The sequence below is a fragment of the Corapipo altera genome, unplaced genomic scaffold (genome assembly GCF_003945725.1).
Source record: "Corapipo altera isolate COAL_440 unplaced genomic scaffold, ASM394572v1 48, whole genome shotgun sequence".
NCBI lineage: Eukaryota > Metazoa > Chordata > Aves > Passeriformes > Pipridae > Corapipo > Corapipo altera.
The window spans coordinates 2218460-2289432 of record NW_020884931.1 but is presented as its reverse complement, the minus strand read 5'-3'; the positions used below and the strand labels follow the sequence as shown (position 1 = coordinate 2289432).

At 41.4% G+C, this 70973-nt stretch overlaps 2 protein-coding genes across 12 annotated transcripts in view; both read left to right on the top strand.

The window, feature by feature from the left end:
• The window catches only part of FOXN2 (forkhead box N2), a 33187-nt gene extending 9838 nt beyond the window's left edge, over positions 1 to 23349 (top strand). For 5 of the 6 annotated variants that reach the window (XM_027659190.1, XM_027659194.1, XM_027659193.1 and 2 more), the window contains 5 exons: positions 3457 to 4007; positions 10502 to 10626; positions 14873 to 14937; positions 17815 to 17883; positions 18335 to 23349. In XM_027659190.1, coding sequence (XP_027514991.1) covers positions 3471 to 4007; positions 10502 to 10626; positions 14873 to 14937; positions 17815 to 17883; positions 18335 to 18852 — 1314 coding nt within the window. In that variant the 5' untranslated portion in view covers positions 3457 to 3470 and the 3' untranslated portion in view covers positions 18853 to 23349. The remainder of the gene's footprint in view (positions 1 to 3456; positions 4008 to 10501; positions 10627 to 14872; positions 14938 to 17814; positions 17884 to 18334) is intronic. The other variant, XM_027659195.1, reaches the window with a different exon arrangement.
• A 10076-nt stretch (positions 23350 to 33425) lies between these two features.
• PPP1R21 (protein phosphatase 1 regulatory subunit 21) lies at positions 33426 to 70768 on the top strand. 6 transcript variants are annotated; one of them, XM_027659183.1, is made up of 22 exons: positions 33431 to 33697; positions 36363 to 36431; positions 36819 to 36965; positions 38880 to 38981; positions 40997 to 41161; positions 41262 to 41320; positions 43674 to 43768; positions 46008 to 46060; positions 51453 to 51602; positions 54656 to 54757; positions 54832 to 54920; positions 55773 to 55909; positions 56925 to 57017; positions 58879 to 59006; positions 59384 to 59536; positions 60310 to 60402; positions 61641 to 61868; positions 63242 to 63277; positions 64460 to 64576; positions 65435 to 65533; positions 67583 to 67711; positions 69529 to 70768. In XM_027659183.1, exons 1-22 carry the CDS (start codon positions 33635 to 33637, stop codon positions 69556 to 69558), a joined length of 2337 nt encoding a protein of 778 aa, XP_027514984.1. In that variant the 5' UTR covers positions 33431 to 33634; the 3' UTR covers positions 69559 to 70768. The 6 variants fall into 6 exon arrangements, with proteins under 6 accessions (XP_027514990.1, XP_027514984.1, XP_027514986.1 ...); XM_027659184.1 differs by lacking the exon at positions 33431 to 33697 and adding an exon at positions 34940 to 35272; XM_027659187.1 differs by lacking the exon at positions 33431 to 33697 and adding an exon at positions 34947 to 35078.
• Positions 70769 to 70973: the final 205 nt, after the last annotated feature.

Below are 70973 nucleotides of genomic sequence, written 5' to 3'. Positions count from 1 at the left end.
ATATCCATGTCATTAAAGGTCTCTGTGAATGAAGAGGGGCTCTGGAGAGCACACAAACTGGCCACTTCTGTGCCTTCAGATTTGCTCCAGAGGCACTGGTGTCTCTCCCCACCAGGCTGCTGCAGGCAGAAAGCAGTGCTGTCTCGGATGGTCCTATGGTCCGTGTGGCCCTTGGGTACTTGAGAAGGGAGAAGGTCCTGTGGTCCAGATGGTCCTCAGGTGCTTGAGAGACAAGACAGACATTACCATGTCTGCTAATGACCCCATCTGTGGGGCAACCCTTGGAGTTGTGGTTGTTGATCTTAGAGGAAGAGCCAGCTTTTGATGACTTTGCAGTCCTTTGCAGTCGGAAGGCTGCCAATGTTGGTTTCTTCTTCAGACTGATCCAGCAGCAGGCCAAAGTAAACAAGACAGAATTAGAGGTTCTGAGGCTGCATTCTATATTCTGAAGCTGAGGTGATGCTGTCTCCAGAAAAGCAGTGTCAAAATGATCAGCTGATGGTCCTCAGTGTCACCAGTCTTATTACTGCCATCACAATGGAGTTAAATTCTTCATTAAAATAGATTCCCTGTTGCATACTCTGCTATCTCTGTTTCAGTTATCCTTGATGCAGACTGCTGGAGAACACTCTTTGAAAACTGCAGCAGTTATGGAACTAATTTTATTTTTTTTCTTATTTATGAGATGATAATAATCTAATAATGGCCTTCCTAGCATTCTAGAAAAAATATTTTGACTTCTGATGTGTTCAAGTAGAAAGTGTGCAAGGTGGTGAACTAGGCACCAAGAAGGTAATGAGACGTGTGGATTTTTGTAACACATCCACTGAGAGAAACATGGCACTAACCTAAATTAGTTCCTGTAAGTGTATTACCTGCAAATAATATTTTTTATAAGTAGGGTGTTAATTGTTCTGATGATTCTCTGCTAAGAGAAAATGTCAATGCACTGTTGGTTTGCATGCTACCACAAATCCTGCCTGATATGCAATGCCAATTTAATAAGTTAATATTTTTTCCTCTATAATTTTGAGTGTTCCCGGGCCATATTTGAGTTGAAAACAGACTTTACTGCCCCCTTTGACCTAAGAAGTAAATACAGTGACCTCAGACTTGCGTGTGTGTGTGTGCATGTGCGTGTTCTTGATCTGCTGTGCTGACGGAAGGTTCGCAAGGGGATATTTCACGTAACATGAACCGAGAGCTAAAATTACCGACACACGGCTGCGAGGTGTAAGCTCAGTATGTAGCTGGCTAAAGAGGTGCTGAACAAGGAGGTAAAGTTAATCTTCATAAGGAGAGCGGTGCAGCTCGGGTTGCAGCAGAGTTGGGGTTTATTTCACTGTATGAATTTTTTCACTAGCTCTTTGTTTGTTTTTTGTTTGTTTGTTTTTTAATTTAAGAAAGCACTGAAGAAGTGACATGAGCGTATGTATATATGGCTGTGTTAAAAGCCAGCCATTGCTGACTGCCAATATAAATCTGCTCTGATGGCTTGGGAGAGAAGTAGATTGTAGGGAGAGCAAAGCTATTTTCGACCAGCTATTTGAGCAGCTCACTTTGCTTTATTTATTTTTTTTTTTTTTTTTAATAACTGAGCTGGTAGTTGATCATGCCCATCCCTGCATTGAATAGAAATAAGAAATAGAAAACAGAAGGTTTGGGAATGGTTTCCAGCACTACTGCTGGTAAGCATAGGTGTAGGTGCTACTGTCAAAACAGCTTTGCAGTTGCTGGTGCAAGAGCATATGAACAGATGAAGAGAGGAGCAAAAATTGCTGGTGGGAAACCTGGTGTGTTCTCTGGGGGAGGCACAAATTCTGTACCCCAGGACTGCCTGGCACCAGGAAGGGGCTGGCAGGATTCTGGCCCCTGTTGGGGAGCATAAAATGGACGTGTCCTGTTGCCTTTCTAGGTCACCATGTCACTGCTCCATCACACGTCACTCCCCTTCTCCAGAGTAAGGAGGCTGGGCAAATACATCTGCAGGCAGGCTGGACAGGGTACTCCCATGGACACAGTGAGGCTGGCAGGTTGGAACTGGTTGGCTCTGGTTTTGTAGGTGGGACAGCCAAGAGCTGTACACAGGCTGGCCAACTCCTTGCCTCCACTTTGTAGGAGAAGATGCAAGTGCTTGGAGCCACATGTTTACTGAAGACTGTTGTAAGAAAGCATCCAGTAACTGCACGGAGCTGTCTGGTGAAGCCTGATATGGAAACTCCCTGTCTTGCAATTGAGCTCTTGCACTGGGGGCCAGAGCATGAGACCAGAATGATAGCATGTACTGGGATGAGGAACTGGGTTGGGGGTTGGGTTTTTGTGTGTTTGATTTTTGGGGGGTTTTTTTACAGTTAATGTGAATCTCAGATTGGCTGGTAAACAGCATCCATAGTTGGCATGTCTTACATCTGTAGTGTATGTGTGTGTGTACGTGTACACAGCCCACATCTGTACAGTGGTTTTGTTGGTCTGTACTTCTGGTGTAGCTGTGTTGGCCAAAGCTGTGGGTGCAGTGAAGCTCTAACATGGTCACATCAGCTGGAAAAAAGCAGCTCTTCCCATAACATAGTTTGCTAGAGGATCCCATTTAAAATCCTACAAGCAAGGTGGTTTTTGTTAGTGTAATGCCTCTAAAGCATGTTAGCCCATGCATTCTGGGTTGCAGGTTTTTGTAATTTTATGGTTAGGTTTTTAGTGTGTTTTTTTTTTTTTAATCGAAGTGGTCAGCCATTGTTCCTGCACCAAGTCTGAGCTGCCACCCCAGCAGATGATCCTTTCCTGTTAAGAGCTGGTCCCACCACCCTCTGCTCTGCAGGAATGCTCAGGTTAGGGCAGCAAGCTCTTGCAGGAGGGGAAAAAGATCTTTTGGACCCAGGCAGCTCTGTGGGACCCACAGCTGATGAGCTGATAGGATGGCCAGATCTTTCCCTGGTAGAAATATGTGACAACACTTGGGAATGACTGTGACGGGTAGGGAGTTGTAGAGACTTTGTTTGTGCTGAGACCACAAACGCACTTTATGCTGTTGTAAGTTTTGCAACTTTTTTCACTCTTTGGGCACCAAAGGCAAACACTTCTAAACAGGGTCAGTTTACAAATATAATGAGTATAACTAAGGACTTAATGTCAGATCTACATGGATTAGATCCTACCTGTTAAGGTCTTTTCCAGATTCAGATGTTGACATGAAAATAACTATTATTTCTGTGTCTAAATTGGTGTTTCAAGATAGATACAGCAGTTTCCAAGTGATTACCATAATCTCTGATTACAAATGGAGGGGAGCTAGCAGATGCTCATGAGCTTACTGAGAAGCTCCTGCTGGACCCTGGCTCTCATCAGTGACTACAGTATTCCTGCACGGCATAGGGATGGTGCAGCTCTTTATTTGGGTTTGGTGGGCTGAATGTGATTTTGGCAGTTTGCAATGATTTCTGACCATCTCCTTTGTTGCAGACCAATAAAGCTAAATGGGTCCAGTCACTGGAATGACTCCGGATAAGAAAGCTGAAACACCAGGAGCAGAAAAAGCTGCAGGACTACGGCAGTGTCATGGGATGGGCAGCTTGCCTGACGCAGGCGATGCCGGCAAGCCAAAGGCCACTGTGGTGGACAGAGATGCAGCAGACGATGAGCTCACAAATTTGAACTGGCTGCACGAAAGTACAAACCTCCTAACAAACTTCAGCCTCGGAAGTGAGGGCCTTCCGATCGTTAGCCCCTTATACGACATCGAGGGGGACAGTGTGCCATCCTTCTCACCGTCCTGTTACCAGAACCCTGAAAAAAAATCCTCCACTTCCAAACCCCCTTACTCTTTCAGCCTTCTCATTTACATGGCAATCGAGCAGTCCCCCAACAAGAGCCTGCCAGTCAAAGAAATCTACAGCTGGATCCTGGACCGCTTCCCCTACTTCGCCACAGCCCCCACCGGCTGGAAGAACTCGGTCCGGCACAACCTCTCCTTGAACAAGTGTTTCCGAAAGGTGGAGAAAAGCCATGGCAAGGTGAGACCTGGCAGGACAGGGGGAAATGAAAAAGATTCTGTTGTTCTCAAGGATGTTTTGTTTGGCGTTTTTTCCCCTCTTCATGTCCTCTAACACTTTATTTGCAGCTGGAGATGGTTTGGAAATGCTGCTTCTGACAAATCACAGGATGACAAAAGTCACTTGGTTTTGTTATTTATTGCTGACCTGGGTAGATCTTACTGTGGTGCATCATTTTTAAATCTGGCAAACATGCAGTTGTAAAGGACCTCGTTTCCACGTACAGTTTCGTTAGCCTGCAATAGCAAGATGAAATTTCAGATATCTCTCTTAGGCTGTCTTCTTGATAAAGCTTCTTAAACCAGTGCTCTCTCTATTCTCCAGTGCTGAAACTTTGGGATATGTTCCTCTTTCCCCTCTTTTCCAACAAAGCCATGGCTATGATTGCACTGACAAGCAGAAGAGATTGTGGGATGCCAGCCAGCTTCCCTGCTTAGCTTGCATGAGTGTTGCCCCTCTGGGTGCAGATGTGGTCCTCTGCAAGGTCCTCTTGCTTGGGGGCACACTGTATGTACGTGGCTGAGTGTTTCTCAGTCCAAACAGCTTTCTTGAATATTAAACTGACTCCTTCGCTTGTGATCTCCTGTTACACTCAGCTCTAGCTTTCCAACAACCATCCTAATTCCTGCATTTAATGTACTGCAATGCTTTAACCCCTGTCATAGCACAACAGTGTGTGACTCTGCATTGTGCAGACACAGTTCTTGAAGTCAAGGATACTCTTTTTTTACAAGTTCTTTCTTTTGACTTTTATGATTTTACTAATGACTTTCTTCCTCCCTCTCTCATTTCTCATCCTGTTCCTCAAAGAGCTGGCTCTGACTTAAATAAACTAACAAACCACATACTGGAAGTCAACAAACAAATCCTGGAGCCCTGTGTTTGGAGGTCAGCCTCAGTGGTAACAGTCTTGTTATCACAAATGCCTGGCATGCTTGACAACCTCTTGCTGTAAATAGTGGTCCTGGAGCTGAGTGGGCATCAGGAAGGACTGCTTTCTACTGATAGGACTGAATACCACTGCTTCTCAATATTCCTGCTTTTACATTTAACTGATAGCCACTGTTTGCCCAAGCAGCAGCTTTCCCTGAAAAAGTGACTTTTTATTGCAATGTGACAAGTCCAGTAACTCCCCCATTGTCAAGTCCTGCCGAGAGTTAGGACAGGCTCTTAATGTGACTCCAGGTGCTGCAATGGAGTAACTGGGATGCTGCCAGCTGTGTCTGTGAGGAGGACTGGATCTGAGCAGGGACCACACACTGCTGCAGGTGACAGAGGTACCCTTAAAGGACTGTGTGGCTCTGTCCAGGAATGGTGACATGAGTTTCAGAAGAATTAGGGCAGGAATGGGAAATCTAAATTGGTATATGAGTTCCTGCTGTCTGTGGATCTGCCCTTTAATGCTCAGCTGTTTCTAGCCTGGAAACCCCCATGGGTTAGGAGTTACCAGTCAAACCTCTTGTCTTGGAATTTGGGTGGCAGGAGCTTGAGACTGGCGTGGTCCCCTGCTTCCCCTGGCATCTCCGCTAGTATTGCTGGGCTCAGAGGATGGCTTGCTGCTTGATGTGACATCTTCAGTAGGAAGAGCAAAATGCAGAACAGCTACCACTGCTACCAGCAGGGTGATGCTGATGTGCTCTGTCAGTGTTTTCCCAGGGCTCCAGAGACCGCACAGCTCTCTAATTCTAAAGAACAGAAATTGTGTTTACAAAAAAAAACCCAAAAAAGCCCCTCCTGAAACTTTGCCAAAGCTTCCTCATTTCCAGCAAACAATAGTTAAATCTTAACCTTCTGCCTTGCTTAGAAAAGGACCAGATGAGGGTACTGCTCCAAATTCTTCCTGCAAAATAAGTCTGTGGCACAGAGCGTCATGCACAGACTCCGTGGGAGTTAATCTGAGAGATGATGGAAATGCTGCAGACCCCTTTGTATGAACTCCTCTAGTGCAAGCACCAGTGGCTTACAAACTTATTTTACTGGTTGTTGGTAACCTTGTGCTAGCCATGCCTCTGGGTGCTTCCCCGAGAGGGCAACATAATTTTGGTTTTTTTCCATTTTTTTCCTTTGTTAATGGCATTTTATATCTCAAAGGGAGCACACAGTCAGTTTTCTTTTAGCCCCAGTGCCTGTGGAAGCAGAGAGATCCATGGCATGCTGTATTGGATGAGCATGGGTTTTTTTGTAATGTCAGGGTAAGAAGGGTTTTAAAGCCTTTCAAATGAATCTGGGCTCTTGTGTTGGAAGAGTGTAAATGTCTGACAGGAGGGGACGGTCTGTGACCCCCACATCTCTGGGCAGGCTGCTGTCTGACAGCTCCCTGGCTATTGCTGCTGGCTGTCAGCTATGAAATCATCTCTTGGAGGTCTGGCAGCAAAAGTAGGAAAAGTCTGTCCTCATTTTTGCTGTAATGCTGATATTTTGGTTTGGATTGGGAGTGCACATGGAAATGAATCTCCCGATTTTTCCCCACTTACCCCACTGAGCTGGTGCTGCAGGGCAGTTTCAGGACATTTAAACTGAATTCATTTGTGAAGAGTTGCTGCAGTAGCATGCTTACTGTGCCCTGATGGCTCTGGACATTGTCCACAAGACCCTGCTGGAGCTTCCCTGCTGGGAAGTCTGTGCTTGCTTGGACAGCTGGAAAAAATTGTATGTTATGGTTTTCTTTTGATGATTTGAAGGGTGCTGAAGGGAAAGTAACTGGTTTGAGATGCCTTATGAGCCAACACTGCAGTCTAGAGGAGGAACTTCTCATGCCATGGAAACAGGGTTGTATGTATGTCACATCTCTGCTAAAACACACATTACCTGTTCTGAATGCACATCGCACGACGCTGCTGTATCTGAGTGGTTTGTCAAGATTTACCCCAGGTAACAGACCTACAGGCTGAAATGCCCTTTCTTGTTAGAGCTGGTGTTGAGCACCTGTCTGCCAGTCATCCAGGCACATGAGATTTCCAGTGGGTCTCTCATAATGGTGGTTGGGAGGTGGGGCTGATGAACAGCAAGGGGATAATGCTGGAGCCAGTCTTAGGGACTCCTGCTTGCCTTCCAGTGTACCTGCTGTGGCCCTGGTGCCCCTGAAGATGTGGAGGTACAACTGTGAGCTAGTGATCTTCAGAAGATACACCTAATGCTCTTTGCATCTTAAGCACTGTCGTGCTTCCCTGGGGTTGGGAAGAGAGGTGCCTACAGTGGGAAATTGCCTTTTTTTGAGGGAGCAACATCTGCTATACAGCACAGGAGAAACTGAAGTGAAAAGCACTTCAGAGCTGGAAGCCCTGAAGAGCCTCCCTGCTCTTTTCTAGGCTTGGCTTTATAACTGTGGTATTGGGAATTATGCATTAATTGATACCACTGGGAAAAAAAGGTGTAAGGAGGCAGGAGTGGCATTCGCATCAAGTCAATTTGGCAGACCACTGCTTGCATGGATGTGGGTGGCCCTGCCACTGGCTCCTCTGCAGGATGGGGTGCAGGGCTTGAATATCTTCAACAAAGCTCTCTGTCTTCTAGGTAAATACGTGGTTTAGGGTTTTTTCTTTTAGTGTTTGTCTTTTTTTTTTTTCTTCTTTGACAAGTAACGGTGGTATGCAGTCTGTGTAGCTCTTCAAATATTTGGGCAAGGAGCAGGGCAGGTCCCATCCATAAGACTGTAGAGATAGGAGGGAGATGCCTATTACCTGATAAAACTCTTGGTGAATATATGATATACCTTTGTGCACACAGACAGTATTTTCCAGTGGTTCACCTTGCTCCAGTGGAAGCAGTTGGTGAGCAGTGTCCATACCCAGTGGAGCTGGGGATGCTGCCCAGGGCTGAAGCTTATGGAGGGAACTCTGCAGGACAGGGACATGTGTCTGCCTCTGCAGGGAGCCCGAGCCAGAAGCACCAGCTGGAATTCTCTGCTGTGGTTGATCCTTGGGCTTTACTTACTGGACTAGTGGTGGGGTGGTGATAAAGGGTAAGGCTGGATCATGGGAGGCATCTTGTTTCCAACGCGTTTTTCTATAATCCAGTCCCAAAATGCTGGGGGCTGGAAACTTACTGTCTTTACAAAATAGCTCCAGTGCTTCAAAACATATTGATTACTTTCCTTCCCTTGTTTTTGCCTAGATGAAGTCCCGCAAGTCAAATTAGAAACATTAGAAAGATGCAAAAAAGATGATAGGCCAAAAAAATAATCTCAGAACCATATGACTGCTCCACATGTCCTGAGGTGCAGATTAAGAAGAGCCTGGTGCCCTTTCTGCACTGACTCTGGAGGGGTGTTTCTCTAGATCTTAAATGAAAGTTTCACCTACATTTCAGCTAGCACATCAACACTTGCCTGACTGTTGATGTGAAATGGTAACCTCCAAAGGCAGTTTAGCATTTTAGAGCACCCTAGGACTAGTCTTTGCTAGGAGAAATAGCACAGTCTGTTTTGTCTTGTTTTAAAGCTGGATGTGTTAGTTCTCTGGAATTGCCAGCTCCAGTTGTGGCTGGCTTTCCCCTAAAACATTAAACTTAACTTCAGACCTGGGCTGGACTTCTACTGTGTCTTTGCTGGGCAGAGGGTGCAAGCGAAGCAGTGCACAGGAGCAGCCCCATGGGCATCACCTCTTTTGCTCAATGTCTGCTTTTAGTATCTGTAATGGTGGGTGGAAGTGTGGCTTCACATTACACATAACCCACAGAAGTCTCTGTTTTACTGCCTCTTGCATTGGGTCAGTATCTGTATGGCTTCAGGGTGTGCCTGGTTCAGCTTGCAATACCCACCCAAAATCCTTGTTTTAAGTTGTCATAGCAGCAAGCTGGTGGGAACACCTGGTTGGGAAGGTGAAAGAGGGAAACTAATCCCCAGCAGCCGAACTGAATTAGGCATGAAGCAAAAGTGCTCACCTAAAGTAGCAGATAAAACCCTGTGGAGCAGTGGTTTGCTGGTCAGGGGAGTTCCTACTGTTCTCTGAGGGCCTCAAAGCTACCAAAGAGAGGGGAAAAAAAAAAGCCGGTTGAATAGGGGTTGGGATGCTGGGGAAAGGGGTCTGGTAGAGGTGCAGGAAAGGGATCAGGGTTTTAAGTGTCATCGAGATGATGGATTCTGCCAGTTGGGAGGATACTCCCTGTTAGGGTGGCTACATCATCCTCCCAGCCACCATGGCTGTTTAATAATTAAAAGTAAACTTCTTGATAGGTATCTTACAGGCTGTGCTCAGTTTTAGTATGAAAACATGAGTGTAAGAAAGATTCAGGTTAAAAAATAACTTGGAGGGATGGGGCAGCTCAGATCTTTGTGAAAGGCAGTGACTTCAACTAAAATTATGGAGCTGCATCTCTTTCTCAGCTGGGGCTCTCTTCTCTGTTGATACCAAGGTTTTTCTTCTTCTCCAGAAAAAAAAACAACCCATTACTTTAACAGAACCACAGACTTACACACTTCATGAGTCCTTTTCAGTGTTGAGTAAGTCATGGAGCATCCATCCATACAAGGGTATTATTGCCCCCTGTGGTTGTGGCAGGAGAAGGCCAGCTGTCCTCTGTAGGCTCACAGGAGGTGCTCCACGAAGCTTGGGTTTCTGCTCTGAGAATCAGCCCCCTCAAATCCTCTAAAAATTTCTTCCTGTTCAGGTGTAGAACTGCCCCACCCTTCAGCCAGGTACATGATCATTTCTGTAATACCTGTTCTCCTGAAAAAATCTGGTGCTGCTTCCTGCAGACTTTTTAGCTGATCTATCAGGTTTTAGCTTTCCTATTTAATTTTCTTCATGTCTTCAAGAACTAACAGGCTCAAAAAAAGTTTTTTTTTCTTTATTTAGTAAATTTTTGAGGAAACCTTTGGGAGGGGCAAGAGGTGCTTAATCTTGCTTAAGTTTCAACATACCAAATTTAATATCAAGAGTGACTAGCACAGTGGTGCTTACACTGTTAGGTGCATCAAAAATACATTAATTAAGTTTTCAGATTTTGAAAATATGGGAAAATGCTGGGCATCCAGCAAGATCCTTTTACAGGATGCTGTAAAGTTAAATGAGTATGTGGCCATATTTAAGCAAAAGGAAGGGTGCTTAGATTTTTTACTTAGAAACCTATTAATGAAAAGACTGCTGATTAGTTTGCTGGTGCTTGGACAGATCCTTAAACTCACAGCTGTGTTTACCAAGTGTTAAAATAAGGTTTACAGCTTTCGGGGGACAAATGACAATGGAAATGGGGCTTTGGAGAAGGGGCTTTGGAGATGCTATCCCGAGCTGCAAGATGGGTGCTTCCATAGTGTATGAGGACTGTTTTCTTAATTTAGGAGCGTGCACTTTCCATGCTGGTGGTGAAGCTGCCTGTGGATGTTGTACATCAGCTGTACTGGAGTGTATGCCTGTGTACAGTCATTGCACTGTGCTGCAACTTGGGAGTATTAAATTAGAAAGGACTGTAACAGTCTGGCCCCAGGTTTTCTGATTTTCCATGCTTCTTTCTTGCAGGTGAATGGAAAAGGGTCGTTGTGGTGCGTTGACCCAAAATATAAACCTAATCTTGTCCAAGCACTGAAGAAACAGCCCTTTTCCTCAGCACTTGCATTTTATACTCCACCAGCATCACCACCAAGGTAGGTGAGTTTTCCCATTCAAGCAGGGTGTGTGGTCACGTTTCTCCACCCGGCAGAGGAAATGCCCACGTGGATGTTGTTGATCTGTTGTTACCATTTGCCACCCGAGAGAAGAATTTGACTGGGGCTTAGGTGAGACCAGCTAGATGAGGTGGGGAGATTTAATGTGCTGGAGCTTCCCAGATAGCACATCTGAGGTGTGTGTCCAAGTCGTCTCCTTAACTGTGGGAGAGTTTCAAAGAAGAAGGTCGGGGTTGTGCTGGGTGCTTACTGGTTAGCCCAATTTCTCCAGGGGGCAAGCAATCCCGGGAACTGGAGCAAAATCCTCCTTCAAGCACAGTTCACCAGGACTGAATCAAGTGTGCCTGGTGCTATTAGCTTTGGAGGAGGTGGGTGTCGTCTTCTGTAAGTCACTTATCTGGTTATAAAATGTATATACTCCATGCTATTGTCAAAAACAATCAACTTTTCTACAGTCAGAAGTGCTTAGAGAGGCTGGTCTGTGAGGGTTGTTTTTCTCCAAGACTGTTAAAAGGATTTTGCAGCAGGGATGGAAAAAACAGTCTTTGACATAAATATACTCTGAGGTGGAGCATGCAAGACTTCTGAAACCAGGGCTTCCTTACCAGCACATTTTAAGATCAGGCAATAGATCTGGGGAATTTGAAGTCAATCTCATGCATCCTCAGTGGAGGAAGAGGAGCTGGGTCAGCCTGTAGAGGTGGGACAGAGAGGAGGAGCACAAAGCAGAGGAATGCATTGGGTGAGCTCAGTTCTTAGGTAGGCATGTGGCTGGTTTGTCTAGTTCAGCAAAGAATTTGGGTGAGATAAGAGATAATTGAGGTCTCTGTACACTGACCTATGCCTTAACCTTACTGCAAGGAGTTTCCTTAACAAACAGGAGGAACTGGGATTACTGGACTGGTAACATTGAGCAGGCCTTTCTCAGGGTCCAACAGGACATTGACTCTGGAGCTGGGAACTCCATGCAAGCCTTAGCTGTCTGGCTGAAGATTTTTGTGTGGCAGGGGCTTTTCCAGTTGGGCTTGTAACCTACAGGATATAACCAGTGATCTCTGGTCTCTCTCCAAGCCAGGGCCATCTTGGGTTGGAACAAGCCAGGCAGAAGTATCCTGTTTTTCAGCTTTCTGCTGGAATGGGAGCAATACTAAAATAACCCCGAAACATTTAAGTATTAAGAAATAGTCAGCTTGGAAAGTATGAGATGACTGGTGGTATTGCTTGGGTTTATGGGAATAAAGATTGTTGAAATGACTGTAATCGAGCTCTAGAGGATAATGCTTCTACAGGCTTCAATGTTTCTATGTAAGGGCATAGACTTCTGGTTTTTTGGTACAACTCAAGTGAAAGTTTAGTCCTTGAAAGCTTTAATACCATGTCTGTGTTAACATGACACTAAAATGTAGAGAATAATGGAGATAGAGAGGGACCTCCGGATGTTGTTTCTCCAGCTGAGGCACAGAGGATCCAGACAGGGTCAGCCTAGGGTAGGGAGTTCAATTAAGCTTTTAGTGTCTCCAAGGTCTTCAAGATTAGTCCAGCTGAAGTTATGTTGAAGTGTGGTTTACTTAGCTTGTCTAAATACAACATACTGAAATCAGGTGTAGGGAAGGAGAGATTTTATCTGAATGCTGAAGTACTTAGAAGATCATGACTTTAATTTGAAGCTGTTGTTTTTGGTAACTTTTTTTTTCCTTCACTGAAGGACTAGTGACACTTGCCAACAATCACAATTACAAGGAAATCCTGGTTCTAATGAAGCCACATGGCAGAATTCCCACTGTCTTCAATACAGGAAGGGTTTTGCAGTGCTTGTATTTATGAGTACAAGAAAATAAGAAACGGCATTTTGAGATACCAGACTTATTTCTAATGAAAGCTGGTTTATTTTCCTTTAATAGTAAAAAAAACATTTATATGACTTTCCATCATGCACAGAAAACCAGGGGTTTTTTTTCCCCTTCCACGTTTAAAGATTCTTGGATTTGATTTAAATTCTGGCCTGATTTTGGGGAAGGGCCCTCAAGGGTCTGCCTTGTTGAAGAGAGAGAGAAAGCCCAGAGGTACAGCTGGAGAGACTCTGGAAATACTGTCCAAATTTATCTACAGGGTGATCCTAAAATTCGACTGTGAGAGTCTCTAAATTTTTCTGTGGGAAGGCTAGTGTTCATAATTATTTTACAGTGTGTTTGTGGGGAGTATGCCTATCATTCAGCAGGATGTTAAAATAAAATTTAAGCTGTTACTTTGAGCAGAAGCTTTCCAAAACTGTAATCAGTGTCTAGTGACACTGCAATTCGTATTACCATAGATGATTGGCATCCCTGATGCATTTTGTTTCTGCACAGCTTGTTCAACAAGTTGGTACAGAGCCCCTGGCTGCATTTTGTTTCTAGTACTGCATATATTACAGCCCTGGGCTCTGGGGATGGCCAGAGTCCTCATCTTGCAGATACCTTATGCATAGCTTGTCTTAATCAATACTGGGCAATTATTTACTCTGGGGAAGCTCCATGTGGATGTGATTCTTGAAGGATCTGAGCTTAGAACAAAAGGATGAGGATGTTTAGCATCTCTTTGTACACTGGACCTGTGGGCTGCAGAGCCAGCCTGTTGGGGTTGGACAATTGCTTTCCCTTTATTTTTAATTATTTTTTTTTCACCCCATTTTTGCAGTTCCCTTTGTACTTCATTGCTGCTACAAGAAAACATACCGGACAGTGAACTCTAGTTTTCCACTTTTTCCCATTCAGCTGAGCTGGAACTTTTTCCTCTTGGTTACAACACTGGGAGGTGCTCAAATATTACTCTCCTTTTCAGTAGCTTTGGTTACCAGTGCCAGGCAGGCTGTGGTGCAGCAAGTGCTCCTTATGTAGCCCAGATGGTGCATTTCAAACCACCTTGCTTTGATTTTTTTTTTTTTCCTCTTGCACTGTAGCAGCCTTTGGAGCTGAGTTTGGCCAGCTGAGTTTGGATAATGTGATGGCAAGTTGGAGCAGTGAGGCTATTAAATGGGTACCCTTGTTAACATCTGTGCAGGGTAGCTGATCTCAGGGTGGCTGAGATGTGTACACCCTCAATAGCTGCCAGTCACCAGTGAAAAGCATTTTCTTCAAACTGCAATTTGAAGAGTGAAGATTTTAGTTTAAAAAAGGTATTTTTAAAGCTGAAGTAATTATTTGAGTTTTAATGAATGATCTAGACAAATAATTACAGTGTTAAACATTTAGCAGTTTTATGATTTTGGGGGGTTTTGTGGCTGTGCCTAATTTTGGAAAACAGAGCTGCCTAAATATGATAAATATAAAAGGTAAGCACACCTTAAGGATGAAAATCACCCCACTAATCCTGTGAGGTTTCCGTTACAGGTTGGGCTTGAAAATTCTGCTCATCACCCTTCAAATTCTTCCAGTAACACTATAAAAGATGCACATTGCTACGTTTCATGCAATTTTAATAGTGTGCACTATTTTTGTGGTATTTATTTCTAACTGCTTGCTAGTATATTTATAGTGAACTGAATAATTAGGACTGGGTGCATAGCAAAAAAAAAACAACCAAACATGCAAAAGCTTTGACTTGCCCTTTATTCTGTAGGGGATTTAATGGTGCTTTGCCAGGTGCAAAGCTGGTCTGATTATGAAAAAGCCCTGGATAGCATCACCAAAACAGCCAAGCTTCAGATAACTTTAAAATCATCAAGTATCTTGGTTTGGGTTTTTTTTTTTGTTCTTCCCCAGCTTTTTGCACATTACCTTTCATTTTTGTTAATTGCCCTCTGCCATTTGGAGGAGCAGGCAGACACAACTCCCCCTTACCTGTGTTGTGTTGCTCCTGGGCTCTGAGCATCCCCGTGTAAGCTGAAGTTTATTTCACACGTAGGTTTTACATACTAAAAAATACATGTTTTTGTTTAAAATCCGGCCTTTAGGCAACTACATAAAATCTGTAGAAGTCAGTATCTCTTGCCAACGAGATTTTTGCTTAGTTGTATGTGTTTGGAGGTGTTTTCCAAATGCTGATGATGGCTTACATAGTGCTACACAAACTATCAACCAAGTGTCAAGCCATTCACTGAGAGCAATAGGAATTGCTTGCCCACCTCTGGCAACAGGGTTGGTTTTGTTTTTACCCTTCTGTGATCATAATATGGTGTCTACTACACTTTGTACAAATCATTTGCCTAAATTAGGGCTTGGCTTTGAGCTGTTGAATTTTTTTTCAGTAGGTCGTCGTCCCCTCACTACCTGACTTCAGTCCTTCAGCAGAACCATGGCCGAGCTCTCAAAGGTAAACATTTCTTCTTCCTTCACTCTGCTCCCCTGGCTTTAGTCACAAGCATGTACTGCAGCCCAGCTGATGTTGTCTACAGACCTGCTCTGAAGGGTCTCCTACATGACAAAAAAACCCAGATGTATTATAGTGTATGTGTATTATATTAGCCACCTGTGTATTAATTTTAAATCCATGAGGTGAATTTCAAGGTGTAATTGGGGCCATCTTGTTCTGACAGCAAAGTATTCAGCACACGCATCACTTCCAAAAATGACCTACTTAAAGAAATAATAGTTCAATAGAAAACAAATCTGAAAGCTACACATCTCTCTACTAGTTTTACTGGAGACCAAGAACTGAGAACCAAACAATTTTAATGTATAAAACTTGTGGGATGTGGCCACAAAAGTTGAATCTAAACAGAAAGTGAGCATGTGTTGTATAGGAGTGTTGTTAAAGCTCTTTCAAAAAGGACAGTGAAAGGCCACCGACAGAGTGGGTCTGTGAGCAAGCACAGCAGACACTCAGCTCCCTGGTTTTGATAGCATGGTAGGCTTAGAGGGGAGAAGGTTGCTTTTAGTTTTGGACACAAACCAGCAGCTCTGGCTAGGCAGCAAAGCCAAGGCCTTTTAGAGACCAATCAGGTGCCTGGCCCACAGATGATAATCGCCGTGCGTCCAGATGGAGGTTTATGGTTGTATGTGAGTGGCAAGGAAGCTTCCTTGGCTGGCTGGCTGCTGCAAGGCTGCTAGATCTGGGATTCTTAGGGCTCATTAGAGAATACAAGAAATCCCCCTCCTCTTAATGATTTTGCTGGTGTGTCCTGTGACAGGTATGGAGATTGCCAGCCCGATGCTAACTGTTCCAATTAGCTACACCAGAGGTGCCGAAATAATGATTTGTGTCTGTTATCATTTAATTTCTGCATCTCGGGGAACCTGCTCAGCATTTCTCTGGCATTAGAGGGAAGCCATTAATGTTCCTGTGGTCACATAGGGCAGCTCTTGTGCACATGAAAGAATTCCTTGTAATAAGGTGCTTCCTCAGCTGTTCTGTTGGGGAAGCATAAATTTGGGAAATACTGCTCTGTTGAGGAGAGCAATCACAAACGAAGCCAAAGCACCTCAACAGTGACACAGAGTACTGCTAAGAAGTCACTGCAGAAATGTCTCTCCTCTTTCTTTGGGAATATTAAGGTGCAGAATACTCTTTGCAGGTAGTAATCCCGTGTTGCATTGATGCCTCCAATTACTTGCCATTTTAACAAGTGGTGCTTATGTACCAACATCAGATAATAAAATAAAATGTCTGTGATAGCAAGTAAGGAATGGAAGTATTTCATTTTCTGATTACACTAGTGGAGCAAATTAACTCTTCATGGGATTTTTTTCCACTTCTTTTTTTTGGTTGGATGCATGTGACCTATAAATTGAGGGGCTCTATTTCTGCCAAAGAAAGACAAAACAGAATAAAAAAAAAAAACCTCTTGAATACAGTGGGATAGACCGTAAAGTATGGTGAGTTTAAAATGAAAGACTTTGAAAACAAGGAGGGAATGCATATGTTTTATAACCTGTGCTGGAAACAGCAGGTCAGTCCCCCTTTCTATGTTGATGCAATATCGCAAGGTGTCATGTTCTTCAGATTTCTCCTTGACCAGGGATGAAGGTAGGGACAGTTGTCAAGATAAGGAAGCCACACTGATAACTCTGCAGTCCCCTCCCCTCAAATTCAGTAATATAGTTAATGCCTGTAATGTAGGGGGGGAAACAAATGCCATCAGAAATGACATTGCTGATGTTTCACTTTAACAGTTCCCACCCAGGTTCCAGTTCAGCAGAACTGAGAGCCTGTTCTGCTTGCTGCTTGTCCCTTCCAGCACAATATCTTCCAGCTCCTCTTCTCCACTCCCTGCTCATACACATGTGCATACCTACATATGCCTCAAATGTGATCCTTTGTTCTCAGACACCAAGGCTCTTGTGAGAGCTCACTGTCTCTTTGCTCTTCTTTTGCCTGGTTAGTCTATCATATATATTTCTGTCCTGTATAAGGAGTGTTCATCATCCGTTGCTGAAGTGAGCCAAGGAAGACCTTGGATTTCCTCTTTCTTGAAGTGCATGAGCATATCCTGAAATGAGTGGGAAAGGCGTGCTTGTTTCTTTTCCTTTTCACCTGATTCTGGTTAGAAATGTCACTCTTTGCCCTAATATCCTCCAGATGTCCTTCAGAGATGTAAGCAATCCACTCTGGGCAGCAGAGGATGGCATTTTACAGCAGCGCTTGTCACCCCAGCTGACAGTGCCGCAGTTCACCTAAGCCTTTTTACGTGCCTATTTATTATTTAGATCCCCATGCTTTTTAGATCAAGCAGTTCAGTGCCCTTTCCCCCCTCGTATTCTCAATTTCTTCTGTTTGACTTATTAGTGTGAAAAATACTGCTGGGGGAGGGAGGTGTTCTGAATTAGTGCTGGGTTAACAGGCACGGTTGTTCTCAGCCTTGCACATTCACATAGCCAGGGTCTGAAGCTGCTGAGATGCTTTGCTGTGCCATGTGTCTAATCTTTCTCTCTTGACTGGTACAAACAAAAGGCACTTGTTAAGTATAGCAACAGCATTGTCACATGAATGTCTAATTATGTCACTGATTCTTGGCTTCGGTAAGTGCAACGTGAGAATTCAGCTTTTGAACGGCACAGTTAAGGTATGAGACTGATCTGTAACAGTGTTGTGATGTACAGGTCATGCTTGGTCTGAGTTTGTATGTTCCCCCTGCCCCCACTTTTTATTGTGGGCCAGTATAGGCGGATATATATGTTCTTTGTATGTTTTAGGGACCTCATCTTGTCCGGCTCACCTGAGATCTAACATTTTGCTGCTTCTGCTTTACAGAATCTGATATTGATGCTGCTACTGCAATGATGCTGTTAAATACTTCCATTCAGCAAGGGATATTGGACTGTAAGCATAAGCCATTTTACTCTGTTTTTCTTCTCTACTCAGTAGCTAAAGGCTTTCTCTGTAAAATTTCAGGAAACAAGTTAGGGTTTAGTTTCCAAATAATAGGAGCAGTCAAGAAGTAATTCTGGTTTGATTGTTCTTTCAGCTAGCATTGCAAGAGTTTTATTAGAACCACCTTCTTTTTCTTTTCCCAGTTAATTTTTGGGTTTTTATGCAAAGTTTTTCCCCTGCCCTCTCTGTGCTAAACGGTAAGAAGAGTTTCTTGGCTACTTCTCTGCAGCTCTTAGTTGCAATTAGCTGAGGAGTTTTATCCTCTGTGGATGACAGTAAATGTGCACAAGAGACCAGGACTCTTAACTGCTGACGTTCAGCTCACCTTGCAGTCAGCCAGCTCGTTGTGCAGGTGATACCATTAGAGTATTTGCTTACTGACACATCTTGTTTTTAATAGGTGAGAAACCTCAGCCTCTGAAGACACCCAAGAAGAGGAGCTATGGCAGTGCATTCAACCCTCCGAGTTCCATAAATTTGCAGGAAAACGATTCTGCGGCCACCAATATTGATCCGAATGAGGATCACAATTACAGTGCCAGCAGCATGGGTTCCCAGCGCTGTGCATCCAGGTCCAGCGTGTCTTCCTTGTCCTCCCTCGATGAGGTGTATGAATTTATTTCCAAGACCAGCCATGACGGGAGCGATGGCAGTGAAGGATTTCACAGCGAAGTGGATACAGACGTTGACTATGAAGATGATCCTCTTGGAGACAGTGGCTATGCATCACAACCTTGTGGAGATACCTCTAAGGAAAGTCAGTCTAGCAAGAAAGCATTCGAGGAATTATGTCAAGAAATCGATGAGGAGTTGAAAGAAGCAGCGGGGTCTCTGCTCCACCTTGCTGGCATCCAAACGTGCTTGAGTTCCTTAATAAGTACTGCAAAGACCCACTGTCACAAACAAAGGAAAAAATAATATGTTTGTCAGTGTTGAATATATACATATATTTTTTTTAATTGTGGCAATACTCTTCTACTTTTACCCTTCACAAGGGAGATCAAAGCCATAAGAGGACTCACTGCTTTTTTTATTTTTCGGCGCAAACTATAATTTAGCCATTTATTTTTAAATCACCACCTAAAAAGAAAAATAGAATATTTAATCTTCTCAGATTAGAGATGCATGACTTGTGAAAACCTGAAAGCATACTTAATGATCACTGTTTATTTTTTTTCTTTTTAATAGTTGACTTTATTTTTTTTTTTCAGAGATGTGTTTGTTCAGATGCACACTGTGGATCATATTTACATCTCTGCTGGCCCCATCTGCAGAGGTGAATTTTGTTCTGTCTAAGGGCTCTGACTTCCATGTAAAGGATTAAAAAAAAGGTGAAAAAAGAAAGGGGGAAAGAAAAGGTCCTGCCCTTGGTTGCTTCCTCCCACCTGTCCTCTCTTCAGGTTTTAGACAGGTCCTAGTGAAAACACTGGTGAAGCAACTCTTGAGTTGCTGCATTTTTTGGCCTATCTGACACAGTGGCTGAAAACCTACAGGAGCTGCTTTCAGCAAGATACTAAACACCCCCTGGAAGAGTGGGATAAGGGGTAGCTGAAGTGGGTACCACCCACAGTTGTGGGGTTTTTTGTCCCTCCTTCCCCCAAATCTCCTGTGTGCAGCTCAGATTCCTGAAGGAACATGGTTTGTGGTTTTATCTTAAGACATGTTGTGAGTTTTTTTGGGGTGGGGGATTGTCCTTTTCATGCAGATACGTGCATGCCCACACATGCCTTGGATGTGGCCAACAGTGACAGCTGCTGCCTTCCAAGTCAGATGTTGTCTTTGTGTTACAACCACTGTTGAATACGTAGTACCTACACAGTCCTACTACATCTACCCTTCTGCTCCCCTGTACCGGTTTGGGAGGGAAAAAAGAACCCAGCAGTTGGTGCTGGTGACAGTGCAGATGAGGTGGAGGCTTTAGTTGGCAAACAGCTGCTGAAAAGGGAATGTCCTGCTGCCTAATCTGAGACAAAATAGAATCGCTTCCTTTTGGATCTCTGAACCCTGAATCCATAGAATCATAGAATATGCTGAGTTAGAAGGGATGCATCAGGATCACTGAGTCCAACTCCTGGCCCTGCACAGGGCCCCTAGGTCTTTCCATGGCACTGCTCTCCAGCTCTTGTTCCCCAGTCCATACACACACCCAGGGTTGCCCATCCCAGGTGCAGAATCTGGCACTTGCCCTTTTAAACTTCATGCAGTTGGTGCCCATCTCTGATTTGTTGAGGTCCCTCTGCAGGGCCTCCCTGCCCTCTGGGGAGACAACAGCTCATCCCAATTTAGTGTTGTTGGGGGTTTTTGCCCCTTCCCCTAGTGTTTGCTGGTTTTGTCACATGGACTATCCATCCATACCTTCTGTTTCCCAGATCACTGTGCCTTGTGCTGTTTGAACCCCATCAGCCTTCTGCCACATATGGGGCATCCAATGGGCAAGGCTTTTGCCTTTGGATGTGCATTGAGGCTCAGGAGGACCTCTGTTTTGGGAAGAAGTTCCTTCACAATTCATTTTGCAATAAGAGAATCTCTTTATAGTTCCTACACATCCTTCAGCCAAAAATGTTTTGTTGTATGTTGAACTTTATCCCTGTTGTTTTTTTTTACTTTTAAAATCAGTGGTGATTGCTTACATCTTCCTGTAGATAATGGCCTTTTTTTTTTTTTCTCTTTTTTTTTTAATTTTCTGTTAAAAAATGGACAAGCAGTTCAGTTGGAGTGGGTTTTAACATTACTGTACATACAAGGATGCCTTAAGTATGTTGCAGAATTGTATACAGCTATTCAAGGTCATCTTTCCCGTTGCTAAAAGGTAGCATGATGTGCCATAAACGTTCTCACCAACGTGAAGCTATTGCTTCCAGCAGTTGTTGGGCGAGCTGATTGAAAATTAGGAGCAGAGCCACCTAGGAAACCAGTGTCCACTGTGGAGAACAGTGCTGGATTCAGCCAAAAGTTAACCTTTCCCTAAGGGGGTGTTTTCCTGGCTCTTTGGATGCCTTTATTAGACTAGTGTGTGGGGGGGTTACCCCTTTTTCCTTTTATTTCGTATTTGTCAGTCTATTCATGAATACTGTCATAAACTGTTTTAAATACAAACACAGCCATGCTGCTGAAGGTCTGTTGCTCTGAGGGCCCATTCCAGTGCCTCTTGAAGACAACGGTGGTGCTCCTGCTGACTCAATGGCTGTTGGATCAAGCCTGAAATATTTGAGGTTCTTTGTGTTTTGGAATTTAAAGCACAAACCCTAGGAGAAAAAAAAAAAAGTGTGGTTGTTTTTTTTTTCCTTTTTTCAATTACTTCAGTTTTAAGAATTATTTGTTTTATTTCTGGAAAGGGAAGGAAAATACTCTGCTTCATTCCTGGTTCGTGTGAACACCTGTTAGCCTATACCTATAGCAGAGCAACGTCTGCAGATGTGTATGTCTTCTGGCTATCACAAGTGCTGCATTAGCCAATTAGATCTGATTTTGGATGTGTTACTGATGGGTAGTAGGGGTAAAACTCGCTATTTAAAGGAAAATGAATTATCAACACGGTGATTCTTTGGATTTCAGGATGTAAAGATGTGAATGCTTGGTGGAACTGCTTTTTGCTCATAGGTTGCTTTTGAACTTTGATGGAAAACTGCAAAGGGCAGAGTTTGTGTCAATGTGAAAACCAGGATTCAGATACACATAAATACTGTGTAGCAGCCTGGGATTTTGCTCAGTGCCATGATTTCAGTTTCATGCTGTTGGAAAGGGGTGTTGCCTGGCTCCTGCTGAAGGTGGTTGCAACCTTTCTGTAGCTTCCAGTGAAAGCTGGATCAAAGTCCAAGTATTCTGGAAATTCTGCAGTTGTAGTTGGCTCTGCGTTTTGATTTGGTTCTGCATTTATTTTATGCCTCAGATAAAATTGGAGAAGGTTAATACTGACTTGGAGTGTGGCTGTGCTGCTGTTAACCCTGAAGCTGGTGATAATGACTTCAGCATATCTGAGGAGATGGAGTTGGGATGCTAACAGTGCATTTAATTACCATATGCAATGACCAGTAAAAACCAATTACTAATCAAAGTCAGCAGTGAAAGCTAGCTGCATCCATCCTTACAGCTTTTAGCCTGAGAACTGGAATTCTGGAAGTAGGGAAGCAATCACAGTCTTTCCCTGGGACACAGAGCAGAGCTCTTCATGCTTTGCTGTTTTCCCTTTCTCCTTTCAAAGGAGAAGGCAGACAATCTGTGCCCCTGACCTGTTCCACTGTGTTGTCCCACACCTCTGCCTGCACGTTTGGGAGGCAAAGGCCGAAAGCTCAGATGCAGAGCACTCCTTGGGAGTGGGAGAAGAGCTGTCCTTCCTTTCTCTTACATATCTATTTGGTTTGGGTTTGTTTGCCACCTCAGCTAGAGACCCTGGTGTATATAGTATAAATGGAATATAATTAAAAGTTATTTTGATTGTTGGGCTTTGGGTTTTTTTAGTGACATATGTAAAACGTTGATGCCAATGGTTGACTTGGATACATTTTGGCAAGAAAAGTATTAAAGAACCACATTCAGTTCTTTAAATGCAGTGAAGAAGTGTATGAGACTTTTGTACCTGGGAGGTTGCTCTGTTCAGGGTAAATCTGATGTGAATACTGTACAAACCTATACTGGCCTTCCAGATTCCAGTCCTAAATTACTGATTGGCAGGAGTCACATCAAATGTTTTAAGATCCAATTGCAAAATGGAAGTTGTGTGGTTTGCAACTTTTCATCAACTGAAAAGTACAAGCTTTAATTAAAGCAAAGTACACTCATACACGTGAATAATGGTGTGGTCAGAATATTTATTGAAAAGAAAAGGTAGAATATTTTAAATGTTGCACCTGCTATTTTATCTTAAAGCACATTCTTCACACCTAACTGCCAGTGCCATTATCAAGTCTGTTTTATAAGTGTACATTTCTTCAAATTAAAAAGTGCATAATTAAAAGTATTATGTTACTGCCATATAGTGATATAAAACATTTTATAATTGCCAATTCATTGTAACTATTATTTATTTAAAAGTGAATTGTAAGAATGCTTTCTGATCAAATGAACCAGAGTTGTTTTTAAACCATTCCCGTTAGCTTGTTTCTAATGTAGCATAAACAATGTCCTTGGGTTTGTTTAGAATAATTTTGCCAGTAGGTGACCAATTCTAACCCTTTTTCCTCCGGTTTAGTCCTTTACCTGTTTTAAAGACGATTTACAGAAGTTTAGTTTTTTGTATGCTAATCTCTGTTAATTAAAATGTTTATAAATTTTATTTTTACCAAAGAGATGCAATTCATTATGACAAAATATTGCAGAATAAACTTTGTTTTATAACATTTGTGACTTTTCTGCCCACATTTTTCATTCAGATGATCAAAGGGGCTTTTCTAAAATAAACAGCATTGCAAACAGAAAGCGCTGTGTTCTCTCTTTATCTCCAGACCCTGGTTCTGGTCTCAGACGGTGCTGAGTATTCCACCTTCCCATTTAAACTTCTTCCACGAGAAGTGGACCAGTGTAAAAAACCAAATGTGTGTTTCACTGAAGGTTGGTTAAGATGTTGCATGCATATGGAAGTCATCTGTAGCAGGATTTGCTGACAGTCAGGTTCATCCATAGCTGGCCCATAATAATTGAAGAGCATCTTTTAAGGCCAAGATTTTACCCTTTAACCTGGAACTTAAAGAATATTTTGACATGTTGGAAATTGCTGAAACACTGCTGCATAATATTTTGCTCATGTGTGCAAAGCATTTGTTTAAATAGAAATAACTTGAATCTTTTGCTGATGAAACCATGATTATTTACTGTTCCGTGTCCATACTGCTGTGGCCAAGTTGCTTGGACAATACTCAAAAGATCAACAACCTAATACAGGACAGGTAATTTAAAAAATGTGTCCCTGGATAAAGCTCCATAGGTCTTGCTTGGGTTTTTTTCAGTGTTTACTTTCCCTAGATATGATTTTTGATATCTGTCAAGTCTTTATCCAGAAGGCCTTATGGAAAGCACAGAGGTGGGAACGCCCCCTCTTCACTAGCAGGAATGAAATGCTCCCCATCCCACTTTATACATGCCTCAGCTTGCTGCTCCTGGGCCAGCTTTCCCCTCAAATGCGCACATGTGGCATGTGCCCTGAGAGGCAGAAAGACCAGAGAAGGGAAACAAGATGTGACATGATGCTTATCTCTGTTAAAAGCAGACATTGGTCCACCTTTTCTATTTTTATTTGTTTAACCTACTAGTATCACTGAGTTAAGCTTGCTCTGTAGAATCTGATGACAATACAACTTTTTTAATACTTGAAGTGATACAGTAGATGTTAACAAAGACTTGCTTTCATTGCCATATCAAATAAAATTTAAATCACACATTACAGAATATATAAGTGCTATTAAGATATTTGATTTAGTGTTCATCTTAATATACTGATAAGAGAACAACTGCTCTAATTAGTTTGGACAAAATCACAACTATGTATCATATGTTAATGATAACTTTCTAATTGTTATTCTCTGTATTATGCTGAGAACCTTGAGCTCATTGTTAAATTTCCCAAGAGTGTTTTCTTCTGTTATGGCTTTGCTGAAAATTACCCTCTGTATGAAGCCACAACTCTCAAAATAAAGCATTAACTGAAGCAATTATGCACTTACACCAGCTGTATTTTAAGGACAGTTGTTGAGGAAATACTTCTTAGATTAGATTTATTTTGAAAAAATGGCTGTCTAAATTTGACACAGAATATGGTTACTCTTTCACAGATTTTGAGCTTACAGGTACCTGTAAGTGTTCTTAGTTTGAGTAGTCTTGAGTAAATACATGTAGCTGTGAACATCTGGTGTGCTTAGAGGTAATCACATCATAGTCCAGCAATGTTATTGTGAACCTCCCCAGCATATTTAGACATAAAAACTCTTCCTTGTTTTTACCCACGAGGTTCATTCTCCCCTCTGAGATGGCAAAGCAATATCACCTCTGCTTGAATTTTCAGTCTTCAGATCAGTTGGATTTATTTTTCTCTCTTTTCTTCCAGAAGGCTGTCCTGAAAGCTGCCTGCTCTTACCATTATAAACTACTTAGAGCTAATGTAAAATTATTAACTGCTGTCCACCAGTGTTAGTTTAAACAGCTCCTCATTAAACACCAGCGTGTTTATTTTCCTATTGCATCAGTACAAAAGCAATCATTTCCCTCTTTAGACTCTTGACTTATTAAACAAACCAAGATTATGTGTTTTCCTTTTGGAAGACATGATCTTCATTCCTCTTAACCACTTTTCTGTACATCAGTTCCAGTTTTAATTCAGCCTGCCAGCATGTACATGAGAAGAGTGAAAACCAGTCTTCTAGAGCGCTTTTCTTTGAAATCTGGCCTTAATATTTCCCTGCCTTTGCAGCACTCTTGTCTTTATGTCCTAGGCTTGGCATGGCCTTTACCCTGTCACATGCAGTTGACTAATCCTGTTATCAACTAATGTGTCCCTATCTTTGTTCTCCTCCATCACTGCCAAGTGGTGAGGCCCCAGTCAGCAGAAAAAGTTCTTAGTTCATGACCTGGAAGTTGATTTAATGAGATCTGTCATGATCCTGACTCTTTGTGATCCCTCCTGGTAACCTTCCTGTTCACCAGGAGCTCCTTTTTGATGGAGCCTGTCCCAAAAAAGGAAGATCTGTGCTCTTTAAATGATCAGAGGACATCCTGTATCTTAAAACTAGGTATGTCTACCTAGTGTTGCTTTTATGCTGGTTGCCATAATATCCATTTCTGTGGTATCTTGACTTTCCAATGCTCTTAATGGTCAGCATACTAGATGGGACTGAAGACCCAGTTTCTGTATCCAAAGACACTGGTAGCAGTTAAGCATTTGGGTATTTTCATGCCTAGAAATGCAGGTTGGTCTCTATCAGACCAGAAACACTCACACTTACATGCTTTGAAGTTGGCAGGCAGGCACTCAGAAAAATTCTGTGGGTGCCCGTACCAACCTTAACACAGCATCACTGAAAAAAATATTTTTTGCCTCAAAGGCTTTTTTTTTTCATTTTAATTAACTTGGTATCTTGGTTTCTTACTAAGATCCAGTAGGTTCCAAGTTGTTTTAAATGCTAAAATTAGCTCAGCAAACTAAATTTCCAGTTATTTTCCGTAAGAGTACATTTTATTACCTCTCATAAGCTTTGTGCGTGTTTTCGGAACTGCTGGTGGAGGTTTCCGTGCTCTGAATACAGTCAGAGCTCCCCAAATTGCAGCCTGTATTTTGCTTTGCTTTTGGTGCTGAGGAATTTGAAAAGATGACAAATCCACCTGTTGAGTTTGGCTGTGCTGTGGTGGCTGACACAACCTGCCCTTTCACACAGACTCTGCGAGCCCTTTCGTGGGCCAGGTAAGGTGTAGGCAGAGCTGAGCTCTTCCAAAACAAAAGATGTTCCCTTAAATCTCTGAGTGGCTACACGATTCTGGGTGTGATTGTGGTGGATGCTACCTTAAAAAATGATGCTGTCATGCTGCATGATGTCACCTTGACCCAATCATAACCCAGTTTCTGTGAGCATGATGTTAACTCCCCAGAGAAGCATCCGCTGAGTGACAGCAGCATCCCATGCAGCCGTTGCTAAGCAACAAGATTCGGCTTTCAGCAGGATCTAATTTTAAAGTATTTAACCCTAGATCTGTCAAGGTTCATTATTTCCGATGTGGTTGTTAATCCCTACTTGTTGGTGTCCCAACTTCACAAATACCCTGATCCTCACAGTGTTGCTGTTTTGTTTATCATACATAATGTCTCATAAAAAGAGAAGCCCAAGCGCCCCAGGTAGAGCTCAATGCCAAATTTCCTTTTAGCACTGACCCATACACAGAAATATGGGATGCAACTAGAGGTGACAATTGTGCATTGTTCTGTGAATCTTCCTTTCTTTGCTGGCTTGTGCAAGCGGCTCATCCCTGCTTTCCTTCTAAGGAATGGTGGATTTCAAGTGAATGAATGCTCGTGGATGGGAAGCTGGCAATATCAATTAGGCTTCAATTTTTAGTAATATTATGTGTCCTCTTGTTTCTTGCTGAATTTCATCTTGGTTAAGAAGCTTGTCGTATTATCTATGGCCATTGAGAAAAACGGATGTAATTTTGAAATTTAAGGGGTTTTTAACACTGCAAAACTTTAACTCTTTTAAATTATTACATAGAATATTTATAGATAATGATGAAGTCCTGGAGAGGGGTTTTTTTGTTTGTGTTTTTTTTTCAGGAGGTTGTTTGGTGTTTGGTTTGTGGTTTGGTTTTTTGTTGTTTTGTTTGTTGTGCTCAGGTTTTTTATAGTTATCTACATTTCATTTATTTCTAAAATGTAGAAGCCTGGAAGCCTATTCCTGTATTTTACCAAAAAAAAAAGGAAAATAATTCTGACCAACTGTGTCACTCTGTGATTAATTACTACACACATCCCTGTAAGTGCATTCAAGTGCTACCTCCTTAAAGGTATGTGATACCTCACTCAGTTGAAATAACTCTGCTTTCACCAGTCAGTATCATAACCACAAAAAAAAGAAAAAAGAAAAAACACTGAGAACTGCACGACCCCCTGCCCCCTAAATGCAGTATAATTAAAAAAAAAAATTATTCATAGTTTTATAAAAAGGTTAAGATAGTTGATTTCAGCCTCATAATCCTCCCTAAGATTCTTTCTCCTCCCATTGTTAGGATTCAAAACCAACACTGTTGTTGCTCTTCATGCTGTTTCTCCTTCCCAATTCATACTAATCCACTAAGACAAACCCGTCTGCAACAAGGCACTTTTTCTAGGAGTCAGTTTGATTGGAATACTCCCCTTCTGCCTTTCAATCCTCCTGAGACATTTCCCCTTCCACTGCTTCCAGTTCCCTTTCCCATCGGGCTCCTGCTGTACAAATAACTATTTATCGCTGTCTCCTTCTGTGTGGTGTTGTGCCTCTCCCTGTGCTCTGTCAGTGAGGAACCCTGCCCACGTCTCCTCCATCCCTCTTCTTTTTCCTTGACAGTCTTTATACACATCAAAGACCTGCCTTTATCTCTTCCCAAAAGTCCAAATTATTTCCAGAGGTGCCACAATATTTTTAAAAATTTAAAAAAAAACCCCAAACAACAAAAAAAACATGAATGGGAATAGTTCTGATAAAAATATTTCCTGAACTAGTGGTAAATCTTTCGTATCTCTCTCCTTTCTCTGCTCACATATCTGTCTCTGGAGATGAGAAAATCAAGACAAACCCATGTCATCTTTACTTCAGGTAACAGCTCCTGGTTTTTGTGGATGTTACTTGCATGGGTGACTTGGGACTTCTTTTGAAGGCCTGCAGGTCTGTGTCCACAACTGGTGTATGTGAAAGAGCGTCCACTTCTCACTGTACAATCTTCACAGCGCTCCTCAATTCAGTCTTCTATCTTTCTCTATGAAATCAGGCAATTTGTCTCTCAGAATTTAATGTATATGTGTCGCAGGTCCGATAGGGAAGAGGAGACAGGACACGAGGACTGGTGCAAGCAGACTTCTTTATTCAGGCGTCTCTCTGATTCTTAAAACCTCCCGCCAGGGGAAGGGGCAGAACAAAGGGTGGGCTATCAGACAGACAAGCAGGGGAGCAAATCACAATAGGGTACAGGCAAAAGGGGGAGGAGGAAGCCTGGGCATGTGCAGTTGTGCACTGTGTAGTATGGATACAATGAAACCACATAATAACAGTAAAGTCCATATGAAAGTCCTGTCGATTGCTGTATGCTTTTCTCCATGCCTGGAACTGTTCCCATCCTGAATCTTGCTTCTCTACATATATGGCTTTTATTTTTCTTTCTCCAGCAAATGTGCAAGACTGTGGAATTTGAGTGCAGGCAGTTTGAGCTGGGCCAAGGTTTATCAGCCAAAGCTCCTGCAAGTGTGAAGAAAATCAAGGAATGAGGCTGTAGAAGATGTGCAGACCTTCAACAAAAGATAGCAGAGCTAGGGGAGAGGTTTCATTTCCCTGGAAGAGGGGTAATTCCTCATGCAAAAAAAAAAAAAAAAAGAAAGAATCAAATTTTTTCAGCTGTTACTGAGTTCTGCTGTTTTAGGGAGCGAGTGTCAGTGAGGATTTGCTGTGCAGGTACAGACACTCCTGCTCTTGCACCCAGGGCCGGTATGTGTTGTGCCCAAGTGGAATGTGAGGTGCAAAATTCAGCTCTGACTTATCACAGGCAGCTGCCGGCTCAGTTTTTCCATCTTCTCGTTCTCAGCAATTTCTTTCTGTACAAAGGCACCGCTCCCTCAGCCTTGCACACACCCTATAGATGACTCAAGCTATTTATCCTATGGGCTGGGAAGGGACGTGAGAGAGAGAAAGACTTGTTCTCATTTCTATTTTTAACTGCTATGGAAATACTGAAATTATGATAATGAACATAATAATTATTAAAGTAAACTCTTCTGTGAAGTGCATATCTGTACATGCATCTACTTTTTTTTTTTAGTACTTGACTTTTTTTTTTTATTATTTTATCAGCACAATCAGGCTTTGAAGAGGTGAAAGGTTATATATAACAAGCAATTTGTTACAGAGTCACCACGAGAAATAACGAGCCGGTATTGTGAGCACACATCCTGCTGTTCGTACTTGCGGTTGCTACGATAACAGAAACAAAACACCAGTTTAGGGTGTTTGCAGCTTCCGAGGATGTGGTTTATGTGCTGCTTGTGATGGTCGGATGACTGAAGATGGCTCCCTTCCAATCATTTTTGAATCTTTGTCTCTTAGAAACCCTTTTGTTGTGAATACTTGTAAGCATGTAAGTGATGACAATGGAGTTTATTTTCCCAAAGCACAGAAAACATTCTGGATAATTTGAAATATATTCTTTGTTTATTTCTTTACCTGCACCTATTCACGGCATCTGTGAGTACAAGTTCTGACTAATCGGACAGAGGGGGAGGCACTGTTTGAGCAGGGAAGGGAGGATAAACGAGCTTGAAAATAGGACATTTTGAAACAATCCCTGTAACTCTTAAATAAATTAACTGTCTTGAGACAGCATCTAAAATTCAACACCCATTATAGTAGCTGCTGAGCACAGACAGAAGGAAAGCACAGCCTTTGTTACACTGCTTACCCTTTGCTCTCCGTTCTCCCTCATGAAAACCAACAGGAAAAACAAAAATGCCATGACCCTTGTGAAAGGGATTTCTTTGCTTGACACATCATGTTTTAGCTTGCATTAAGTTCTGCTGCCATAACCTGTGCTTATATTCACGTGGGTGGGTTTGTAGAAGGTGATGTTCTGGGTGTCCTGTGGCCACCACCCGACACTGCCTGGCATTCCACTCCCATGACCTCTCTCGCTCTGAACTTCTGCCAACAGGGTCAGTCCTTTGCTATCAGTGAGTCATTCCCTGTGACACCGGCTGCTGCCACATGTGCCGTGCGGCTCTGGGGGTCAGTGCCTGGACAACCTTGATCTCCAGGGAGAGAGGAGAATAAAGAACATGCTTGCGAGGAAACAGGGCAAGAAAGACATTCTTTCACAGCTGAAATTTGGGGAAGTACCACTGCAGCTGCAATGTCAAATCAAAAGGGTGAATCTGAGAATTTCCTGTGAAAAAGTTAAAAAAACTCCCACCAACAAACAAGCCACATAACTTCTGTCACCTGTATGTCTGGGGAGCTTTGTCTGAAGCTATTCACCAAATACCACCATGGAGCAGTGATAAATTACAACACTGCATGTTCCTAGCGTTATAGGGACTCCAGGATCCATGAGAAACTGGGCAAGAGGCAGTACCACTTTAAAATACCAGAGGCTGGCCTGATGCTTAAATGCACTGAGGTAGAGCTGTTCTGATGAGCCTAAAAATCCCACAGTCAGCTCTCAGTCTTAAAGCAGCAAAAGCACACAGTTTTTGATTCACTCCATTAACTTGTGTTTTAAGAAACTGGCACTATCTCCTATGATAAATGCCCTATATAATGTACACTTGGATCTTGCCACTCTGGATGGATGCAGGCAAATAAATTCTGTGCTCCTCCACTCTGAATGCTTGCTGCCCAGTCAGAAACACTGCTGTTGTCAGTGGGAAAGCAATTCATTCTGCTACAACTAGGCACTGTAATTCTCTGAGCTCCCTCTTCCAGCTTTCAGCTGTGAAACCTCTCTGCCAGCCTCCACTGCGCCACATAGAAGGATAAAATTGTGTCACAAAAGCATCTTTGAATGCAGTAGAAACGGGAGTGTGGTGTCTTGCAAAGTGTGTTCAAAGTATTTCAGTGTGACATTTCATGGAAGACACACCCTAGAAAACACAAACCTAAAAATACAGGTTGGAATCAATTGTAAAGGCTTTTAATAATTGTCCACTATAAAATTTACTGCACTGACATGTAAGGACATACCATGCAAGGCATGCTGCTGTTAGCCCTGATGTGCTGAACAATAATTCCAAACTCCATTTACGTTAGTAAGAACTTCTGTAGGGAATGCAAAACAGAGTGGAAGGAGTAATATATCATGGCTCTAATTGTTAAAAACTAGAGCTTCCTTATTTCTTATTCCAGTATTGCTATTTAAGCCCTACTGGTCAAGCAGATGAGTAATGACAATATGTGTTTTGCTTATTTCCCCTTTCAGACTTCCTAAAAATGCGCAGTGCTGTTGTTGGCAATATGGGTCAGCAACATGTCCTCCAATGGTAAGACTTCCTGTGGAGATACAAACATATTTACTAATCTGGCCACCATATCATATTTAGGGCTTGCCAACTCCACTACTGTGATAAGCAGAAGAATAGCACACACACCATCAAAGCCTCAAGACTAAGGAAAAAGATGAGCTTCCATTACAGGCACCTACTATCTACTCCTATTTAAAGGGGAACAAAGACCAAAGGAGGTAAGAAAATGATGATTTAGCACCTCTACCACTACCCACTACTGAGGAAGGGCTATGAAGACACTGTGCTGAAATCAAGTGGAAAAAATGATACCATGGAAACTGAACAAAAATAATTATTTGCTGTTATATCTCTATCCTAGACCAGGAAGCCCTTAACCTGCAAATCACCAGGTGCTCAGCTGGTGAAATCTCATCACATTTTTGCCTTATTATTTTCCTTACACATCTGTTTCCAGTCATTTTCAGAAACAAAATCCCGCATTGGCTGAGTATCTGGCAGGACCAAACACACCTATTATGGTATTTTCAGTTTCTGCTCAAGGAGTGCTGATGGCATATACACATTTAAATGTTTGGCAAATCTGAGAATAAAGAAGAAGCAAATAGGAGATAATTAGCAGAGCCTCAGCAATCTCTAAAGGAGGATGGCTGAATGCTGGAGCCATCAAAGGCGGCTCTGAAACAAAGACCTGCACGCTGGAGGCATCAGAGAAGGACCCCCCCTCCTCCGGAAAACACAGGGTGCAGACAGTCCAAATCACAGAATCCTTAGGGTTGGAAGGGGCCGCTGGAGATCATCCAGCCCAACCCCCTGCCAAGGCAGGGTCACCTGGAGGAGGTGACACGGGAACGCGTCCAGATGGGTTCTGAATGTCTCCAGAGAGGGACACTCCACGACCTCCCTGGGCAGCCTGTCCCAGTGCTCTGCCACCCTCAATTTAAGAAGTTCTTCCTCATGCTGAGGTGGAACTCCTTGTGTTTTAGTCTATGGCCATTGCTCCTCCACCTGTCACTGGGGACCCCCGAGAGTCTGGGACCGTCCTCTTAACACCCGCCTTTGAGGTATTTAAATGTGTTTATGAGATCCGCTCTCAATGATCCCTGAAACTGTGGAGTTCGAGTTCCTGCATCTTGGGAGCAAACCGAGGGCACTGCAGTGACATGGGACTGCCCGAGTCCCCTTCACAGGGATAAAATGGATATATGCAGTATCTCCTCCAATATGGATGTGAGGGCTGAACGGTGTAGGAAGAGCAAAGCGCTGCACTGACACGCACTGCGAGCCATGAGCGGTGTCTCGGCCGCCTTTTGTCTCATTTCTTCCCCCACGGATCCGCAAAACCCGCGTTTCCCGCGTCCGCGGGCGTCTGTGCTCCGTGCCCGCGGTGCCCAGCCCGGGGCTCCCCCTGGCGACAGCGCTGCCCGGGCCGGGGACCCGCGGGACCAGCCTGGGCACGGTGCCCGGGCAGGGACGGCGGGGCAGCACCGGAGCACTGCCCACCGCTCCCTACGTCGCAATCGCGACATAACCCCCCAGCCCCGCTCCAGCCTCAGGGCGAATCTTTTTGGGCAGGGCGGCGCCCCGTAGCCCGTTGCCATGGCAACAGGGGGCGTTAGCGAGCGCCTCGCCGGTGTCACGTGATCCAGCCCCGCGAGGCCCCACCTTCCTCCGTGCCGCCATCTTGGAAGTTGCGTCAAGATGGCGGCGCCGGCAGGTGAAAGCTCCGCCTCCCGCCTCTCGGCGCGATGACGTCATCGCGCTCACACCGCCTGAACCCGGAAGTGCGTCTGCCCATTCGCGGGCGTGCGGGGCCGGCCCTGCTGAACTGTGTCCAGACCGGCCCAGCTGAGCTGAGTCCACTCGATTCGAGCTCAGCCGAGTCCGGCCGAGCTGAGGCGAGCCTGGCCGAGTCCACCTGAGCCGAGTCCAGCCTGGCCGAGCCCGCCCGAGCCGAACAGAGCCGGGCCGAACAGAGCCGAGTCTAGCCAAGCCTGTCCGAGCCCAGTCCACCCACGCCGGGCGGAGATGGCGGCGGGCGCGGCGGAGCTGCAGGGCAAGTACCAGAAGCTGGCCCAGGAGTACTCCAAGGTAGGAGGCAGCAGAGCCCGGACCGGGGCTGCCCTGGCGGTGCCGCCCCGCGGGGCCCAGAGCCCTCGGCGCTGGTTCCTGTGGCAGCGCGGGGGTTTGGGGCTCGGAGGTGCCTCCCGGGGATGGGGCTCGGGCGGACCCGGGCGGGGCACGTGCGGGTTTGGGTTTGCAGGTACCGAGGGAACACGGCGAAGAGCGGAGTGGCTTCGCCTGCAAAACATGCTGGAATACAAATAGCGGGCTCGGCTGTGCCAGGGAAGCGAAACTGGCGGTGTTTTCCATTGTTCTGCACTTCCCAGTTGGGCGCGAGACTCGGTCTTGGTCTTGTATCTCAGCCGTGTGAGCTGGCCGTGATGGAAGTGGGAGTTCAGCGGTGTCAGTGGTGTTTGTAGTGTCTTGGAAGCGAGGGCACTGGATTCCACACTTGCGTGTCTGTTCCCATTCTTCTGCCCCAGGTGTCTTTGCATCCTGTTTCTGATGCCGCTTAATGCAGTGTTTGCACAGACTTGCAGCCCATGGTGGAGAATGCCTTCCCTTTCCAAGGTGCCTGAAATACTTTTTAAAATAGCAGGGCTCTTCATTCTTTCTTCTTGGGTAAAAGGAAGAGGAGATGGTTTTGAATGGCACGGTCCTTCAACAGCCTTGGGGAGGAAAGCATCATTGAGTAGTCCAGTATCAGAGTGATTGGCACAAGGCACTTGACTGTATGTGCCGCAGAACCACGTGTCTTTAAATACTATTCTTCTTGAAAATGCTGTTAAAACCCCCTGTATCCAGTCTAAATTGCTCACAGATACTTATTTTTCTAATGTTTCCACGAAATCATTTAAAGAAAACTGAACTCACTGTGGAGCTTTGTAGGTCACAGAGTTCCTATTTCTTGTTGCTTTATACAGTGGCTCTGCTATGCCTTGGAAATTAATGGTGGCTGAGGATGAGGTAATTGAGGGATTTTGCTGCTTGATTCCTGAATGAAACTTCAAAATGTGGACTTCTGACCATATAAATGTTCCAGCTGCTGGATCCTCTTTCTTTTAGTATCATGGCATCCAAAAGCTTTCTTTGACCTTCATCATGCTCTTCTCAGCCTGGGATGTTTCACTGGTTCTTTGAGGGAACTACTTTTTCATCTCATCCCATTTCTTGTGCAACATGGATCGTCGTGGGAGTCCCCTCTGCAGACACCTCTTCTCTGCATGTACATGGTCAGTTGTTCAGTTGGCTGCTTGTTGTGTGCAGGTGGAAACAGAGAGTAGCCTTGGGAAGCTGTTTGCCTGTTCACTTGGGAAGAGCTTGACAGACTCAAGGAGTGCCTGGGAAAGTACCTGCCGTTGGATTGCTTTGCCTCCTGGTTTGCAGAGCAGTCCAGGAGAAGGACGAGGTGAAGAAGAGACTCTGAAAACACACAAGTTTTCAGAGCTGCTCTCTCCTGCAGCTCTCATGAAGGAGGAGTGAAAAGGCCCTTTCAGTTTGTGGCAGCCTGTGGGGGGTCACCCTTCAGCTTGGGTATCCATGAGGGGTTCATCCACCTGCATCCGACGTGGTCCTGTGTTAGTAGCTGTGGCAGAAAAACAGGTGTGGAAAACTACTGCACTGCTTTTTCTTGCTGGGGAAACCCTGTGCTTGGAAGCCTTTCTGTGGTGCTCTTGGCAGTTTCTTCTCTTGCCTTTGTGATGCCTGAGCAGCACAGTGGGAATACTACAGGGGAAAGGCCTGTGCTTGGCAATGCCAGCTGACTTCTGACCTTCAAATACAGTCAGTCATCAGACTGGAACCATTAGCTGTTGCTGTTTTGCACTGAATCTTGCTTGTTATGCATCTGACAGGGATATTCCCAAACACTATACAAACCCTTTTAATTTATATCTGCAACAGCTGGACTCAGACATGTCAAATGAATACAAACTGTCATTGAAGATACCAAGATTCAAGCAATTATCAAGGAATGGGAAGATGGAACTCTGGGTATCCTCATTGCTGCAGGGTAGAGGTACTCTGTGAAGTGACTGGGAAATAGATTTCTTGAGTATCACTTTTCACTGTAGTGATTTGAGCTCAGATTTGTGGACTATATAAATAAGTCTTAGAGGGCTTTTCTTTCTGTGCTTTTTATGCGTTTTCATGTCAGGCTTGTGATCTGTCAGGCAGATCATCTCTGGATGAGCTGCTGCCACAGGTAATAAGTATTTTTGCATTAGAGTATAGTTAAGCTCCTCTTGAATTGATACAGATATTGACTTTGTGAGCCCTGCTTATGTTCCAGAACTGGTTATGAACAGTTTTGGGGAGAAGAGGGGAGAGAAAAGAATAGCACTGAATATGACAAAGAACTTAAGTAGTCAAGGAAGAAGTTGCAAATTTTCCGTATTTCTTCAGGCCTTCACTATATTTAACTTAAATTATCCTCAAAGGTTTTTATTGAGTAAGAATTATGATCTATTTGACCAAAATATTCAAGTGGTAAAGTAACTTCCTGTTTCTTGGCAATTAATGATATGAATTGGGTAACTTTTTTCCAACCTGATACCACTAGTATCTACCTGAAAAGACTACTTGAAAAAGCATTCATATCTGGTGCTCTCCTGACAGAATACTCAGATGGTCTATGAATGGCTCTTATTTTTTCCATTGTCTTGCATAGTTACCGGCATCTCTTATTTTTCAGCTTCGAGCTCAGAACCAAGTACTGAAAAAAGGAGTTGTAGATGAGCAAGCAAACTCTGCTTCACTGAAGGTAATCTCTAAAACCTGCTCATGTCAGATGTATGAAGCTGTGACAAAATAGGTAAACAGGAGTACTTTTTACTCAAAATTATTGTAATTAAGAGAATAAAGAAGGAACTTGATTTACTAGAAGAATTTCTGTTTAGCAACTAGTCTTTATTGTTCTCTGTGAATGCTGACTTTGTAAAAGTGAAAGGTTGCTTCTTGATGATTAGCCTATAGAATGAAGTACCTACTTGAATGTGATCTGTGGGCAGGTCAAGTAAGTGAAATCTGTTTTTTAGTTTAAAAATGATACTTTTTTGCCTCTTTTTATAATTTGTTCTCTTTTTTAATGTGATACTACTTATTAAAAGCGAGTGTGAAAGTTTTAAAATTAAATTTTTTGGTCATTCAGGAGCAACTGAAGATGAAGGATCAGTCACTGAGAAAGCTGCAACAAGAAATGGACAGCTTAACATTTAGAAATCAGCAGCTTGCCAAACGGGTGGAGTTACTTCAAGATGAACTTACATTAAGTGAAGCCAGAGGCAAAAAGAGCAAGGTATGTGCTAAAGGCAAAAAAACTTGCTTAGCAGCTCCTCACCTGTCAATGCCTTATCCTTTAGTAAAAATACACATAAAACAGGTATTGATACATATTATATGTGCTAAGTAGTTCTCTGTTCTTCTAGTCTGTCGTCTGATACTGAATTGCTATATCCCTTTTTGGATATTTATTAAGTGTTCAAACAGCTGGGAAATATCTTGGAGCTCTGTGATCAGTCAGCTGCTATGAAGAAAGCTGATCACTCATTTCATATTCCCACCTCCTTGCTTTGTAATTTTGATGTCGAAGGTTAACTCTTCAGTCTGTGATTGTAGTTTGTGAATCTTGTCAGGTGCTCTGAAATCTCAATTTTTAGCTAGTATTCCTTATGTTATTTCAAAATGACAGAGCAATTTCGGTACTGTGATCTTTCTCTGCCAAAATGCTTGCTGATTAAACCCGCTAATACCATATTCTAAGATCTGCTGTGCCTTCTGTAGGTAACAGCACAATTCCAGGTGTGGTGTGCTTGGACTTAACTAGTTCTCAAGCACCTCTCGTTACCTTCCTTATGAGGAAACCCCTCTTAATTGCTGTCATCTTTTCTTTTTGGTTAGCTCTCAATATGCTGTAGCTATCAAACCTGACATTAAAGAAATCATTCAACTTATTAGTAATACAGTCATCTTTGTTACTTTTTCCCTAAACTCTTGTCCATTTTTCTGCTCTCCAATTCCTTGACAGGCATAGTACTTCTGACTGCATTATTCATGCACCATAGTAGGTCGTTCTTCTAAATGCAGTTTGACCCTTCAGTTCTTTTATTTCATATTATGTAAATCATTGTTTCACTAGATGTGTTTCCAAATTTTTGAAGGGCATCAGCCTATCTTGAGTAGCTTTGCAAACCATTGCCACTGAGTTTCTTTCCTGTTCAACTGTCAGAATGCACAGCTTTCTTTCTTTTTTTTTTTTTTAAGAAGTATACTATCTTTTAAATATGTTCCCTTCAGTTTTACCTATAGGTTCTCACCAAGTACATACACACTAAATTCCATGTCACTCTTATTTTGGTGACTTGTCATCAGCAACCATGTAAATCGCATCTAAAATTAATTAGATTAAGGTTCAGATAGATAATCTGTGTCAGAGTGCACTGCTTGTGGAAGGAAGAGAACATGTGCCCATATCTCAGGTGTAGTTCACAGGCTGGCACCAAATGCAGATGTGGCTTAGCTGACCTGTCTGTCCTGAGCACTTTAAGTTTGGTGTTAAGTTTAAATGTGAAAAGTCTCCCTTTTTTCTTGTGATGCTACTACCATTCTTCATCAGTGTGGTAAAGCAGAGCAGCACCATGGGACTCACTTGGTGGTCTCTGAGTCTTTTGGATTAAATGGGTGAAAAACGAGGAGACAGTTGGCAGAGAGATGTCTGTATTCTCAGGGTAGTTGGTGGGCAGGGAAGACCCTGTGCTTTCCAGTTCCACCTTGTGCTGTAACCTGCTGAGACCTGCCTCACACTTGGACACTTGCTGGGGGCAGATGTGCCTCACACACAGCTGCCAAACCAAATGAGCCTGTGTGCATAGTGTTTTGTGGTACTGACTGCATGGAATTGTGCAGTGTTCCAATGAATTCAGATGGGCAGCTGCCTGTAGGACTGGTTTCGTTGTGTGAGTGTAACATCTGAGTAAGGGCTTTCCCCAGTCAGTGCTGTACCACTGTAAATTAACAATGGTGTGAAGGGAATAATGCTGCTTTTAGGCTTGTGCTGTGTCCAATATGCCTACCTTTTGCTATATTAGTCAATGTAAGCAGGGTATATGCTCATGTGGCTCTTTTGGGAATGAGCTGTGAGAATGTTCTCACATACCTGGGGATGGGCTTTGGGATGTCCCCAGAGACAGTGAGGGCATTTTCTTTCTTCTAGAAAAGTGTAGAATCCTCATCTCAGTTGAGTCAAGAACAGAAAAGTGTCTTCAATGAAGATCTTCAGAAGAAAATAGAAGAGAATGAACGACTACATATACTGGTGAGTGAAACTTTTTTTAGCCTTTTATTTCTGTTGGAAAACCGGTCACACAAAGAAAGATAGGGAAAATAAAATGCTGTCTGAAAACTAGTGGTTTTAGAGGCTTAGTTCTATGCAAAACAGTAGATTAGATCAGATAACTTGTTTATAAAGATGTTACTGGGCAAATAAAGAAGTATTTTGTCTTCAGATTCTTAAGACAGAATGTGGAGTCATTCACATAATACATGTTTTCTCATTTAGATTTTTAACTTTTTGGCGACAGCTACTGTACTGAAAATAGGCTGGTACTGGGTGGAAATTCATAGTATCATAGTATCATAGTATCATAGTATAGATTGGGTTGGAAAAGACCTCCAAGATCATCAAGTCCAACCCCTGATCCAACTCCAATTACTATATCATGGCACTAAGGGCCACGTCCAATCTCTTTTTAAAAACCTCCAGGGATGGTGAATCCACCACCTCTCTGGGTAGGCCGTTCCAATACCTGATAACCCTCTCTGTAAAGAATTTCTTCCTAACATCTAACCTAAACCTCCCCTGGCAGAGCTTGAGCCCATGTCCCCTTGTCCTATTGTTGGTTGCCTGGGAGAAGAGACCAACCCCCACCTGGCTATAACCTCCCTTCAGGTAGTTGAAGAGAGTGATGAGGTCGCCTCTAAGCCTTCTCTTCTCCAGACTGAACAACCCCAGCTCTCTCAGCCTCTCCTCATAGGACTTGTGCTCCAGTCCCTTCACCAGCCTCGTTGCTCTTCTTTGGACCCGCTCCAGCACCTCAATATCCTTCCTGAACTGAGGGGCCCAGAGCTGAACACAATACTCCAGGTGTGGCCTCACCAATGCAGAGTACAGGGGAAGGATCACTTCCCTGCTCCTGCTGGCCACACTGTTCTTGATGCAGGCCAGGATGCCATTGGCCTTCTTGGCCACCTGAGCACACTGCTGGCTCATGTTCAGCCTCCTGTCGATCAGCACCCCCAGGTCCCTTTCCGCCTGGCTGCTCTCCAGCCACTCTGTGCCCAGCCTATAGCGCTGCAGGGGGTTGTTGTGGCCAAAGTGCAGGACCCGGCACTTGGCCTTGTTGAACTTCATTCCATTGGAGTCAGCCCATCTCTCCAGTCTATCCAGATCCCTCTGCAGAGCCCTCCTGCCTTCCGGCAGGTCGACACTCCCTCCCAATTTGGTGTCATCAGCAAATTTGCTGATGATGGACTCAATCCCCTCATCTAAATCATCGATAAAGATGTTAAAAAGGACTGGGCCCAGCACTGACCCCTGGGGAACACCACTGGTGACCGGTCGCCAATTGGATGCAGCTCCGTTCACCAGCACTCTCTGGGCCCGGCCCTTGAGCCAGTTCCTGACCCAGCACAGAGTGCCCCTGTCCAAGCCGTGGGCTGCCAGCTTTTCCAGGAGTATGCTATGGGAGACAGTGTCAAAGGCTTTGCTGAAGTCCAGATAGACCACATCCACAGCCTTTCCCTCATCCACCAGGTGGGTCACCTGATCGTAAAAGGAGATCAGGTTGGTCAAACAGGATCTGCCCTTCCTAAACCCATGTTGGCTGGGTCTGATCCCTTGTCCATCCTGTAGCTGCTGTGTGATTTCACACAGGATGATCTGCTCCATAATTCATTATTAATTTGGTGTTTCAGAATTGCTTTAAAGTCGAAGATATTTTCTGCAACTTGCTGTAATTAAGTCAGGAATTGCTTTACCAAAATGGAATGCATTTCACTTTAGAAAACTTGAAAAAAACCTTATGGCTCAAGTTCAGGTGTCTGCTATTAGCCAGCAATATATTTAAGGAGTACTTGGTAGTACTACAGAACTTTGTTTTTCTTAAACTACTTTGTTCCTGAATCATTTCTCTGTAAATAAAATAAAATTTCTATTTGTCTGAAAACTAGCAATTATTAACCTGAACTGGCTAATGAGGTCAGTGTAACTCACAGGACTGGATTCAACAGTAAAATGAAGTTTTCCTAAGAGCTCTGTTTTTCTTCCTTTAGTTCTTTGAAGCAGATGAGCAGCACAAACGTTTGGAAGCGGAGCTGAGAACTAGACTTGAGGTTTTGGAAACTGATGCTGCCCAGCACCAAGCTGTGGTGGACAGTTTAACGAAGAAATACACAGATGCCATAGAAAAGCTGCAGAATGATAAAGCCAAATTAGAAGTAAGGAGCTTTTCCTCTTACTTGCAAGTTTGAAAAATTTTGAAATGCAATGTCTTGCTGTGTCAGTACTTACATTGTGAGATTATCTTCTTGCATAAAGATCAAGTCTCAGACACTAGAAAGAGAAGCTAAGGACTGCAGGCTTCGAACTGAAGAATGGTAAGTGTTTTTATTTAATATAATGAAAATTTGATTGAAAAAAATAACTGCTGTAAAACATTAACTGGGTTATTTTTAGTAATTATTTTTAATCATTTTAATAATACCTTTAAAAAAAGGAGGAGAAAAAAAGGCTTGGATAAAACACAAGCCTGACCTGTGCAGGTCAAACACCTTTTTCTTTAGCTGTATATGGAATGAGACAATTCCACAAATTTTGCTTTCAGTAGTAGCAGTTTTGTCTCCAGGCTGTTTTAAGTAGCAGTGATGTTGATGAAAGCTTGAAAAATTTATTTGTAATGGAAAGCTATAGAAAGTAAAGAACTTGAATGAAACAAAGATCTGTGAGTTTGTAAAAACTACTTCTAAAAACAAACCTTGGTTAAGGTACACTCAGAAAACCCACTGAAATGATTTAAAAAAAACCCCTTCCACTGCAAAAACTTGTTGAACAATTGTTTTTGCTTCAGACATAACATTCTCAACTAGAATACTTCAGAGTTTTTGTTGAAGAATTATATTGTTAGTTTTGGAATACTTTCATTGTCTTGAACGCAAGTTGTAGAAAATGGGAAGTTGAGGAGTGTGGGCCAAATCAAATTAGGGTGCATTTCTCTGAAGTTCATTTTTAAGGTGCTTTTGATATGTGCAGTATAGTTCTTTAACGTAATGAGTAAGATGCTTAGTGAATTTTCAGATGCAGAGTTCCTTCTTTCACCTGGTAACCTCGAAGTATGTATTTTAATTATTTTGATAGATCCGAAGATACTTGAATCCAATAACTCTCCTCTAATACAGGTCAGGGTTTCACTAAAAGTCACTTGCGAAAGAGGATGAAAGCTGTGTTTTGCTGCTGTTTGCTTTTTTTGTGGTGTTTTAAAACCTGTAGTCTTAATCTGCTACTATTCAGCTCAGACCTTGTCTATCACGTTCTGTGATGACTGGGTAGTTAATGTCATTGTAAAAAATTGTCCCTACTATTTAAGAAGCGAGGCTTTTAAAAATAATAAAACCTGACACTTCTTAATTTTAAACACTGAAATCAGTATCTGTTGAGCACATGACAGAATATGTCTCTGAGAGTACTGCTCTTCTGTTTTCCCCACTCTTTCAGGGGAAGGGATCTGTTTGCCTCTGACACCCACTCTTTCTTCAGAAAAGCCAGGGGATATGAGACTTGACAGCCTGCATGCCTTGAAAATTTAAGGGCAGAATGTAAAACAAAACATGTCAAACTATTTGTTTATCGTTCCTTTATAGTACAAAAAGGAAATATCTACACATTTGCAGTTTGTCTTTATTTTCTATCATGCCCAATGCTACTGCAGTACATGCTGTACCGTTTCTCTGCAATTTTGGAGCTACTTTCCAAGAAAAATGTTTGTTAATATGCATGAGCTACTTATTGGCTAGTTTCTTCATATCTTGCTTGTCTATTTTGGATTATTTTTCCTTGTTAGTCCTGATAAATTTCTGTGTATCAAATGTTGTAAAAAAGAAAAAACTTTGACACCTTCCCCCCCACCCTCCACTATATGTGCAGGAGTTCTAGATGTCAAATGGGAAGCAAAACAGTGAAGAATTTGGGGGCCTAAGTTGGGTAAGGTGTGGAATTTGGAATCAGTATGCAGTGATCTTTGTTGACATATGTGTATAATGCTGGGATATGTTACTCTTCCTCTCAGGAATCTAATTATATTAGTAATCTTAATTACTTAGATTCACATCTATATACACAGTCAAATGCAAGTGAAGCAGATCTAGAGAAAAATCACTTTAGAATGCATCAGAAGCATAATTGCCAAGTCTTGTCAGAAGAGGCTGTATCGTGGCAGTGTTTAAATATGGGATTTTAAAGAGCTTGTTATGTATTTGAAATAGTGATGTGACATAGTTAACTGAATTATTGACAACTCATTACCTGCGTATCAGAATACCACATTTGATACATAGTAACTTAATTTGAAGGCCCTTTTACATTCCCACTCAAATTCTAGTAGAAAAGAATGCCTTCATATAGTTTATATAATATTTGCAGAATAGGAAAACAAGGTAAATTTTAACTCTGAAGTAAGTTGAGCTTCTCAAGAATGGAACTTCTGATTTACAAGTTTATTGCATCTTTCGCTGCATTTGTTAGGGATTAGAATAGAATGTCATTTATTAAATATGACAGAAAGGAGGACAAATAATTCCTACTTTATTATTTCTGTCTAATGTCTAGAAGGAGACAGATACCTATACACTCAAGGGATGCTTATGGTGAGATATGGTTTGGTGAACAGATTAAATTTTAAAGGTTTACTCTGTGTGTGTGTGTGTGTGGTTTTTCGTTTGTCTCTTTGTTATTTAGCCAGCAACAGCTAAAGAATCTTCAAGCAGCTTTGGGCAGTAGACTGGAAGAATCACTATGCATAATTAATGAAAAAGTACCTTTTAATGACACAAGTACGTATTGCCTTGGTCTGGGTTTCTTGTTTGATTTTTGGGTATCCATCTGGAGGAAGTACACCTTATGAATTAAACTGTATTAGCTGTAAGAAATGTTGGACATCTGAACAGACACTTGGAGGTAACTGTAGTAAGTATTCACAATACTTGTCATAGTCTTGCTTAGTAATCCAAAAATATTAAGCTTTTATATATACAATGGAAATTAAAACTTTTGAAGGCTTTCGAGTAATTTGCCACTTGTCTTGCTTAGAGTTAACAGAATATTGCAGAAGATAAAGGAACACTGTCAATTTAATGGTTTCTCTGTAAAAAATAATACTCTTTGAGATGAGTAACTATTTTTGGCAGGGTATATTCTCAAGTTGGAGTAAGGTGGGGATAAACTGGTGGTTGCAGAGGTGTTGACTTAGAAGCATTGGATCAACAGTGATCTGTACTTAGTGGGAAGTTTGTCAATGTGTCTCATGTTTGATCAGGGGAACACCCAGACTCGTTCTTATCTGTAGTTTGTCTCAGACTTGTTTGTCTTTTCAAGGAAAAAAAGCCCTTTGAATTTGGGGATTTTTACCTGAAGCAGTGCTTCCTTTCCAGCTGCTGCTAGAAAAACTGAAGTGCAGAGGATACCATGAATTTAGGAATGCTCAGCCTTTGCATTGCTGTGGTGCAAGGATGGGTTAGTATATGCCAGATCAGTGCTGTGCACTGTGTGCTTTCTAAATAGCTGAGTGCAAGGTCAGGCAGGCACTGCCTGCACTCTTCTGGCAGAGACACCAGGAAGACCTGGAATAGTGGAAAAAGCTGAAAGTAGCGAAGAAGGAGCAGAGAAGTGAAAACAGGCTTTTGAGTTTCCTGTATATTTTACTGGTAGCTTTTGCATTTTTCATTCAGTATAAAACTTGATGATGTTTTAAATAGCCTTGGGTTCTCTAAAAGCTGATCTGGCAGGTGCTACAGGGGTGAGCCTTCCAAGTTCTCCACTGGATTGGCAATCCAGTGAGTCTTGGCTTAGGAACACCAGATCATCTTCTCTTTAGGAAATATTGACACCCATAGAGCACGTCATGCTGAAGTGTTGGTGCCTTGAATTGATATGCTTTTCACTTCTTTCCTCTCACAAAGGTCACCTTGCCTGGCATCAACTGCCTGTTTCTATTTCTCTGGCTTCTTTAGCTCCATTTTTTTTTAAAATAGGTAGTTATCATTGTAGCAAATAATAACTTTGATGCAAATAATTTATCTGCTCACTGAGCTGCTATAGCATGATGTTTTTGCTTGTGTAGAAAACAAATAGTGGACAGATCTTTAGTGATGGAAGTTGGGAGAAGTTTGTTTGCTGTGGATTCCAACTGTCTTCCTATAGGCTCTGTAGTTGGCTTTAAGTGTAACTACCAGCTGACTAGTTTCAGTAACAGTCAAATGACTTCTCGACTGCTAAGCAAGATTTCCAGAGTAAAAAGATTTGGTAATTTTGGACAGAGTTTTTTTGCCCTCTGAATATAACTACCTCTTCCCATGTGAATGACAGAAAAGGAATAAAAAGCTGCAAGTTTCCTTTGAGTGCAAATTTTAAACTGAAGTAGTTGTTCAATTTAATTGAGGATGGATGTGATCCCTTTTAAAATCTATAAGACTTTGTAAGCTTTTCTCTAGGTACAAATATCCCTCTCTCTTTAAAAATTGTGCCTGCTTGTAGTTGAATAATCAGTCTGGTTACTTCATGACTGGAGCAGAATGCTGAAATACACGGAGAGTACATCTTAGTCTAAATTATCAACACATCAAGTATATACAGAAGCTTTTTTAAAAAAATGTTCAAACCATTAAAAAATTAGTCTTACTTGGCACTCCCTGGAATGCAATTGAGATGTGAAGATAACCTTGAATTCCTTAAGTGTAATTTCTTTTAAAAGATTTTTTCACTCTCGTTTGTCATGACTGCTGTTCTTTGGGCAAGAGGATTCTGCTCTTAGCTGTCAAATTCAGGACGTTCAGATGATTAAATTTGACTTACTGCTTTCTCTCCACTTAGTCACAGAAACAGTTCTTAAGTGGGAATATTTAGGCCTACCTTATTGAAGTCAATTGTTTGTATCTCTTTAATTAATATTGCTTACATGAACTGTAAGATTACTGCAATGAAATTTTATTTTTTTAAAAAAATCACTGTTTACCAATAAATGTCTCTAAAAACCTCCACAATTTAATAAGTGCAAACTCAATTTTTGTCCTGTAGGATCTAATCGATACAATGCTCTGAATGTACCGTTACACAACAGAAGATATCAGGTAAGCACTTTTTGTGGTTTCAACTTTCTGCACAGATACTGAAATAAAACCAGTCATTTTAGTGACTGAAACAAAAGAAGATAGCCTACCTTACAGCTATAATGACATTCTAAGGGCATATCTGTTCACAGAGCCTCTGCACTTTTCCAAAGGCAGTGGATATTGTTCTTATGTCAAGAAGTCAAGTTGTCTGCTTACCTCACTAGAGTTAATCCATTGATTTTTGGCTCATGATCACTGTAGGTATTAACTCGGATACCCCTTTCTAAAAAGAATGGCAAAAAGGTCTAATACCCATGTCTTACTAAAGTTATATGAAATATCTTTTACTATGTCACAGAATCACAGAATCAACCAGGTTGGAAAAGACCTCTGAGATCATCGAGTCCAACACCATGCTGTCAACTAGACCATGGCACTAAGTGCCACATCCAGTCTCTTCTTGAGTACCTCCAGGGATGGTGACTCCACTACCTCCCTGGGCAGCCCATTCCAATGTCTGATCACTCTCTCTGTAAAGAATTTAATTCTGATGTCTAACCTAAACCTGCCCTGGCACAGGTTAAGACTGTGCCCTCTTGTCTTGCTGCTGGTTGCCTGGGAAAAGAGACTGACCCCCACCTCATTCCAACCTCCTTTCAGGTAGTTGTAGAGAGTGATGAGGTCTCCCCTGACCCTTCTCTTCTCCAGGCTGAACAACCCCAGCTTCCTCAACCACTCCTCATAGAGCCTGTGCTCCAGTCCCTTCACCAGCCTTGTTGCTCTTCTCTGGACCTGCTCCAGCACCTCAGTGTCCTTCCTAAACTGAGGGACCCAGAACTGGACACGGTACTCAAGGTGCAGCCTAAATAGTGCCGAGTACAGGGGAAAAATTACTTCCCTGCTCCTGCTGGCCACACCGTTCCTGATCCAGGCCAGGATGCCATTGGCCTTCTTGGCCACCTGGGCACACTGCTGGCTCATGTTCAGCTTCCTGTCAATCCAAACTCCCAGGTCCCTTTCTACCTGGCTGCTCTCCAGCCACTCTGTCCCCAGCCTGTAGCACTGCAGGGGGTTGTTGTGGCCAAAGTGCAGGACCCGGCACTTGGTCTTGTTAAACATCGTACCATTGGATTCAGCCCATTTATCCAGCCTGTCAGGGTCCCTCTGCAGAGCCCTTCTACCCTGCAGCAGATTGACACTCCCCCCCCCAACTTGGTGTCATTTGCAAATTTGCCAATGGTACACTCAATCCCCTCGTCCAGATCATCAGTAAAGATATTAAACAGGACTGGGCCCAACACCAATCCCAGGGGGACACCACCAGTGACCAGCTGCCAACTGGATGCAGCCCCGTTCACCACCACTCTCTGGGCCTGGCCATCAGCTAGTTCCTAACCCAGCACAGAGTGCCCCTGTCCAAACCATGGGCTGCAGCTTTTCCAGGAGAAGGCTGTGGGAGACGGTGTCAAAGGCTTTGCTGAAGTCCAGACAGACACATCCATAGCCTTCCCCTCATCCACCAGGCAGGTCACCTGATCATAAAAGGAGGTCAGGTTGGTCAGACAAGACCTGCCCCTCCTGAAGCTGTGTTGGTTGGATCTGATCCCTTGTCCATCCTGTGGGTGCTGTGTGATTGCACTTACGATGATCTGCTCCATATCCTTGCCAGGCACTGAGGTCAGGCTGATGGGCCTGTAGTTTCCCGGGTCTTCTTTTCCGCCCTTGTGGATGGTTGTCACATTAGCCAGCTTCCAATCATCTGGGACCTCCCCAGTGAGCCAGAACTTTTGGTAGATGATGGAGAAGCCCTTGGTGAGCTCTTCTGCCAGTTCCCTCATCACTCTAGGATGGATCCCATCTGGTCCCATAGACTTGTAAGAATCCAAGTCTAGCAGGTCACTAACTTCTTCCTCCAGGATAACTGGGGCTATTCAGCTCCCCGTCACTATCTATCAGCCCAGGAAGCCAGTTGTCCCGAGAATAACCTGTCTTCTTGTAAAAACTGAGGCAAAGAAGGTATTAATTACCTCAGCCTTATCCTTGTCTTTGGTAACTATGTTCCCCTCCATTACCCTTCGTGTCCAGCAAAGAATGGAGGGTTTTCTTGCCCCTCCTTTTGCTACTGATATGTTTATAAAAACATTTTTTGTTGTCCTTAACAGAAGTGGCCAGATTAAGTTCAAACTGTGCTTTTGCCTCTCTAATTTTCTTTCTACATGACCTAACTACATCCCTAAACACTTAATGAGTTGCCTGCCCTTTTTGCCAAAGGTGATAGACTCTCTTTTTTCTCCTATTTTCCTGCAAAATCTCCTTGTTCAGCTAGGCCGGTCGTCTTCCCCACCAGCTCGCCTTTTGGCACATAGGGACAGCCTGCTGCTGTGCCTTCAAGATTTCTTTCTTGAAGTATGTCCATCCTTCCTGGACCCCTTTGTTTTTAAGGGCTATTTCCCAAGGTATTCTTCAAACCAGCCTCCTGAATAGGCCAAAGTCTGCCCTCTGGAAGTCTAGGGTAGAGGTTTTGTTGTTGCCCTTCCTTACTTCACCAAATATTGAAAACTAAAATTTCGTGGTCACTGTGCCCCAGATGGCCTCTGACCACCACCCACCAGCCCTTCTCTGTTTATAAGCAGCAGGGTTAATGGGGCCCCAGCCCTGATAGGTTCATTTATCAGCTGCAATGAGAAGTTATCCTCTACACACTTTAGGAATCTCCTGGACTGCCTCTGCTCTGCTCTGCTGTGTTGAGTTTCCAGCAGACATCCCGCAGGTAAAATTCGCCCACAAGAACAAGGGCTGGTGATTTTGAAACCTCCTCCAACTGCTTGTAGAATAATTCATCACCCTCTTCATCCTGGTTGGGTGGTCTGTAACTGACTCCCAAGGATGTCAGCCTTGTTGGCCTTCCCCCTGATTCTGGTCCACAGGCACTCAACCTGATTGTTACTGCCTTCAAGTTCTACAGAGTCAAGAGTCTCTCTAACATATAGAGCCACCTCTCCTACCTTGCCTGTCCCTTCTGAAGAGCTTGTAGCCACCCATGGCAGCACTCGAGTCATCCCACCACATTTCGGTGATGGTGACTACATCACAGCTTTCCTGCTGCACTATGGCTTCCAGCTCCTATTGTTTGTTTCCCAAGCTGCCTGCATTGGTGTACGTACACTTCAGCTATGCTGCTGATATCACTTCTAACTCAGGCTTTCCACCCTTAGGCTCTTCTCTGGAGAGCCTGGTTTCAACCCCTTCAAACCTAGTTTAAAGCCCTCTGGATCAGCCCTGCCAACTTATATGCTAGGGCTCTTTTGCCCTTGCTAGATAGGTGAAGCCCATCCAGCTCTAGCAGGCTTGGTACCATAAAAATTGCCCCATGATCAAAAAAACCAAAATTCCGCTGGTGGCACCAATCCTTTAGCCACCTATTGGTAAAATGGGTTTTCCTACTCCTCATTTATCCCTGCTAATGCAGAAATAGAGGTGAACACCACCTGTGCTCCTGCCCCATCAACTAATCAACCCAAAGCTTTAAAGTCCTTTTTAATTGCCCTGGTACCTCTTTTATTGATCTCATCACTGCCAACCTGTACTATCAACAGTCAACCTGCAGTGACCTAGAACTTGAACATTTAATTTTTTAAGTTGATTAACACTGTGTTATTTTAGAGGTCTTTTGTTGAGGGGAAAAAAAATAGCTTTAGTATCTTAAATTCCTTTTCCCTTAAACTGAGCTTTTTCAGTCACTTCACTTGAGATCTGAAGAATGTTTGCATTTGTAAACTACATTTTGATGTGTACACTAGAATACCATGTTAGTTAACATTACTTGTCACTAATCATAATCTTGAGGAATAAATCATGTCTTTTTGAGATCTCTGCATGGTTCATTTGCATTTTATGGGATACCTCTTGCCAAAACATCTCTTACTTGCAGCAAAATAACCCTTATAAATTTAAATATTTTTATTTGGAAAAAAAAAGTAAGTTTCTGTTCACTACTGTAATTTCGTGAGTTTCCTTGGGAATGTTGTTTACTCAGTATTCAAAAATGAGCATTAGTTTTCTGCAAATGGCTAAATATATTAAGGGTTTTTACAGTAGCAGATCAGATACCTGGATGCAGTCAAAATTTTGCTCTGTTGCTTCCACTGAGGATGGGCTCCAGAGCAATATGGTTTATCTCTTTGCTTGTATGAGATGTCTTGAACCTTCAAGTGAGTGCATTCAGATGCCACTGCAGAAAGATTTCAAACAGTTGCTTTCTCCATTCTTCAGAAGTGCCTATAAAGAGATGTTGTTCCTAATACATCTGCTGTGAGAACAGGTGTCCTGCTGTTCAATTTTGTGATGAAAGTAGCCTTAAATTTCAGTTCGCTGCTGCTGAGTTCTAAGAAAAATCTGAATAACTGCATGGAGAATTCCTCCCTTTACTGTTTTCTGCTAGAACTATGTCAGCCTCATACTTTAAGATCTGCAGTCTTGAAAATGTTCCAGGACAGATTTTTATGCCTGGCTTTGCCAGTGAAGGTAAAATGCTGGTGTATTAGCACAGGATGCAGTGTAAAGAACAGCAAAACAGCAATAGTGTTTGTTTTCCTTCTTTGCGTAGCTAATTAACATACAGAAACTGAGTTTAATGAATACATTCATTACTCACCACCATCCCAGATCCATAATCAGGATTGACTTGATTTAACAGTTCATTGAAGCATTAGGAATACATCTCTGAAGGATAAGTCATTCTTGGCTGAAATGTCACTCTAACCTTATTATCTCTTCCGTAAGTCATGACAGAGTGTGGTTTTCTTCTCTCTTGACTATGTTCCATTTTGGATTAATTTCTGGGATACCTTCCTACTGTACTAAAGCCACAGAACAGCCTTATTCATGAGCAGCAGCTCAGTTCTGTCCAGGCTGGGAGAATAAGAATTGAGTGTTACTGGTTAGGAAGCAGACACCTTTAATTCTGGGAGAAAACCTCATTGGTTTTTACTAAGTAAATTTAGATTTCCTTCCAACCAGGTTGCTGTTGTCAGCAATTAGTCTGTTGGTCTCTGGAAATTTCAGACATGATTTCTGTAACTGTATTGACTTCTGAGTGTTCTTGTGGCCTGCAGTTAGGAAAATGAGGTAGAGGCAAAGCATCACCACTTGTGTGAAATTAAAACATACTTTGTTGTCATAGAACAATGTGCCCTTCTGTATGGCATTGTAGTTTAAATTTTAAAGTTTAAATTTCAATGTGGATAAATTTTAAAAATTAAGTTAAAATAATTGCTGCTATGTTTTTAGGCTGAAATAGTAACAAGAAAGAAATCACTAATAACAATTTTTTGTATCCAAATGTAGGGGTTTTTTTAAATATTTAAATAGATACATGTCAAATAAGATAATTTTTTAACTGTCTTTACAGCTGAAGTTGCGAGACCTTGCTGGCAAGGCACTGGCTTTTGTTCAAGAACTCGTAACAGCTCTTTTGAACTTCCACACATACACTGAGCAGAAGGTACAGATCTTTCCCATTGATTCTGCAACAGACACTATATCACCGTTGAATCAGAAGGTAAAGCTTACGAATTTCAGCTACAAGTATATTCAGTTATGTAGACTTTCAATAGTGATTAATCTTAGTCATGCAAACTTCTACCACTTCACTGAAATGCTGTGAGCGTGTTCCTGAGAGCCAGCCTCTCCCTCCTGCATGAGAAGTCTTTTCTGTTGGGTGAATTCTGTGAATGTGGGCAAAGGTACAGTTGCAGAGAATCTTTTTCCCCTGTGCCTCTGCAACAAGAACAATATGATAATCAAATCAAAGCTTTCCTTTTTAATTGCTAAACTGAAGTGCATTTGTTAAAAGTTCAGCTGACTTGTTTTACAATAATAATACTCAAATACTGCACTGCTAAATGGAGCTTGTTTTAGTCAATGCACTGGGGCATGGGAGATGTTGAGACAGAATCTGGTTTTCTGTATAAAGTGTTTAACTGTAACATTAAATAAACTGGATGGAAGGTAGACTTCTGAAAGAGAAAACCTGGACTCTGTTCCCTTATCAAAAAAACAACTTTATAATCTGATTTTGGGCTACTTGCAAAAAGATCTTTCGTATAAGTGTGCTGAAGCTGCAAGTCTATAAAGCATGTTGAAATCAATATGAGAAATCTGACCCATCTGTTTCGACTCAGCTCCGTGGGAAGGCTTTTTGAGAGTCATTCAGAGCTGTTCAGCTGCATTTTCTATGCCATGAGGCGTGGAAAAGAGCTTTGTGCACAGGGATTTGTGTTGAGATGCATATATGTATGCTTTTGAAAAAAATTTCATTAACATCAGAGTTGACTTCATAGTGTAAGTGGACCTATGTGGGTTTAAGTTGCCGGATGACAGTATTTTGTGATTCAGACTTTAATTTCCTTTTAGTAGTTGGTAGGGCTCAGACTTATCCTACTGAGATGGATGTGGTTTGCATTGACCAAGTGGCTGCAGTGCATGTAGTGTCAATGTTAACTATCACAAAACTTTCTTACTCTTGGGAAAACCTCCTTTTTATCTCTTTGCAGTTAACAAATATGCTTGTGAAGGTGTTTATCCACTAGAGAAACCCCATTCTGTTTGCCTTCTCAGTTGATTCAACTCTGTCAGTCAAGAATACACTTTTACAGAGAGTCAGCATAGATATGAGCTTGAGAACATTTTCTTGCTTCTGCCACAAATGCACTCAAAATGGCATATCCTTCCTGGGAAAACTGTGTGGCTTTGTCATCTTCCAAATGCTTTGGGGCAGGAACTGTGTCTCTTTGTTTCTATGGCCCAGTGTGGTGACTGGATTCTACAGACACTAGTGCAGTTTGCACTAAGGAATAAAGTCAAGTTGCTTAGACATCACTTCTCGCTGAATTCTTTTTCCCCTTAACATCCTTTGTTAACCTTTCTTTGTTGCTTTTCAGCACAGCTGATATATGCAACTTAATCAGAACCGTAATTTGATTCTTCTTTTCTGATAATTTACTCTGATTCAGTAGTTCAGGCTTTGTTTTTGTAATTATGTCTCTTTTAGTCTGCCCTATTCTGTATTTATGACCTAATTCCCTCAGTGCATGCTACTTCTCAGGTCTTTTGCTGTGACTTTCCAGCAGTGAAGCATCTTTTATAACTGACTGAAGCTGTAGTTGCTACTATATTTTTGATTAATTTACCTGTTTGCTTGGCAAGTGTCCTCAGTGTGATTTTTAGCTACTCCACTGAACGGGTCAAAACCTCCCCCTTAATATGGTAGAGAAAATGAGACAAGTGTCAGGTAGTGGCTTAGCAGATTTGCACTGATTTATTTTTCCCCAACTCCAGGTCTTGTCTGGTGCTTTCGAGCTATTTCCCCCACCAAACACTCAAAATAGATGTGGACAATTCCCTTCCAGGTTCAAGTATTCCTTTTCTCTTTAAGTATTGAATTGCTGGGTTCTGCTGGGTCTTCAGCATCATGCCAGATAACTCAAGTCCTCTCTCTTGCAGCACAAGCCAGGAGCATTCTGCATGTGTCATTTCTTCCTCCTTATATTTAGGAATTTTCCCTAATTCTCTCCAGATTTGTGCATGCATGAATGAGGGCTTGGCATCTCACTCTTCTTGTTAACACTGTGTTGCTGCACTATAATAATACAAGAAATAATTAAAATCTCTTGTGCCCTATTTGCCTGGGATCTTTAGCTGCTATTGTGGTTTAAATAACCAAAGGTGAAGGTGTCTTTCTGTGGGGCAAAATAAAAACCAAGATCGCTTTTCACTACCTGTATCTGTGTGATAGCTAATCTGTGGAATTATCTTCCAATCTGTGGAAGACGGTTTTTATGATACTGAGGTATCAAAAGGGAAAGCTGATGGTGTTGGTATGTTTTGATTGTGTGTAAGAGTACACACCTTCATTCTCAGGTATGCTTTTTTGAGGGCAAAATTAACCAAAGAATTTACTTAAGCAATTTTCAGCAAAGTCAGGCAGTTCCACGAGGTTGAAGTTTCATTATTGCTCAGACCTGTCATAGTTTTTGGAAGTAAGAATTCTCCTTTGATTAGTTAGTGCTCCATCCTTTGCATTGGCATAAGCATGCTTTGAGTCGTTTTGAAAACTGCACTGGACACAGATAAAGATAAAACCACATCTCTTGCTCTCAGTTTTAACTCAGTTTAGTTCTTCAGTACTTCACACAGGGCTGAGAGGCAAACAACAGCTGGAGGAAGGTGGGATAGTTTATTCTGGTGTCTTAATGGTGCATGGATCTAGCCTTAATTTGATGGGGTCGAGAAAGGAATGCAAGAACGTTTAAACTTAAAAAGTGAGGGCTTGGTGTGCTGTGCATGGCAATTAAAATGGGATAGGGTGCAGTGGCAAAGCCCTAGATGTGGTTTTGCCTGGATGCCACTACTTCTCACTTTCCCTCAAGGTGTTTGTGTGTCCTGTAGAAGTGGTTGCTGTACATCACATGATTGTTATATCTTGTTAATGACATCTTGGGCATCGTTTAAGATGACAGGCGCTTTGCTAAAATGGACCGTTCAGTTGTTAACTTGGAAAGATTTTACAAGAGCCTTCAACAAGCACCATTTTAAAAATCTCTCTGTTCTCAGTTCTCACAATATCTCCATGAAAACGCTTCATACGTTCGCCCTCTGGAGGAAGGAATGCTGCACTTGTTCGAGAGCATCACGGAGGATACTGTGACAGTCCTGGTAAGATTTCTTACTTTTAGTATCAAAATGATTTTTACAGAGCAAAACCACTTATATGTTGTTTTTCCTTTCAGGAAACAACAGTGAAATTGAAGGCCTTCTCAGAACATTTAGCTTCCTACTTGTGCTTTTTAAGAAAGATTCTTCCTTATCAGTTAAAAAGGTACTTTTGATTTGATAGATCCCATTTAAAGGTGCAGTAAGTGTCAGGTATGCAGCATTGTCAACACCTACAACTTAATATTTAAGTCAACCCTTAAAACACACTCTGGCTTAAGAGGCAGAACTTTTTTTTTTTTTTTTTAAATGCTGGTTTCTGAGCCTTGAGGTTAGGCATCTTTCTTTTAAGGTGCTGGAGCTAAACCCATGTATTTTAAGTCTCTTTTCCCCCCCTTCCAGATAAGACTTTAAAAAATCTGTGCAGCTTTCATTAGTGTTTCTTAGTGTTATTCAGTAGCATTGATATTATTCAGGTATGGTACACTGAAGTTGTTAATGCCTTGAGCCTGTCTGAGGATTATTTATCATTCAGTACATGTAGTAAAACTTGGCCAGATGCACATCCCTTCTGCTTTGAAAATGTTTGTTCCTGAGTTGGTCTAAGGGAGGTGAATTATAGATGTAAAAAACTGCTTAAAAAGTGGGTTTGGACTACAGAAGAAGAAAAAGCTTTATTTATGTCTTCTTTACACCTGTTCTCATGCTCCTTAGGAAGCAAAAGATAAAATAATTTATGTAGTGGAGGAAAAAGTCTTTTAACAGATGCAGTCAATTCCTTGCCGTGAGCGTAAACCATTCCTGGCTTGTGACTAGTATGCCTAAGAGTGGGGGTGCACACAGTAATTTTCATGTATTGCTAAGTCACTCTGCTATGTTAACCATTCTAAAGTAAATTCCTAGTCTCTTGTTCTTTTGGACTGGGGATGTAGAGAACACTTATCTATTCCAAAACTCGTGAACTTGTTTTTTAAGATAATTGCTCATTTTTTAAAAAAAATAATTCATATATTCCTAGTTTGGAAGAAGAGTGTGAGTCTTCTCTTTGCACAGCTGCTTTAAGAGCTAGAAATATGGAGCTACACAGAGACATGAAAAGGTTGACTGCAGTCTTTGAGAAGCTACATACGTATGTCAGTCTTCTGGCCTTACCGAGTAAGTGTCAGTTTTGGCTTGGTTGGTTACACTGTCACTGGAAGGTACTGGTTTTATTTTTGGACCAGTATTGGGTGGGTTTGTTTTGGTTTTGTTTTTTTTTGTTTTGTTTTTGTTTGGTTTGTGTGTTTTTTTTAAGCCATACGCACAGACACCAAATGCCACTTCTATGATAGAAGAAAACAAGATGAACACTGCTCGTTTGGTGCAGTCTGAACTCTGGGTCAGTGAGTTCTGCAGTGTGCTCTGTCATGAGCCTCTTTTATCCAGGCTGGGAAACAGAGTGTACTGTAGAATGTTTCATGCTCCACACTCCTCCTTCTGGACAGACGTGGGCATGGTGCAGGCCTGGAAATCACCAAGCAGTCACATGTACCAGATTTTAGATAGTCATAGTTAGCTGTAGAGGAGAAGAAATGACTGTGGGTTTTTATAGCGTGGTTGACAGTGTGTCTTTTGTCATCCTTTAATTAGGAAATTGTTAATAAACTAGATTTTATTACTAATCATCACTTCCAAGCCCTCCTGTTTGTAAGATTATTACAACTGTCATGGTAATGACTAAATAAAATCAGATAAAACTTCTATATGTATGGGGAAACTATCTCCAAATGCATCTTGTAAATAACAAGAGGAAATGGTTATTGTGTAGCTTCAGGTTGTTTCAGTGTGCACTCTTTAGAAGAGCCCAGATGCTCCTTCCTACAGCAGTGAACGTATAAGTATTTCTGCATGTGTAAGTGGTTTTTGAGACCAAACCAGTTGATATTTTTAAAATATGAATAAAATCTAGGGAACTGGAAAGTCTCTTACCTGCTACTCTGGCAAAATTTTATATATATATATACATTTGATATTGAAGGGGAAATTTAAGTGAATGAACCTGTTTTGACTCACACTCCATGCAAATGGTTCTAGTAGGTGGAAATGGAAATATTTTCAGAGGTGGCTCTTTTCATTCATGGTCAAATCGTGGCGTTGTGGTTTTCTTTTCCTTTTTATGTGTCACTCTTAGGTACAAAACCAGAAGGACTACTTAGGACAAATTATAACTTTGTGTTTACAAACATTGCTGCAAGTCTTCATGGATTTCATGACGTTTTAAAAGGTGAGTGTACAGGAATGTTATGTTTCAGCTCTGCTTCTTTCTGTTTAACTTAGCACACATGTACTCTCTCTAACAATATTGAATGTATAATATGTGATAAATCCGGTTTGTTTTGCCTTTAAAAGTGAAGATGAGAAACTAAACCTACTAACCACTTGTTTCAAACATTCATGTGTGGTTTTCATTCCTCCGTTCTGTTAGCTTTGTTAGTTGAAGTTTCTGAATTATTTAATTGTGGCTCATCACATCTTTCTGAGCAGTATCACTTTACTTTCTGAACTTCATTGCTCTATTGAAATGAGCATACAGATTGGAATGCTATTAAATGTACATATTTTCCCCTGCATACATACCGTTGGCCCAGTACCTGCCTTCAAAGTGGAATTTTTCCTTACTATTTTTAGGTTGGTTACTATTTTTAACATGAATATATTACCAAAGCTTACAAAGAACTCTGGGTTCTTTTTGAAACTTAATTTCCTCTTGAAAAAATGGCTTACCTTCCTTTTATCAGAAGAACATAGATATGTTATGTTTTCAGTGAAGTGATGTTTGGTTAAAACTCACAGTTTTAAAAAACTGATGTTTCTGTATGTCCTAGAATTTCTGTACCATGTAGCTGTTCCCAGGAAGAAAATAATCCCTACAGATGAATTCTTTTATTGCTAGTCAGCTGTTTAAACATTAAGCTTTTATAATTTTAAGGAAATTTTTTTTTAATAATAATATGAATAGCATGGCTCCATTCTGCAGAGTCCTTGTTAAAAAAAAATTATATTAAAGATTATACCTCAAACCAAGAGTTTTAGAGAACAGATAAGTTTATTGATAAATACTTTATACTTCTTAGTATGTTTACTGCAATGTAAAATCAACCCAACTTACACTTTAAAAGAAATAAGGAAAATAGAAGTACTGAAGAAAACTGTCAGTAGAATTCATTAGCTGTCCACAGAAGTGTTGTGCTTAACATTTTGCACTCCCACACTCCAGAATGCTTGATTTGTCACTTCTCTCTTCTTTGTTGATCCAAACTAATTTCCAACTGCTTAAACTTGCCTAAGATTATAACTTGTGGTGTTGATGAGCTGTGACTTCTTTGTTCTGTACCAATAGTACTTTATTGTAAAATAGCTGCAAAATGTTCACCTATCAAACAGTTACTTTTTTTTTTTTTTTTTAATTAGGGCAAGTTGAGAATGTTTGCTCTTGCATAATAAAGACTTGATTCTTTTTAAATTTTGGTGCTGTTGAAATCAAACAATATACCTAGGCTAAGCTGTTATTGTGAATGACTTCCAAAAAGTTCTGTGTGTTCCTCCCTGTGCTCCCGCACCTGGCTCCCCCTTGAAAACCGTTCTGTTAATTTTACCTGAAAGAATGTTAGAAAGTAACATTCTAAACTTCTGGTAGTCTTTTAGATTTGCTCTGACAGAATTAAAATACTCTTCCTTTGGAAGTCATGTGATCTTAACACCTGGATATTGAATGTGACACAAAATTCTCCTTTTGAGTGTCCTGATGTAAACACATGGAAATGAAAAGTGTGTTTGTGAGATGAAATGCTAGGTCAGTGTGAGCTTGAATCCCCTATATAGCTCTGAGTTTTGGAACACAGAGTACACTTATATATACACCTTTATTCTGCCTTGTGTAGCAGCCATAATGTCTGTTCCTTATGATCACAGACAGTTGTCTAAGGCACCATACTGAAGAACTAAGAGTAGCCAGACTAAAATTTTATACAACTTTGACAGGGGAGAAGCATTTGAAGCCTGACATTGAAAGCTGAATTTGAAAATGGTTGCTGAAATAAACCAGAATCATAATTTAACATAAATGTGTTTTTTTCCTTTTGCAGATATTTCCAAACACTATAGTCAGAAAGCTACTTTAGAACAAGATGTTCCAACTGCCACACAGAAACTCATAACTACAAATGACTGTATTTTATCCTCTGTTGCGGCTTTAACAAATGGAGCAGGCAAGGTACTGGATATTATGATTTCAATGCAATGCTCTAAGTTGTGCAGGTTTTTAAGAAAAAGAAGTAATCTTTAGTTGAATGATTTGGAAAATCTGTGTATGCCTCTGATATTAATAATCTATAGTATCAGGTTTGTTCTTAAGGTATTTTCAGGCTATGAGTTAAAAAACCCCTCATAAATGAGTGTTAAAAGTGGGTACTGTGAAGAGGATGCTTTGTGTTAGTAAGGTCTAGGTTATGTGGAAGGGCCTGTAACTTGTTTCAAATTCTTGTTGCAAAATCCAGTTTGACTGAATACTTGTCTTTTGAAAGAGTAGTTGCTCTGATGAATCTTTCTGGTCAACTTAATTCAAAAAGTGACTTCTCTTGATCTGTGTAGATCGCCTCGTTCTTCAGCAACAACTTGGATCACTTCACTGCTTCATTGAGCTATGGCCCTAAAGGAGGAACAGAGTTCATCAGCCCTCTCTCAGCTGAGTGTATGCTGCAGTACAAGAAAAAGGCAGCTGCTTACATGAAGTCTTTGAAGAAGGTTTGTTCAGCTACTGTGCTTGCACAGAGAAAGCGCAGTTCTGTTGATAGTTGGTTATGCCACAGAGAATACAAACTAAGGATTTTCAGTATTTGGAATGGATTAGATTCTCTGAATGAGAATTTTTGGCTAAGGGAATGGAACCCTTAGAGCAATAATGCTGTTGAAAACTAGAGAGCGTAGTTGCCCTCACAACAGAGGGTATGTGCCAATTCTGCCATTACCCATTTCCACTAATTATTCCTGTGCCAAGACTCCAAGGAGAAGAGGGTAGCTGCTTATTTAATTTTCCTCCTGTATCCACCACGAATGTGGAGCAAATGATATCATATTCTTACACTTGCATTTACTGGAACACAGTGGAAAGCAACAGGGAAAAAAAAGGCAGCTGAAAAGGAGGAGCATTGGAAAAAATGTGCTGAACCAAAGGATTGGATGCTGCCAGATCTCTCTGTTGTCTCTGTTAAAATTAACAATTAAGTGATGGTGTGCTTAACAGTTGTTACTAAATCACTTTACTGCAATGTCTGTTAAGATGTATTTGATGATTAATTAAACACTTTGAGTTTTCTGAGAGCTTTGAACAACTGCACCTTTTGCGGCAGTATTTCTTGCGAGCTCAAACCAGTTTTTCCTACTGGCTGGTAAGCACTTGGAACATGGTTTTTCTTCCCTTTACTATGGTGTAAGGAGGGCAGTAAGAAAATAAATGTAGAATACATATTCTGACCTACTGTGTTACATGTTTTGAGGTTTCTTTTATTCTTCTGCAGCCTTGTGCAGATTCAGTGCCTTATGAAGAGGCTTTAGCCAATCGCAGAGTTCTCCTGAGTTCTACGGAAAGTAGAGAAGGTCTTGCACAACAGGTATTCTGGTATAAATTTTACTAACGTATCATAGTGTATTTTGTAGGAGTAAAGTAATATCAAATAGTCTCCACATATTTTATGTCTGTGGTCATTCATGTATTGAAGCTTAAAATTAGCCTGTAGATGTATTGTAGAGTTTTGAAAGTAAAGCTTACCCTTGTCAGGCTGGATTATCTCCTGTACCTGCAGAATGTACATGTAGTTATAAAAGACAGGATTATGCCATTGATAACTTTATTTGTAAGTACCAGAAGTCAACAATCTTTAACTATTCAAATAAATGCAAAATAAAGACAAAAATAAGGCATACTGAAGGATTAATTTGTTTTGAGTCCTTTTTTTGGACTGTGCAGGATTTATTAGCACTGGTTAAGAACAATGATTTTTCTATTCAGTTAGAGTAATAGCATCCAGTTTCTGTCTTCCAGTGTGCATATATACATATATACTTATTTTTTTTCTGGAAGCTGAGACAGGGGAAGGTTACATGGTATTTAAAAGGCCTACACAGTTTGCCCATCTCCATATGAATGAGACTGACTGATTAATACTGAAACTTCTTTATTAGCTTGGATGCTCAGACTGTGCTTGACTCATTGTCATTGAACTTTAAGAAAAATACTTTGGTGTGTATGTGGGGTTTTTTGTTGTTTTGGTTTTTCTTTTCTGTGTTTTGTTGGAGTTGTTTTCTTGTTTGTTTGTTAGTTTGGTTTGGGGTTTTTTGTGAGTTTGTTTTCATAGTGGCTAGTACTCAAACTGTGTTAGTAGGGGGTGAAATAAATTTCAGCACAAATGTGTGGAGTGACTGGATGTGTTCTGTTCCACGGTTGTTTTCTTAACTAGACAAAGTGGGTGGTTATGTCTGGGTGAAGTGATGCAGCTGGAGGGGAGAGTTTGTCTTTCTAGAGCAGAAAATGATAATGCTGGTGGCAGGTACACATCTTTCAAGCTTTTATAAAATTCTTCCCTGCTTTGATTTTTCACCTCATACAATGCTGCCAGTTTTATGAGCTATAACTTTGTGACACAAGTTTCAAACTAATTAAAAACATGGTCATTTTTGACATTGGCCATAGTTACTTGTACAGCTCGAAACAGTAGTTGTTTACCTGCTACACTCTTTGTTAGCTCACTTATGTAATAGTTTAAAATAATACTGTCCTCAAACATTTCCTGTGTGTGACTTTTTTCCCCTTGGGTTCAATAACCTGGACTGTAAACTTTCCCTCCTAAAGGTTCAGCAGAGTTTGGAGAAAATTGCAAAACTTGAACAAGAAAAAGAACACTGGATGTTGGAGGCCCAGCTAGCTAAAATAAAGCTAGAGAAAGAAAACCAGAAACTGAAGAACTCTCTTAGTGCAAATTTAACTGAAACTATGCAGGAGCATTCCATTTTGCCAAATGTAGCAGAACAAAAGAAGGAAACCACAGAAAAGAGGGAACCCATTAAGAGTACTAGTCTGGTAAGTGACCTTTTTACTTCAGTAGAGAAAAATCCACTTTCTTTAGGAGTAGTGCTCTTTGATCAGTGGAACACTATTAATGAAAGCCTTTTGACTGTGTTGAAGAGCATTCACTCTTGGGGTCCTTGTGTTTGCAGAGCTGCCTGTGAATACTTTCTGCAGAGTTTGGAACTTCTTGCATTTTGAGACTTTGTTCTCTGTTGTAACTGTCATGGAGATATTTTTGTAGCTCTGTACTTGTGTGACTGAGGGGGAAATATTAGGTGCTTAACCTCTAGATTTTCTGACTCAGTACCTGGGAAGCCTTGCAATTGGTGCATATCTCGGGTTGACTCTGAGTTTCCAATACTTTTATTCACCTCTAGGTATGTTAGAGCAAATGGAAGTAGGTAACTAATGTTTGTAAATGGGTTATAAGATGTACTACACGTCAGTTGGGGTTCAGCAATTGCTTTTGGATGTAGCATGGATTCAGTCCTTGCTCTTCTGTGTTGGGAAATGGCTTTTTCCTGTTTACTACAAGTATTTAAAATGGGTTGGCTGTTCCCTTGAATTACCACTTCTGAAGTGGTATTAGCAGGAATGTCATCTGTAAGAAATAATCAAACTACTCAGCTCAGCATTCAACAGAATTCCTTTTTTTTTTTTTTAACTCCCCACTGTCCCACTCCAGGAAGAAATAATCAGTGGGTTGTTTTGAAGTCCTCAGTTTTGAAGTAAACTGGCACCTTAACTTTTTGATCCTCTATTTGAATGGTTAGGGGTTTGAGGAGAATTTTTCCAGGCACAATGCTTAATGTAAATTATGGGTCAACATATTGTATAAATATTTCCCATAAACCTCAATCTCTAGTCCTGTTGAGATGGAGAGGTAAAAACCCTTTGATTCTCTGTGAAGATATTCTTCCATGAAACTAGTTATTGGCATACACCCCTCCTGTAGAGTTTTGCCTAAGTGGAAAGGAAGGAATTCACAAGGTACTCAGTAAATCCAAGTCGTCTTTCCTTGCTCTTAAACAAGACAAGTAACGTTTCAATGCACTAAAGTACCTCTGAATTAGTTTCATATGATCAAGCAGTTGCATAATCGTACAAACCCAGCTGCATCTTGTTGCTTTTATTGCCTTTTCCTCTGTGCATAGCAAGGCAGGGGATAGATTTGGAGAGTTGGTGTCAGCTTTAATTCTGTTCAAGGCATCCATGTAATCACTCTTGTTTATGTTACAGGTGGAAATACTTAAATTTGGTTTCAGTTTGAACTGCTGCAATGTTTTTTAAATTTAAAGTTCTTCTTTGACTGAAACCATAATGACTTGCAGTTATGGTATCTATTTTTGCAGTCCTCATTAAGTGTATTTTCTTCCTTGTTCTAGATTGGAATGTTGACTATAACTACTGATAATGAAAAGGTAATCTGTTTTAAGCATTATCAAAGTACATCTGCTAAATACTTCAATTCTGATGCTGTTAAACTTACTCCAGAGGTCTAATTACCAAGAATAGTGTCATATAATGGCATGAATCACCTGTGTAGTCTCTATATACTATATAGTCAAATTTCTGAAATCCATGTATTTCTTAATTTTCTTCTTCTGTTAGTGAACTCTTATTTTACCCATTTAAGCATTTTGGAGCAGTGCGAGCTGTGATCCAGGTCTGTTCTCTGTAGTTTGAGGAAAGCATTGGTCTGTTTGTGCTTCAGTAGCCCACACTGCATTCCAAGCCTCCATTCTTTTCTCTTGAGGAAGGGCTCAAGCTGCTGATAAGTCCCTGACTGCAGTGCTTGGTGTACAGGCTATCCCAAACCAGAGGTCATACTGAAAGAAACTTGGAACCTGCTCTCACTTTATTTAGCACTGCTGTAATGTAACACTTGTCCCAACAGGAACTCCGGAGAATAAGATTCATTGCTTTCCCTTTTCTGATACTGAAGGAAGTGATGTGTGTTTCAGTTTATGCCTCCTTTTCTTCTGAAGGTGTGATTAAAAAGGGTTAGGGGCCAGAGAATAACTCATACAAGCTCTTAAAAGCTTCAGCATAGTGCTGGACTTGAAGGTAATGACAGATCATGTGAAAGCTGCCTCCAGCGGGCTACTTATACAGTTTAACTTATAGTTAACTAGCAAGTTGTTTGGCTTCTTTAGTTTTTATTTTCTTTTTAAAATTCACATGTCTAAAGAAACTTCTGGAACATGCAGCATTAGAAATAGTTTTGACTTTTGTGAGCTTCTGAAATTTAGTCATGTCAAGGAATTCTGCCTTGTCGGGAAAAGATAGAACGTTTTTACGTGGGTGAAAGCACTTCTGCAGTGGATTTTTGTCTTCATCAGACATGTTAAATCAAGCTAAATTCTTACCTCTCCAGTCAGCTCTTTGTCCTTCAAGGAAGTTTAATGTTAAGAGTCACCATCAGAGTGGCAAGTTGCAGTGTGACCTGCTGTTCTCTCTCTCTTGTGTTTGGGCAATTTAATACTTTTGGGTAGAGCAGCCAGGCCTCAGGAGGGGAGAAGTCTGTATAGAGGCAATGTTGTGATGCAAGTGTTCAGTCTGTTAAACATAAATACTGTCTGCTTAAATTTTTGCTTTGCCAGGCTCCAGATGTTGAGTCTCGTGAAGACCTGATAAAAACCCACTATATGGCAAGGATAGCAGAACTTACCTCTCATCTGCAGCTTGCTGACAGCAAATCAGTGCACTTTCATGCTGAGGTGAGCATGCAGGCAGTGGCTCTGCTAAAAACAGTAAATCTCTTTTTCAGCTTTCCCCAGGCAAGTGCTATGATAGTGAGTTTAAATATATGGAGCATAGTGTTTTTAAAAATCTGTTCCTGGAGTATTTTATTTGTTGACTATGGTCTAGTATGCATGAAAATGGATACTGTAGAGGAACATTTTTAAAATATTCTTTGGTAGCCTTGTCTTGGGTGTATTAAGAAGTATAATGTGTATCATGTATAGATTCGTTCATGTAAGCTGAAGTAGCTGGTTTTAGTTACCTAGATAGTTTGGACTTAATTTTAAGGTGATGCTGATGTCATTCAAAAATGTATGAGTGTATCGTGAAGTGATGAAAACAACTCTCTTCAGAGAAAATTGGTTCTTAGGCGTAAGTTATACTTCAAGAATCAACAAAATTATTCATTGTATCCATAGTTTCCTGTTTTCATTTAGAATTGTGAGGTAACTTTTTTGAAAGCAGTGGCTTAAATATTTTTTAATGGTAGAGTGGAGGAGCTGTCTTTCCTGTCATATTTGATCAAGGTATGAAGTGAGTTGTTTGTGTTGCATTTTACTTATAAAAAATTTCCTAGCAATTATGGGAAAAATATGATATTTAGAGGATTGGCAATATGGCAGTTCTGTAAAGTGAAACATTTCATGTTAACTATTTACACTACCTTTGCATTTAAAAATGTGCAGAAGCTCTAAGTTTCTTGAAATCTAAATGTTACAGAAAGATGGAAAAATCGAAGTAGTCACCTAAAGATGCCACAAGGCACAGTATTTCCAATAGTCTGTAACTAAGTTTCCTTCCCTCTCCCATCCCTATCCTGTTCCTCTTGATAGTGTCGAGCACTTGCCAAAAGACTGTCCCTAGCAGAGAAGTCCAAGGAGTCACTCACGGAAGAGTTGAAGGCAGCCAGTCAAAACATCAGCAGATTACAGGCAAGTAAATTGTTATATAATGTAATAATGCAATAGATGCTTTTTGTAATCATGTGTGAGGTGAAGTTGGAGGAGAAAAATTACAGCCATCTAGCATGACCATGCCATTACTAGGTCCTTAGTTATGGGATGTAAAATCTCTGATGGTATGTAGAGAAGAGCCTTAAGTGGTACATTTTGAATCCCAGGTATAAAGTTGAAGTGGAACATCCTTGCAAGGAAAAGGCTGTAGTAGCCAGGCCCGTGTTTTAGTGCATCTGATGTCAAGGATTTTCATGAAAATGAGGGGGTTTTAATGTCAAAAAATGTGGTTGTGTGACAGCTTTCAGATTATACAAGGAATTCTTAATCCTTTCTTGCATCTGGGCCTGAAAGTTTTAAAAGATGCCAGGTTGATTTTTTTTTTTATTATTTTTGAGATAGATAGATACCTTGAGCAATGATAACTTTGGGCTAATTTTTGAGAAGCTGTTGTTAACAATAGTTGACTTTTATACCAGATCTTGTGGATGTCCTGTCTGTTTGTCCTTCCCCTCCACACAGCTGAGAAAGGAGACAATATTAAATCAAGTATATATATAACTACTCAGTTCCTAAATTCCTTCATGTTTTCTTTACATATAGTTCATAACTTTATTGCTCACTCGTCTGTGATGGTAGGTACTGAAATTGCTCCATGCAGGCAGTGAACATAATGTTATAAACTTTGAACAGTTGTATCCATGAACAATTCTTTTAAACACTCTTGTGATTTGTTCCTCCAAGAAATCCCACAATCAAAATCCAACTCGGCATGAGATGTTAATCTCCGAGTACATATTAAACTTCCTAAAAAAAGATAGCAGGCGCAGTGTTTGTATGTTTAGTAGTCTGCATAGTATTGAATCATAGACCTGTTTAGGTTGGAAGGGTTCTCTGAAGGTCACTTGGTCCCCTCCTTTGGTCAGAGCAGAGAGAGTTTAGGTCAAGCTGTTGAATGGGATATTTCCTGTACAGCCATGCTGGCCTTGTGCCGCAGTCATTCCATTTCTTAAGCGTTGGACTGTTCCTTGCTCTGTCCTTGATCATTCAGCTTTCCTGGGCCCCTGTAACTTCCAGGGCTGTTTTACCTGGGAACTTACCAAGCAGACGTTGAAAAAAGCCAAAATCTACTCTTCTTAAAACTAGAGTTGCTGTAATTCTACTATTTATCTTGCTTACATCTTCCCTCAGGATCTTAAATTCCACTAACTCATGGTTGCTGCAGCCAAGGCCACCATTGGCTTTCACATCCCTGACCAGCTTTTCCTTATTTGTGAGTAACAGGTCCAGCAGAGATCATATCTTAGTCCTATTGATCACTGGTATCAAGAAGTTCTTTGCCACACTCAAGACAACTCCTGAGTTGCTTGTGTTCCACCTTACTGCCCTTCCAGGAGATGTCAGAGTAGTTAAAATCCCTAATGAGGATCAGGGGCTGTGGATGAGAGGTTTTTATCTGCTTGTAGCAGATGCCTGCCATATCACCCTGTAATCCCTACTTCTGAGATCTTAATTGTCTTCAAGACACTCCTTCACATAAAGCATGATTTCTTCCCTTCTATCCTGTCTTTCCTAAAGTGTGTGTATCCCATCATTGCTGTGTTCTAGTCATGCACACTATCCCCCACGTCTCTCTAATCCAAGGGAGATCATAGCTCCAACTGCATGTGGATTCCTTCAGCTTTGTATGCCATGTGTGTTCATGTACAGGCCGTGCTTTAACCCTATAAATGTTACTTGTTTCCTGGCTGGAGGCAATGTTGGAAAACTTGGCCATTACTCTTTTATGTAAACCATAAAAAGCGGGGGGGAAAAAATCTAACAGAAACATCACAAAAATAAGGGGAACAAACCATGCATGAGACTTCAGGTAAAAGAAAAATAGTTATTGACTTTTTTTGATAAAGCAATTTTTTTTTTAGCTGAATTGCACACATTCAGCATCACAAGTGGAGGTAGAAGTTGGCCGCTTTGCCAGTTGTCACTAATATCGAGCAAAGGCTTCTGGTTGTTTTATTTTTCCCTTAGGATGAATTGATGACGACAAAGAGAAGTTATGAGGATCAGTTAAGTATGATGAGTGACCATCTCTGCAGCATGAATGAAACCTTAACTAAACAAAGGGAAGAAATTGATACTCTAAAGATGGCTAGTAAGGTAAGTTGGCAGGTGCTGGCCTTAGGCACTGGTTGCATTTTGGAGGTGTGTGGGTTGCATTTGGTGTTCCTGCAGTGCTGGCCCTTTTAACTATCCAGTTCCCAAGCTATAGTTCTCACTCTCAGCCAAGTGGAAAGGAAACTCCAAACCTGCTCCTGCACTTTGCAGTGAAGGCAAAATTCTTGCAAAACATACATGTGGGAAAGAACAAACTCTTTGTGTCACTGCTTCACATTAGGCTTTCAAAGTGTACCCTCTGATGGCAGATCAGCACCTTTTTTTTGTTTAAATGTGGTGAAAATAGAACTACTTGTAAATCCAGCTGGTGATACCAGGTGGTTATGATTAACTTCTGGGTAGAAGTGTCCCTTCTGCACCCCTGTTGGCCACAGCATACTCTGTTCTCAGCAGGTAGTCCCTTTCTCTGTTTTATTTCCATATTCCAGCTTGTCTGTCTCTCATGGAGGAATGAGAAAGTTACTACTTACATTCTTCTGTGAGCTTGAAGTGCACACTTAAGTCCTTTTCCAAGCAAGGAGTCTGCCCACTTATCAGAAATAAATTTCTGACTTATCTTAATGATGAAAAATACAGAAGTCTGCTGTTTTGAGCAGTCAGTGATTAAACCATGGTATATCTTACTCTGGTGCTTCTAGGGACGGACAGGTGTTGTGAAGGCCTTTGCCCTTCACTCATCTGGCTGTGAAATGAATAAATTAGCATTATTCTCTTTAATCATGGAATGAACAGAAGCAGGGTTTACTGAAGGGTTAAAAAAAAGAAATAAAAAATCCATGTTTTGGTTAAAGATCCCAAAATGGCGATTTTTGTTTTTTACAGTAAGCTCTTCCCCCTCCTTTTACAGAAATGTTTTTCTTCAGATATCTAAGTGTTTTAACTTGGCACTGTATTCTTTAAAATTACTTCTTGGTGTATAAGCTCTTGTGTTTTTTGAAGAAAGCTCTTGGCTGCACACTGACCGTAGCACTTCATGTTTTTATAAAACGTTTTCTGGAATTTTTCACTGGCCATACTTTTAGGACTTGAAGTGGTACTCTGTCTGTAAGGAAGTACCTCAGAATCTCACAACAGAAGCCACATGGGTTTTCAGATGTTAGCCAATGTAGAAGGCGATTCAGTTGAAATCAAAATGATGCAGTTAAAACCTTTATCACTTGGAGAGAGTTGTTAGTTAGATTAAAAACAAATATTATCTTAAGGAAATAGAAAGGCGAAGAATTGCCAGCAAGTAACTATTGCAGTAAAGTTTATTTTAAGCTACATGTTTCCTTTGTGGAATTATTGCAAGTCAAATGTGAGTTGGTTAGCTGTGGAACAATTTTTTTTTTTAAACCACGAATAATCTGCACAGACCAAATTAAAATATGTTTTGGAGAAAAGCTGTAGGATGGGGGATTGATTTTTCTATTTGAGGCAATTATCCTTATAGGATATATTTGAAATAACACTTAAAGGTGAATTGTGATTTGACTTACCTTCACTGCCCTTACAATATTGGTGTTAATACAGTTGAGTGTCTTGGGACATACCTCAAATGTCTCTTTCACAGGTTTCAGTTGAAGTACCTTACTTCATCTGAAATATCTGGCATTTGCCTCTGTTATGCTTATAGAAATAGTGGGATTTTCAGAGCAAGCAGCTACAAGCTGCCATTATTAAAAGTTTGTAGCCTGTTTTCAGTTTGACTGTACTTTCTTTGCTGTAGGCACAAATTATCAGACATCGGGTTTTGTGTGTTACCTGTCTAAATTTTCTTATCTGAGTTACATGTTCTGTTCACTTGTTTCTTGTTGCAGGGAAATTCTAAAAAGAACAAAAGTCGATAGTTTATGGCTGAGTCTTTGGAAGCTGCTGCTGCACAGGATGCAGATAGTGACCATTCATTATCCAGTACCTGTTTGTTCCAGGAAGCAGAGGCTGGTATTGGGTCTAGTAAAAACTGAATTGGTGCTGTAAATGGCTTTAAAATATGTAGAACTTGTAACAGATAAACCAGAACTTAATGCTGGCTCTAAACCAGGAAATACACACTCTGTGGATAATTTATATAGTAATTACCTTCAGTTTTTACTGTGCACTTTTTAAAACCAGGTTTTGATTTCATGTAATAACTTCAGATTTTGTATATTTTCAAATATGTGTATGTATTAACAAATTTGGATCCGTGCAGTAGTTGTCTATTTTTGAGTTATACATTTCATTGTCAATATGTGTACATTCCATTACTTGTTAATAACAGTTTAAAAATGAGTTTTGAGACTTTTTTTGGCCATGCAAGCTGTGCAGTTACTGTAAGTGTATTATCCCTATTCTCAGCCCTTTTGAATTAATTGGAGTTGTGGCTTGAAAGGATTTTTACGAATTCACACAAGTAAACGGGATCATTATTTTAGACTGCAACAGTGGAAACTTTTCCTGCTTGCATTTGGCACTTTGGATATTGAAGTAAAGAGCACAAACAGCTGAATTGGGATACTTCTATGAAACTGCTTTAAGCCCTTACAATAAGGTTTTGTTTACACATATATGTATATATATATTGGTTGAAACAGCTGTTTAAAGCTAGAGGAGACTGTGATTGTCATTTACCCCAAAAGAGTGAAACAATATGTGTAGAATAGATCACCTTACCATGCTCTCTTACAGTAAAGAAGAATACAAAATATGTGAAAGATTTAAACACTGAATTTGCAAAAGGTGTTCATGGAATTAAGTCCTGATGGATTCACTGAGGGGATGAACATGGCTTTTCCTGTGTTTTCAGAAGTTTGTGAACTTTAGGCCTCTCCTAAGACTTTTTTTTTTTTTTAAGTGAAGTTTAATACCACGAGTTTTCACAGCATTGGTTTGTTGGTTGGGGTTTTTTTGTTTTGTTTTCTTAAAATCAGATGCTGTGCTGCTCCACACTTTACACTGATCTTCTGTTCCATAATTTGCATTATGGCACTTACTTGTCCCGTAAGGGTTTACTCCGATATCGAAAGTGTTGATATGTATTATCAATATGTAATAATAAAATCAACTACATGAAACCAGCCTGACTTTTTTCTTAATTCTGGCTGTGCCCAGGTTGCATGGTGTGATATTGTGGTGGGGTGTTAACAGCTGTTGCTGGTGAGGTGAGCTGAGGTAATTACATCGGTCTAGTTACTCTTAATAGTGCTTCTCTTTGAGCCAGGCTGCATTTCTGTACCTAATGCTGTGTGCAAAGTACATCGAGCCCACATTAGCATTTCTCACC

Coding starts and splice junctions, on each gene's coding strand:
- PPP1R21 (XM_027659183.1), top strand. CDS start 33,635: ATGGCGGCGGGCGCGGCGGAGCTGCAGGGCAAGTACCAGAAGCTGGCC. Junction 36,432..36,818: donor CAAACTCTGCTTCACTGAAG/GTAATCTCTAAA, acceptor TTGGTCATTCAG/GAGCAACTGAAGATGAAGGA. Junction 67,712..69,528: donor CTCTAAAGATGGCTAGTAAG/GTAAGTTGGCAG, acceptor TTCTTGTTGCAG/GGAAATTCTAAAAAGAACAA.